The sequence below is a fragment of the Lactuca saligna genome, chromosome 4, assembly GCF_052625555.1.
Source record: "Lactuca saligna cultivar CGN05327 chromosome 4, ASM5262555v1, whole genome shotgun sequence".
Lineage (NCBI taxonomy): Eukaryota > Viridiplantae > Streptophyta > Magnoliopsida > Asterales > Asteraceae > Lactuca > Lactuca saligna.
In genome coordinates, this window is record NC_136420.1 from 205,983,681 (window position 1) to 206,055,769 (window position 72,089).

Consider the following 72,089-nt stretch of genomic DNA (forward strand, 5'->3'; position numbering starts at 1 on the left):
ATTGCCCAAGATGAATTGGATGAGCATGTTGGAAGGAAGAGAGCAGTGGAGGAGTCGGACCTGAAGAACCTTGTTTACCTTGACGCAATCGTTAAAGAAACACTGCGTTTATACCCGCCTGGACCTCTAAACCTTCCTCATGAGTCCATGGAGGATTGCGTTATTGGTGGCTACAAAATCCCTAAAGGCACACGTTTATTGACTAATCTTTGGAAAATTCAACATGATCCTAATAAATGGTCAGACCCTGAAGAATTTCAGCCCGAAAGATTCTTGACAACTCATAAACATGTTGATGTCAGGGGAAACAATTATGAATTGATTCCTTTCGGTAGTGGTAGAAGAGTATGCCCTGCTATTCCGTTTGCTCTTCGGTCTTTGCATATAACTTTAGCTACTTTAATACAACAATTTGTGCTTAAAAAGCCATCGGATGAACCCATTGATATGAGTGAAAGCGCTGGAGTGACTATCAGCAAAGCGATCCCACTTGAGGTCCTTCTGGCGCCTCGTTTATCCCTTGATATGTACCCTGTTGCTGCATGATACGTCTGCTTCAAATCATCTACCAAGCCCCGTTGCCACTAACCATGCGCCCACACTCTAGTCTTATTGAAGAATGATTCCAAGACAATCCCGAAAAATCAGAAAGTCTTCTTACTATCTTATCAACAGCTTGCTATTAGTCATACTACTTTGTTTTGGATTTTTCTTAATTATTTCATGCAATGGTTTCTTGTTTCTTCTGCTTGTATGCTCTGTATATAGAACCATTCATTGTTTACATTTTAAGCATCGATAATACCAGAGTCTTAGCGTGAAAATTTTCCCTCCTTAACTTTGTGTTGTTTAATTACACGAACATGCACGCATAATATTTGCTTTATACCAATTTTAAAATGGTCTAAGTCAACATTACTATATATTACCCTCCGATCCCAATTTGCACTGCAGATTCCCAATGGCCAAGCCACATAGGTCCAGTGTAAGCCCAGAACTACCCTCAACTTTTTGATTTTTTTTTACTAGCTAGGCCCAAACCGACTAAATTACTAGGATACCAAAATTCCCCTTTGAGCAGCCAAGAAGTTATTGTCTTCTAAACTGCTAATAACTTATATTATGAACAAAATTAGGGTATAATGTTCGCTGTGTTTATTTAGGATATGTCCCCTGTCCCCACTGATAAATATTAAATTAACATCACTTCTTTGTTTGTTTTGATGGACGCCAATTTTCTTTTGAATATTAAACTAATCCCATCAACTTGTGGAGAAGAGATCTAGTAGCCCCATCCCTTTGTTTTACTGCACTAAATCAAAGGAGAAAGTGAGTATTTGTTTTATTGAAGTAAATGAAAGAAGAAAGTGACAATGTTTGTTTTGTAGCCATTTTTCACGTTGTTTTTTTTTTTTTTTTGTTTATGCATCAAACGAGCACAACCTCGTCTTCTCTGTTTGTTTTTATGCTTAGTTACTATGTTTATAATAAGAAACAATGTTTATTTTTTATTAATTACTTATTATTTAACTGACATGGATAAATATGTAACAAAAAGAAAAGTTTTGGATTTATCAGAGGCAACTAATGCTGATTTTTCTAATAATAGCCATGTTGAATTCAATTTAGTAGAACTTCCCTCAGACCCTAGGATATATGAGGATTAGGATTTTAGATTATGATTCTAATGTTCGAGATGAAGTTCAAAGAGCATACCTCATAAAAGGGCATTGCCAACTTAAATTCCACGAGTTTCCTTATACTCTTTTTGGCAAAAAAATCACAAAGATTTAATGTTGCATGGTTTAAAGTTAATGAATATTATGGTTTATATTACATCCCTCCATCGATAGCCAAAAGAGCCACGTGGCGACATTAGTTTTTTGTAATGAAAATGATTGATAGACAACAACCCCCATGAACAACAGACTCGCCTTGTAGCCCAATAAACATGATATCAACTTTCGTTCCTACAAAAAACACAAATAAATAACACCAATGACACCACAACCAATCACATAAAGTCCTACAAAAAACCATAAACAACACCAGTTCAGCCAACAAGGAAAGCTAGCCAACCATGCAACTACTACCACCACTCCTACAATAACATCTAGCATCCATAAATTTAAAACTAGTATACATTCCCATGAAAACTATTGATTCAGTTTACATAAATATATAGGATACAGGTACAAGAATGGGCTGAGCCCTAAAAGGGTCAAGATACATAACAATATAAATATATATATATATATATATATATATATATATATATATATATATATACATGCCAATATGCCCCCACAGTTTAAGGGGGAGGTTCTCGAATACTCAAATTGGATTGAAACTCAAAAAATAAGGGAAATGGGAGACCCTTAATGAAGATTTTTGCATAGTGGTATCGGAAAGGAACATGAAGACCCCGGATGTGGCAGATGGCCACTTTGTCATGACCAAAATGAATATCATGTTCCATGTGCTTGATTCGTTGGTGTTGAAATGGATTTGCAGACATGTAGATGGCATTGATGTTGTCACAATATACAAAAGTGGCAGATTGGAGAGGCGAATGGAGCTCTTGAAGGAGATTGTGAAGCCAAGATGTCTCAGCAACGACATTGGCGAAGACACAATACTCTGATGCGGCACATGATCGGGATACGGTGTGTTGTCACTTGGACGACCATGAAATAAGATTGTCTCTGAGGAAGACACAATACCCAGAAGTCGAATGTCGAGTGGTGCGGCACCCTCCCCAGTCAGCATCAGAATATGCTAAGAGTTTTGATGCTGTAGTGGCAAACATGTGTAAACCATGGTCAAGAGTACTATGACGATAATGTAACATAGAGTTAAGAGCTTAATGGTGCGGTTCGCATGGGTCGTTCATCAATAGGTATATCCGTTATACAACAAAAGAAATGTCGGGACATGTAAACGTCAGATATTGCAATTCCCCTTCAAGACTATGGTACATGGATGGATCCGAAACTGGAGGACCGTCAACACTCAGCTTAGAAGAAATATCAATTAGTGTGTGACAGTGGTTGCATCCAAACATGTTGGAACGGTCGAGAAGTTTGGTGGCGTATTTTTTTTAGAGAGAAACATGCCTTTTTCTATACGAGACACAGAGATTACCAGAAAGAAATTGAGGGGACCCAGATAAGTCATTACAATTTCAAGGCTGAGTTTATGAAAGATAAATTGAAGGGAGATTGTGGGTGAAGCCGTTAGAATGATGTCTTCTTCATAAGAAGGGGATATGTTGTGTCGTTGCCTGTTTGAGAATAAATAATGAGGAATGTGTGTTGCCATGAACGAATCCACGGGTATGACAAGGTTGGCAAAACACTGAAACCAAATGTGAGGAGCCTATTTGAGGCCATAGAGAGACTTCTGAAGTTGACATACATGATTTTCATTTCTTGGGGTTAGTTAATCTTAGTAGTTAATTCATATAGATAGTCTCAATAGGTAACGATGTAGAAATGCATTCTTGACATCAAGTTGGTGAACAGGCCAATGTCTGGACATGGAAAGACTAAAAACCGTACGGATGGTTGCGGGCTATACAACAGGGCTGAAAGTATCGTCAGAATCAATTCCTGGTTGTTGGCTCTTTCCATTTGCAACAAGCCGAGTTTTGTTCCTACTAATAGTGTCATCATCATTAAATTTATGTTTATATAGCAACACAGCACGAACAATATTGCCCCCATTTGGTCAGGGTACGAGAAAAGAAATACTACTTTTAATAAGCGCCTTAAATTCATCATGCATGTCAGATTTCCAATTTGGATTAAGAAGGCCTTGAGCAGGATTTTTGGGAATAGGAAAACGGGTGATGGTGTTAAGGTTAGTCATCAGATCGGTCTGACTATTCTAAGTCGAGAATTGATGAGAATGGGGTGGGAGTTATCAGAGGTTATCAAGGGGAGGGAAATGATTGGGATGGGTGGCTAAGGAGCATCAGAAGTGGTAATGGGAGGAGGGTGAGACATCGTTGGACGAGTATGAGAAGATACAATCGGTGATGAAATCGATGGTGATGGTGATGCTGTCGAAGTGGGTGTGGAGCAAGGTGGTGAATTAGAAGATGTGAGAATACGGGTGGCAATAGGATTGGGTTAGGTATGTGTGTCAAGGAAATCATACACATAAAGGTTGGTAGGTGTCATGGATGCATATGGAAAACAGCGTTCAACAAAGGTATACCCGATGAAGATACAAAGGGTAGAGCGAGGGGTAACTTTGTAAGGTGTGTTGAAGGTGTAGGTAGCTAAGCCATCCAAGTGTTCGAAGGTTGTTTTAGGTTGGGTTTTCTTTTTATGAAGTTTAAAGAAGGGGAGCACCCACAGTGTTATTTGATTAAGTAAAACGAAGACTCAAACATCTTGAATATGTAACTGGAACTTGGACACATGTTGGTACACTTGAATTCTCCGAAAAAAAAATGTGAATCAAAAACTTTCATCTTCAAAAAGTGTGGTGCATAGAATATTCAAAGTAAAACATCTCAATATGGGAAAGCATACACCACATTGTATGTTGAAAGAAGAAAGTGTAATGCTATATGTGATGACTCACGACGTGAGAAGTAATGTCTCACGACGTGAGTATGGTTCGCGTCGTTTTTGAAATTATGACGAAATCTGGGTCACGACGTGAGAAGTAATGGCTCATGTCATGAGAACTAGGTGTTGGAAGATTGCATCCCTTCTACAAGTCTTTTATGTATGTGATCTTCATTATAGCTTGTAACTTATTAAGACTTGTTTTAAGACCCATTTTGAAGGAATTCTTTCTTATCTCTACTCTGTCTTCACAAACGAATGTTATGCCCACACTAATCAAAGAATATGGTCTTTGATTCTTTTCTCTAACTCTATTGGCTTCTCTCTCGCGCTTTTTCTTTTTCTCCCCACACGAAATGATTCTACTAACATACAAGCCATTCGTTGTACTACAAGTTTATTGATTTGGGATTGGATTTCTATTCATTCTTTTGAAAAAAAACTTAAAAGATATAGTGTAACGCCCTATTCCTGGTATGCAATTATTTATATTATTCAAGTATCCCTAGTTGGTAGCTCTAACTCTTCGAGTAGATGGTAGAATGAGCGCGAGATTTAAGTGGTCAACTCAACGAGCCGAATCCTTGACTCGACTAGTAGGTCCATCTGGAGCAAACGCTAATTTTTAGTGTTTGCACCCTATTCTCGAAACCCTAATCAACCTTGTGCATTCTTGAGCCTTTTTCCTTGCATTTGTGTGGTTTGAAGCTAGGAGAAGGAAGGCAAAGAGTGAATACAATAAAAGAGAGTAGAATATCTAGAGTTCTTGGGTTATCTCAGACTTGTTAAAGGTATAAAGGTTATACCTTGGTTTCCTTCCACTTAGATCTTCTTATAGACTTGTTATTTTCACTTTTTTGGTCCTTTCCAAGGTCATTCCGAGATTTGAACCTTGGAGGATGAAAGGACTTCAGATCTAGACATTTCTGACCTCTACAGGCTCAAAGTTACCACCGTTATTCAATCATGATTTAGGCCTTCATTTTGGCTTGGAATAAGTGTTTTAGCTTCATAACATCATGCATGAAAGTAAAGTTAGCATCTTTACATGTCATCATAGTCTAAGGAGTACAGACCTATGAGTTAGAATCATTGGAATGAATTAGAATCGACTGAATGGATATGTCACAAGGAGGACTCGGTGAGTTGTTCATAGACTCGGCGAGTCGGGTTGTGAAACCTAAATCCTTTTCTGGTTATTAGTGAAACCATTGAGTTGAGGTGGTGACTCAGCGAGTTGGATAACACTAGTACTCAGAAGTCGAAGAACTCAACAAGTCTATGGAGGGACTCGACGAGTTAGAGTCGATATATCCCTTTTATGATTATGCTAGGACTCGATGAGTTAGTTCAGCCAATCGCGATGATGGTTAGCTTGGGGACTAGACGATTCGTAGGGTGACTCGTGGTGTCGAGTCACGAATTTTAGGGTTTCTGATTACTAGAACTCGGCGAGTCAGTAAGCCGACTCGGCGAGTTAGCTCAACATGGAAGGTTAACTTTGACCATGACGGTGACTTTGACTAGGGGTAAAGTGGTCATTTTACCCTAAGACGGATTATCAGATTATGATTAAGTGTTATTATGGAATTGATAGCCGAAGAGTCCTCGGAGCAGCAAACAAGGATTCGTTACTCAAGTTTTCCGCAGTCAGTCGTTCGAGGTGAGTTTTCCTCCAGTACGAACGGATCTAAGGCACCAATGCCGGTCCGTCAAGGTATTTGTAGTATGTTGGGTTATGCCCGATGCAGTTTATATGTTTCTGGACTTCGGTCCGATGTCGGGGTGGTCCCGAGAAGTAGTTATGTATGATTGATGTCTTCGTGATTCATGCATGTTTATGATATGTGTTATATGTTCCGGACTTCGGTCGGACACCAAGAAAGCCCGATGTAGTATATGTGATTATATATGTGTTCATGTTTATGGTATGTTCAGTTTATTTCGGACTTTAGTCTGATGTTGGGCGGGGCCTGATGCAGTGGGCGGGGCCCAAGTTTTTTCGGACTTCAGTCTGATACAGGGCAGGGCCCGATACAGTGGGTGGGACCCAGTTTATGCCGGACTTTGGTCCGATGTCGGGCGGGGCCCATGCAGTGGGCAAGGCCCAGTATGTGTTATATGTGTTATTATATGGTATGTGGTAGTTTGGGGGAGCTCACTAAGCCTCGTGCTTATAGTTTTCAGTTTTGGTTTCAGGTACTTCCACTAGCAAAGGGAAGGGCTCGGGATAATCGCAAGGCACACACCACAGTCACAGCCTGGGAGTTTACTTTGATGTCTTGTTATGAGATTTTGATTTGAGACGAATACTATGATTTTTTATGATTCATGATTTATGATTTTACTTATGACTTCAGATGGTTTATGATTTTAATAATGATTTGAAAATGAAATTTTTGGGTCATATTTTTCGGATGTTTCAAGTTGGTATCAAAGCCTTGGTTTGAAGGATTCGGGCACACTTTCAGGTGTGTCTGAACTCAAACTAAGGAAGTGGTAAAAAAATTTCAAGGGAAAAACCATGTAAAAGGATTTTGAGCAAAGAAAACAATTTTAGAAAAAGTATAAGAACTTGAAAAGATAAAAGAGTGTGGTGCATTCAATCAACCGAGCTCAAGTAAGTACTCTTAAATTACCCATACAAGTTTATGCTATGTTAAGATTATCAACTTTATTAGAACAAAATGCTAGAATAGGACTAAGGATGTAGGAAGGATGCCTTATGTTCCTGTTATATGTGTTGCAGCTTTATGAGAACTGCATGCTAGTACAGATTTGTCAGTATGATAGCCAGAGTAGTATATGCTTGATTATGTTTACTCGATGCTCCAATGCTGCTTGCATCGTGCTTTTAGGAGTCTTAGTTATATTTTACTAACTAGTAAATGAATATGTTATGTTACATATTGCGAGGATTAAATAATTTGATAAGGTTAGGTCTAGCTCTATTGCGCAACTCTTGTTTGAGTCCAACCGTTGTAGGGTAGGATCTCTCATTCAAAGAATTATCTAGTCTTAGTGTTATGTAGTAGTATTCACGAGCTAGTTGGGGGGGGGGGGGTAACAGGGAATTCTTAAGCAGTTGTTAGTAGAGAGTGGGTTGGTGGTTACCCATGGGCAAGCCTAGGAAGAGTTTAGTATGAGATCAACAGTAGTAGTAGAAGGGAGTTGGTGGAGTCGAGGCAGTTCTTGAGAAAGTACGGATAGATGTGGAACGTAGTATGGGCCCGTACTACTGAAAGCATAGGATCTGTATTCGAATCCAGGAAGGTTTAGATAAGACCAAGGAACTTGTAGTGTATATGATCCCTTGAGTATGTTAGTATTTTCTCGTTTGTCATGATGTGTTTTTAGAATGGTGGTTTTACGCCCTACACCAGTAGTTGGCAGTTTAGGTGTTGGAGAGGGATCGGGTTCAGGCTCTAGAGCTAAACATCTAGATGAGAAGACCAGCAAGTTTCTCTCCTCAGTGATTACACGCATTATACTTGAGCAGACCCTGGTGATTTACGGTTCGATCAAGGAGGGTATTTTGGAGCTTATGGATGAGAGATTGAGTATATTCCGCACACTCGGCATCAGGGAGTTTAGAGCATGTGTAGCTTCCGATTACCATGGGGTTCGAGACCCTATTTCTAGAACTAGATGGTTGTCGGATGTCGCCAATGCATTCCGCTCCAGCAGATGTCCCGAGGGGGACAAGGTTTGGCTTGTGTCATGTCTCCTGAACGACAAGGCACGTGAATGGTGGGAGGAGGTTGGGAGAGCCATTGGTGATGACAAAGTATTAGATACGTTGACCTAGAGTGATTTCACGATTCTGGGGCGAGTTCGCACCTGTTATTGAGGTACAACAACTTGCTAGAGAGTTTCAGGACCTCCAGCAGAAGACAGAGACTATGGCAGAGATTACCACCAAGTTTAGGGAGATGTCCCTTCTCGTTCCGCATTATGTAGCAGACGAGGAGATGCAAAATGCCCAATATCATGAGATGATGAGGAGTGATATCCTGCAGCGTGTGAGCAACTCCAGCTGCAAGATGCTAGAGGACATGATTGCGAGGGCTCGTGAAAAGGAGATTGGTCTAGAGATGGAAAGGTAGAGGAAGCCAGAGGCGGCATCTGGCACATCGGAAGCGTGGTGGGCCCATAACCCAGGGGTGCACCGTATGTGCATAGACTACCGGGAGCTGAATAAGGTAACGGTGAAGAGTCGTTACCCACTCTTGATGATAGATGATTTATGGTGATGCTATTCGGGCTCACCAATGCTTCAGCCGCGTTCATGGACCTCATGAACCGCATGTACAAACCGATGTTGGATAGATCTGTAATAGTATTCATTGACGACATCTTGGTTTACTCCAAGACTCAAGAACAACATGAGGAGCACCTGAGAGAGGTGCTAGAGACACTGAGAAGGGAGAGACTTTCCGCGAAGTTCTCCAAGTGTGAGTTATGGTTGCACGAGGTGCATGTTCTTGGGCACCTCGTCAACCAGAAGGGTATTTTGGTAGATCCGGCAATGATAGAGGCCGTGATGTAGTGGGAGATTCAAAGGTCTCCATCTAAGATTCAGACTTTCCTGGGTCTGGCAGGGTATTACGGGGGATTTATCTAGGACTTCTCCAAGATAGCATTTCCGATGACCCGATTGACCAAGAAGTCGGTGGTTTTTCATTGGGGTTCTGAGCTGCAAACAACCTTTGAGACGCTCAGACAATGACTGTGTGAGGTGCCGATTCTCACCCTGCCAGAGGGAGTAGAAGACTTCGTAGTTTACTATAACTCTTCGATAACATGTATGGGAGCAATATTGATGTTGTGATGTCATGTGATAGCTTACGCCTTGAGGCAGCTGAAGCCTCACGCGGTTAACTATCCAACACATGATTTGGAGTTAGGGGTTGTAGTGTTCGCCGTCAGGATTTGGCGGCACTACCTCTACGGGGTCCGGTGTACCATTTACATGGACAATAAGAGTTTGAGGTACCTCATGGATTAGGCGAATCTGAATATGAGGCAACATCGGTGGTTAGACGTGGTGAAGGATTACGATTGTGAGATCCTTTACCACCCAGGCAAGGCCAACGTAGTGGCCGATGCCCGGCCCGATCTGAGACATCTGTTTGAGGATGACAGTGATGACACTATTGCTGGAATAGATTATGGAGGCGCAGGTTGAAGGTCTGAAGGAGGAGTGCCAGAAGTGCGAGAGGATTGTGGGCCGAGTAGCTTCATTTGATTACGAAAGCCAAGGGTTGTTGACCCTGCATGGTAGGGTCTGAGTACTGTACTAGCGCGGAGCATGAAAGATATTGATGGATGAGGCCCACAAGTCCCAGTTCTCCATCCATCCAAGGATGATGAAGATGTACAAAGATCTTCGACCCGATTACTTGTGGCCCTGCATGAAGTGGGACATAACTTGGTACGTGGAGAGATGCCTGGCCTGTAGGAAGGCCAAGGTGGAGCACCATAGTCCTCACGGAAAGATGCATCCCTTACACATTCTTATTTGGAAATGGGAAGATATCACCATGGATTTCATTACTAAGCTTCCAAGGATCGGACATGGGGTCGATTCGATATGGGTCATCATGGATCGATTAACCAAGAATGCACATTTCATATCGATCCAAGAGAGCATATCGGCCGAGAAGCTAGCCGAGATTTATGTGCGAGAGATAGTCGCTCGTCACGGAGTGCCTGTCTCGGTGGTGTCAGGCCAAGATGTCCGGTTTACTTCTAGGTTTTGGAAGCGGTTTCACGACGAGATGGGTACTCATCTCCATTTCAGCACTGCTTTCCACCCTGAGATAGACGGTCAGAGCGAGAGGATGATTCAGACTCTTGAGGCGATGCTACGCACCTGCATGATAGATTTCGGTGGCAGTTAGGATACGTATCTTCCATTAGAAGAATTTTCATATAACAATAGTTACCATGCCAACATAGACTGACCTCCCTTTGAGATGCTCTATGGGAGGAAGTGTAGGAGCCCAATCTATTGTGGTGAAGTCGGTCAGAAGGTCGTGGGGAGTACGGAGGTAGTAATCAAGACCACAGAGTGGATTCAACAAGTCCGGAGCAGGCTCCAGACTGCTCAGAGTAGGAAGAAGAGTTACGTCGACAAGAGGTCCTCCTGAAAGTGTCACCGTGGAAGGATGTTATCAGGTTTCGGAAGTGGGGCAAGCTGGGCCCTTGGTTTACTTGTCCGTTTAGGGTTTTGGACTGGGTGGGTCGGGTTGCTTACCGGCTAAATATTCCAACAGAGCTCAGCCAAATCCACAGCACTTTCCACGTTTCACAGATGCGGAAGTTCTTAGTGGATGATTCAACAATGGTACCCTTGTGAATTAGATAGAGAGACCGGTGGCGATTCTGGATCGCAAAACTAAGGAGCCGAGGAACATAAGGGTTGAGCTAGTGAAGGTGCATTGGCAGTAGCACAAGGGTTATGAGTAGACGTGGGAGCCCGAGGAAGAAATGAAGGAGCACTACCCGGAGTTGTTTTCAGACGCAAGAAATTTCAAGGATGAAGTCTAAGAAAAGTGGGGGAGAATTGTAACGCCCCGTTCCTGGTACATAATTATTTAAATTATTCAAGTACGTAGTTGAGCTACACGACGAGTTGGTAGCCCTAACTCATCAAGTAGATGGTAGAATGAGCTTGGGATTTAAGTGGTCTACTCGACAAGTCGAATCCTTGACTCGGCGAGTAGGTCCTTCAGGAGAAAACCCTAATTTTTAGGGTTTGCACCCTATTTAAGCACCATATTCATCATCCCATCTGGTTTTTATCACCTCCCAAGCCTACTCTCGAAACCCTAATCAACCATGTGTATTCTTGAACATTTTTCCTTCCATTTGTGTGGTTTGAAGCTAGGAGAAAGAAGGCAAACAGTGAAGACATAAAAAGAGAGCAGAATATCTAGAGTTCTTGGGTTATCTCAGACTTGGTAAAGGTATCAACCTTCTACCTTTGTTTCTATCCACTTAGATCTTCTTATAGACTTGTTATTTGCACTTTTTGGGTCCTTTCCAAGGTCATACGGAGATTTGAACCTTGGGGGATGAAAGGAATTTAAATTTGGACATTTCTGAGCTCTAGAAGCTCAAAGTTGCCACCTTTATTCAACGATGACTCCATGTCATGATTTAGGCTTTTAATTTGGCTTGGAATGAGTGTCTTAGCTTCATAACATCATGCATGAACGTAAAGTTAGCAACTTTACGTTTAATGCTAGTCTAAGGAGTCCAGATCAATGAGTTAGAAGCATTGGAATGAATTAGAATCGACTGAATAGATATGACACAAGGATAACTTAATGAGTCGGGTCGTGAACCCTAACTCATTTTCTAGTTGTGAGTGGAACCATTAAGATGAGGTGGTGACTCACTAGGTTGGACAGGACTAGGACTCGGAAGTTGAAGAACTCGATGAGTGTAAGGAGGGACTCGACGAGTTATATTCGATATGACCCTTTGCTGATTACGCTAGGACTTGGCGAGTCTGAGGACGAATCGACGAGTCAGTTCGTCCAGTCACGAATTTTAGGGTTTTTGAGTTCTAGAACTCAACGAGTCAATAGGTTGACTCGGTGAGTTAGGTCAACCTGGAAGGTTGACTTTGACCAAGATGTTGACTTTGACCAGGGGTAAATTGGTTATTTTACCCTAAGAAGGATTATCAGATTTTGATTAAGTGTTGTTATGGAGTTGATAGTCGAAGATTCGTCGGAGTAGCAAACTGGGATTCCTCACTCAAGTTTTCTGCACTCAGTCGTTCGAGGTGAGTTTTTCCTCCAGTAGGAACGGGTCTAAGGCACCAATGTCGGCCCGTCTAGGTAGTTGTTGCAGTATGTCGGGGTAAGCCAAATGCAATTTATATGTTTTCGGACTTCGGTCCGATGGTAGGGTGGTCCCGAGAAGTAGTTATGCATGCTTAATCTCTTCGTGATTCATGCATCTTTATGATATGTGTTATATGTTTCGGACTCCGTTCCGATGTCCTGCAAGCCCGATGTAGTATATGTGATTATATATGTGTTCATGTTTAGGTTATGTTTAGATTATTTTGGACTTCGGTCCGATGTCGGGCGGGGCCCAATTTATGCCGGACATTGGTCCGATACCGGGCGGGCCCCAATGCAGTGGGCAAGGCCCAGTATGTGTTTTATGTGTTATTGTATGGTATGTGATAGTTTGGGGGAGCTCAATAAGCTTCGTGCTTACAGTTTTCAGTTTTGGTTTCAGGTACTTCCATTAGCAAAGGAAAGGGCTCGGGATGATCTCATGGCGCACACCATAGTCATAGCCTGGGAGTTTACTTTGATGTTTTGTTACGAGATTTTAATTTGAGACGGATACTATGATGTTTTATGATACATGATTTATGATTTTACTTATGAATTTCGATGGTTTATGATTTTAATAATGATTTGAAAACAAAAATTTTAGGTAACATATTTGGGATGTTTCATACAGTTACTAATATACTCTTATATATTGATTGGCCCATAACTAGTCTCGCGTTCTCAACCTTTTTGGTGTTCTCATTTAATCTTTTCCCTTTATATTTCATATGAGGAAAGTTATAATTATAATGGGGGCAACATTAGATAAAAATAAATGCTTGAAATATTTTTCGAGGGAAAAAATCAGTATTATTAAAAAAAAAATTATATATGGAAAATACAAATTTAAAATTGTTGAAATTATGGATGAAATTAATGATGATTAAGTTGGTAGGTTACGATTGAATCTGATTTTGGAAAGTTTATATTTGATAAAGAAAACGCATAAGTTATCAAAAATAAAAAAGGGATAATCACTTGAGAGGGTAATATACTTTAGCTTTTGGTCACAAAATATTTTTTCTTGATTTAATAACCCTTGAACTTGTTGAAATGTGTACATTATACCATTATCACCGATAATAGTGGGGTTTCCGGTCATCTTCCCCGGAAATATTTTCGGCATTCCTTATCTTCGGCTACACTTTTAATCTATGTTTTATTTAAGGAATTAGGCACAAAATCAGAAAATGAACTCACAAACCACCCCAACTAAGTGTTCTTCCTGTTTATGTGTGAAAATTCGAAGCTACTGAAGATGAAGATGAACATGAACACACGATAATGAACTCACAAATCGTAGCCTCCGATCTGAAAACCCTTGTCGGAACAAGCGACGGTAAACCTTTGTAAGAATGTCGTTGTCTTCTCCGAAACACCGTCTTTCTTCATTCTGATTTTCTACAAAGCCAAGCTCCGATCTGCAAACACTAACAGCTAGGTTCGGATCTGGATTTTAAGGGAAAAGTTTTCAAATGCTCTTTCTTATTCATCTCGCTCATCGATTGTTGTAGCTCTTCAGATTTCGAAGATTCATTTCAAATTTCTAGCTTCCCTGTTGATCCATACCCATTGATTTAGGGATTTTTGGGTTCTACACACATGATGAACATTTGAAAAAGTTATTGGTTTGTTTTTCAGATTCAAGATCGTTTTTTATTTGTTCGTATTCCAGAACTAATTTTTTGATTCGGTGACAAGAACGGTGAGTACATTTGATATGTGTTTTGTTTCAGAGATGGGTTTTGATGAACTACCATTAAAACCCAAAAATAAATTTAAAAATCTAAGATAGGTTTTGATGAACTACGATTGGATCTTTTAAGATTTGTGTTCAAACCAAAACTTTTATGAAAATCGTTCACATAAGAATACATGTACATTACATTTTTAGTCTTATTGCAGACCATCAGAGTCCTTATCTTGTTTGAGTTCATCTAATTTCTAGTTTTTGAGTTAAGCGCATCTGAACCCATGAAACAACCCCAAATGATGGTGATCGGAAAATCATACTTGGCCGGAAACCACGTTTGAAAACAACGAAACCCACTATTACCCGTCATAATGGTATAATGTAAACGTTTGAACAAGTTTTAAGGGTTAATAAAACAGGAAAAATAATTTAGTGACCAAATGCTAAAGTACGTTACCGTCTCAAGTAATTATGATGAACAAAATTTATGAATATAAGGAAAATAAAAAAATTAAAATTGATAAAGGAACGCATAAGAAATAAATGCTTGAAATATTTTTGGAAGGAAAAACTTAGAATTTTAAAAAAAAATTATATAATGAAATACAAATTTAAATTGGGTGAAATTATACATGAAATCAATGACGATTAAATTAGTAGGTTACGATCGGAATCCCTCTTATACAAATTTGTAATGTCGCAAAATTTCAAGGTAAAAAAATCATTTTTAATATAATCAAAACACCCATTTATCTTTTATTCAAACATTTAAAAGTACTTCATAATAAAACAATCATAATACAATTTCCAAAAACACAAGGTCACGGAAAAACATGGGTGTATGCGTTGGAATCAAGTCGGGTCCTTCCTTTTTCAACCAGAAGTACCTGAAAATATAAAAAAATAAACCGTAAGCACAATGCTTAGTGAATTCCCCAAAAATACCGCATACCATACATACAATAGAGAATGGTATGTGCTAGCCATAGTCTTGCCATTATGTCACAAGTCATATCATGGTCTTTCCTTGCGAAGCATAACCTTAGGTAGATATGTCCCAAGAGCCACCGATTGGTCTTCCATGAAAGCATCACAAAGACAAAATGCATACATACCCCAACTAACAATCTACTTAACTGTCAGGGTCCGAACCCTAGTCATGCATACATATTTGCCAGGAGCCACCTGTGGGTGTTTCATACAATGCCAAGGGCCACCCCTTGGTCTTTTAACAACACATAAGAAAACTGGACTACAATGGTGCCTTCGAACCATACATACAATGAGGAGACTCACCTCAGGTTGCTGAAACTCATAGATAAATCTCCAGCTGCAGATCCGCTAAAATCCCTTGTCCTATCAATCATAAAATAATATCGAATTAACAATTTGATCCTGACTCACACTAAGAGTCCAAATTAGGCTAAAATACCTTTTTACTCTTGCCCGAACTTGGCCCAAGGCCAAAGCCCAATCCACTTGTCCAAAATCCCAAATTCAAAAATAATCACCCAAAGCCCAAACATGGCCCAATTTTCTATATTGGGCCAAAAACCCATCATGGACCTAATCCGAGAAGGCCTAATATCCTAAAAGGCCCAAAATATCCATTGGTCTACTCCAGTTAAATGTCTTGCTAATGGTCAACAGTCAAAAGGTCAACAAATCAAGAAAGCCAAAACAGACTGAGTACGCCCCACGTACTCAGTTGGTATGCTCAGCGTACATGTACGTGCAACGTACCACAATGCACGCCCGCGTATGCAGACTGCTCACAATCCACTTAAAAAATATCTTAGTCCCTTAAGCCAAAGCATCCAATACTCCGAACTTGTTTCAAATCATGCCTTAATCCATAAAGTTGTTGACATTGAGCTTTGGCATGGCTCAAAGGGCCCCAAATCGAAGTCCTATCTTAACAACTTCCACAAAGGCACTAAAACTCATGCATGGGTTGATATTATCCCCCCCCCCCAATTCCATTTTTATGTATGTGGGATATCTAAAACCTCCATATCTAGGGACCAAACTCCTGAAGCAAACTCATTCTCCCAAAGGCAAACCAAAGAGACCACAATGTGCCACAAACCACTCTAAACTAGATCCATCCAAAAGAGATGACAAGATTAAAGAATTTTACCTTTAATAGGTTGCAAAAGATGAGTAACTTCTAGATCTCAAACCTCCACTCCAAGTGATGATTCGGCAACAAGCTCGAATCTCTTCAAAATGTACAAAAACACTCCAAGATTCCTCACTAAATATTAAGAACTCCAAGATGGTGGCTAGGTTTCAAGATTAGGGTTTAGGAGGCATGGAGGCTGATAAAAGGCAAGGGTTAATGAATAAAAGAAGCTTAAATAGGACTAAACCCCTATAAATTAGGTTTCCATCTGAAGGGCGTACACCCCGTGTACCCTAAGTACGCCTGACGTACTTAGAAGGCATTCACGACCCATCCAACCAATACACCTTGCTTACTTGGTGAGTACGCCCCATGTACTCAAACAAGCTCTAAAACACTTAAATTCAAATCAGCCATAACTCCTTCGTTCTAAGTCCATTTTTGATGTTCTTTATATCCACAAAAAGGTAACGAGAAGCTACACACTTCTATCAAGTCATCCTTGCCTTAAGACTTTTTTAACAAAATCCAAAATTCATAAATACCTGAATTGCCAAATCACCGATATACCCATGGGCTCTGAAACACAACCGAACACTCAGATCACTTAATCTATAATATTCTCATCCAAAAAGGTCTAGGTCCCTCTTCCCCCAATGCCCGAAGCCTTATGAACGCCCGAAGCCTTATGAGAACTGATGATTTGGGTCACGAGCCCAAATAATGAAATGCTTTAAAACCGAGTGTTACAACTCTCCCCCACATAACTTAGATTTCGTCCACGAAATATCTCCATAATAACACCCAGCCACACCAGATAACCTAAATAGCCCATCCACAACTCTAATATAGACTGAAGGAACATATATTTATATATCTAAAGTTGACCCTTAAGGAATAATTCTTACCTCCTTGTCTAAAATCCAAAGTTTTGAAACCATGTCTCCCTGCCTGACTGACATCCCTCTACAAATCACTGACCAATGACTACAACATAACACTCTTGCTTGATAGAACGCTTAGATAATCCTTTGAGTAGAAGACTCATCCTTGCAACAGTTAGACTCATATGAAGGCTACACTGTAGGTTCAAATCATGTAAATTCCATTACTAAATTATGTTCCCTTCTCAACTAAATGTTGATGTTACATTTTCATTCACTTTAATAAAACAAATTGTCTCTAGCAAAGATATATGGTTAGTTCCGGACTCCGGTCCGATGCAGTTTCCGGACTTCGGTCCGATGCAGAGGGCGAGGCCCTGGTTAGTTCCGGACTCTGGTCCGATGCAGTTTCCGGACTCCGGTCCGATGCAGTTCCCGGACTTCGGTCCGATGCAGAGGGCAAGGCCCTAGTTAGTTCCGGACTCTGGTTCGATGCAGTTTCCGGACTCCGGTCCGATGCAGTTTCCGGACTTCGATCCGATGCAGAGAGCAAGGCCCTGGTTAGTTTCTGGACTTCGGTCCGATGCAGTGGGCAAGGCCCAGTAGATGCTTCATATGTTATTGTATGGTATGTGGTAGCTTGGGGGAGCTCACTAAGCTTCGTGCTTACGGTTTTCAGTTTTGGTTTCAGGTACTTAGTTTTTAAAAGAGGAGCTCGGGAAGATTGCAGTGCACACACCATTTGTTCAGCCTGGGATGTTTATACTCTGATATATTTGACAATTGTTAAGATATTTTGAGATACAATCTTTATGATTCTTATATGACGATTGATGAACATAGTTTTATTATTATTTTTAAAACGAAGTTTTCAGACTGTATTTTTGGGATGTTATAAGTTGATAGTTTATGTAATGTGATATATTTGATGTTTTATGTAATGTCGTATGTATTTATTTCTGCATTTTTATCAAATCTGCATTTTATAATATACACAAACTAATATCATAAATAAATTGTTATATATATATATATATATATATATATATATATATATATATATATATATATATATTTGCAGTGACACCTTTAGGAACCACATTGACAAGGTCGTGACAACAACTGATTCCAAGAAGAGTATTCGGAAACACTTATCAATAGAGACGACGCCAATAGTGACGACAAAGACATTTACCGGCGTAGAGTATTAGGGACAATGCCATTTGCGACAACAAGTGAGTATTAGCTAGTAGGTAATAGCGACGACACGAGATGCCATCGCTAAAGGTATTAGCGACGACACGAGCATCAATTGCGACGTTTTTTGTCGTCGCTAAAGGTTACATTTTATTGTTGTAAGTGCTTTATGTTGGACAAAACTTTATACCCCAACAGTTTTGATTCAATCTTTCACCAGCTTTCATTTTCCAGCCACTAATGCTAGTGGTGATAGACAGTTGGCGTAATCAGAGAAGTCATGGTCACCGTATGATTGATATATCATTTGTTCCAACATTGGGTCGTGCAACCTACTGTTAATACCCTTGTCAGTTCAAACATTTAAGGATTCATTTTCATCAAAAGTTCATAGACGTTAAGGTGGTCATCAAACGTTAGATTACTTATGGAGTATGTTGGCATTTGATTCTTGGCTAGTTTTCATATATAATTCAAGAGTCTAGGTTCTTTATTTGAGGCATTTGGATTTTACTATGGGCTAAGGTTGTTATGTGATTTAATAATTTTTTTTTAAAAATTTCTTTAATTATACTTTGCTCAGGTAGAAGCACATGCCGTTTTCTTTTATAAAATTGCACTTTAAAAAAAATGATTTAGTGCGAATCATATACATTATTATTTAGAAAATAAATTAAGATCAACCTTGTGTCATGGAATGCAAACGAATTCAAAGAAATTGAAATGAAAGATTTTGATATTAACGTCATTAGGTGTCAAATAGATGAAATTAATTTAATTTGGTCAAAATACATCAAATTCCAACAGAAAGATTCTATCATTTTTCTTGGCACAAGACCAAGAAATGTATATGTCATTCTTAAATTATATTCCCTTCTTATAAGTATATTGTTTATGCTACATGCATTGATCATTACGTTTAATAACACAATTGTATCCAACAAATTTTTCAGCACACTTTGTTGACTTTTATATTAACATTCAATTTGACTATATATATATATATATATATATATATATATATATATATATATATATATATATATATATATATATATATATATATATATATATATATATATATATATAAAACGTTAGCAGCCAGGGAGTTACATCTGTATATATTATGAAATCCATGTATCATCAGTTTCATAATTCTTTGTCGACGTAGAAAACATGAAGTTGTTTCTCCCGTTTTCAGCAAGTATAGCAGCCATATTTTTTGGTTTTCTACTAAAATTCCTGCTGCAAATCTTGAAAGGAAAGAGAGTGAAGAACACAGAACCACCTCAAGCAAAGGGCCGATGGCCGGTAATCGGACACCTGGGCCTTCTTGGTGGACCTGAATTACCTCATAGGGTCTTAGGTGGATTGGCTGATAAATACGGCCCCATCTTCACCATCAAGCTTGGTGTTCACAATGTTTTGGTGGTGAGTAGCGCTGAGATGGCGAAAGAGTGCTTTACCACAAACGATAAGGTCTTTGCAAGTCGACCCAAGTCAATGGCAGTAGAACACATGGGCTATAACTATGCCATCTTGGCTCTCGCTCCTTATGGGGACTACTGGCGACAAGTGCGCAAGATCTTGACACTCGAGGTTCTCTCTCAGCGACGTGTGGAGATGCTTGGACCTCTTCGTGCTGCAGAGGTTAAAGCATCCATGGAAGATATATATAACGCTTGGGTAAAGAATAAACAGACTGGAAGTTCCGACATGGTAAAGGTGGATATGAAACAATGGTTTCAGAACTTGATATTAAATGTTGTCGTCAGGGTTGTTTCAGGAAAAAGGTTTTCACCTGATGACAAAGAAGGGGTTCGATTTCAAAAAGTGATAAGGAAATTCTTTGTCTTATTGGGCACATTTGTGGTGTCTGATTTTATTCCATATCTCAAGCCTTTGGACCTGGGAGGATACGAGAAAAAAATGAAGATCACAGGAGAAGAGATGTACGAAATTGTTACAGGATGGCTAGAGGATCACAAGAGAGTGAGAGCGGAGGAAAAGCATGCGCAGCAACATGAAAGAAGCCAAGTCTTCATGGATGTTCTGATTTCCGTTCTTGAAGGTGCCTCCCCAGAGGAATTCCGTGGTTTTGACCATGATACCATAATCAAGGCTACATGTTTGGTAAGCCTAATCTTTATCTCATCATCATTTTATACATCACCAATGCTATACGACTACTATTAGTAAAGTTTGTTAATCGTTTATAGTTTCTTCCACATTCTTTATAATATTTGCAACAGTTTTCAGTGGCAAAGATAAGGTGTGCAAAAAACAAAATTATCAGCATGCATGTTGCTTGAAATCTAATACAACAAATTTGTTTTAACTTCAAACTTGCAGACTGTTTTAGCTGCGGGATTGGACACATCGTCTGCAACGTTAACATGGGCTTTATGTTTGTTGCTCAACAACCCAAGAGTATTAAAAATTGCCCAAGATGAATTGGATGAGCATGTTGGAAGGAAGAGAGCAGTGGAGGAGTCGGACCTGAAGAACCTTGTTTACCTTGACGCAATCGTTAAAGAAACACTGCGTTTATACCCGCCTGGACCTCTAAACCTTCCTCATGAGTCCATGGAGGATTGCGTTATTGGTGGCTACAAAATCCCTAAAGGCACACGTTTATTGACTAATCTTTGGAAAATTCAACATGATCCTAATAAATGGTCAGACCCTGAAGAATTTCAGCCCGAAAGATTCTTGACAACTCATAAACATGTTGATGTCAGGGGAAACAATTATGAATTGATTCCTTTCGGTAGTGGTAGAAGAGTATGCCCTGCTATTCCGTTTGCTCTTCGGTCTTTGCATATAACTTTAGCTACTTTAATACAACAATTTGTGCTTAAAAAGCCATCGGATGAACCCATTGATATGAGTGAAAGCGCTGGAGTGACTATCAGCAAAGCGATCCCACTTGAGGTCCTTCTGGCGCCTCGTTTATCCCTTGATATGTACCCTGTTGCTGCATGATACGTCTGCTTCAAATCATCTACCAAGCCCCGTTGCCACTAACCATGCGCCCACACTCTAGTCTTATTGAAGAATGATTCCAAGACAATCCCGAAAAATCAGAAAGTCTTCTTACTATCTTATCAACAGCTTGCTATTAGTCATACTACTTTGTTTTGGATTTTTCTTAATTATTTCATGCAATGGTTTCTTGTTTCTTCTGCTTGTATGCTCTGTATATAGAACCATTCATTGTTTACATTTTAAGCATCGATAATACCAGAGTCTTAGCGTGAAAATTTTCCCTCCTTAACTTTGTGTTGTTTAATTACACGAACATGCACGCATAATATTTGCTTTATACCAATTTTAAAATGGTCTAAGTCAACATTACTATATATTACCCTCCGATCCCAATTTGCACTGCAGATTCCCAATGGCCAAGCCACATAGGTCCAGTGTAAGCCCAGAACTACCCTCAACTTTTTGATTTTTTTTTACTAGCTAGGCCCAAACCGACTAAATTACTAGGATACCAAAATTCCCCTTTGAGCAGCCAAGAAGTTATTGTCTTCTAAACTGCTAATAACTTATATTATGAACAAAATTAGGGTATAATGTTCGCTGTGTTTATTTAGGATATGTCCCCTGTCCCCACTGATAAATATTAAATTAACATCACTTCTTTGTTTGTTTTGATGGACGCCAATTTTCTTTTGAATATTAAACTAATCCCATCAACTTGTGGAGAAGAGATCTAGTAGCCCCATCCCTTTGTTTTACTGCACTAAATCAAAGGAGAAAGTGAGTATTTGTTTTATTGAAGTAAATGAAAGAAGAAAGTGACAATGTTTGTTTTGTAGCCATTTTTCACGTTGTTTTTTTTTTTTTTTTGTTTATGCATCAAACGAGCACAACCTCGTCTTCTCTGTTTGTTTTTATGCTTAGTTACTATGTTTATAATAAGAAACAATGTTTATTTTTTATTAATTACTTATTATTTAACTGACATGGATAAATATGTAACAAAAAGAAAAGTTTTGGATTTATCAGAGGCAACTAATGCTGATTTTTCTAATAATAGCCATGTTGAATTCAATTTAGTAGAACTTCCCTCAGACCCTAGGATATATGAGGATTAGGATTTTAGATTATGATTCTAATGTTCGAGATGAAGTTCAAAGAGCATACCTCATAAAAGGGCATTGCCAACTTAAATTCCACGAGTTTCCTTATACTCTTTTTGGCAAAAAAATCACAAAGATTTAATGTTGCATGGTTTAAAGTTAATGAATATTATGGTTTATATTACATCCCTCCATCGATAGCCAAAAGAGCCACGTGGCGACATTAGTTTTTTGTAATGAAAATGATTGATAGACAACAACCCCCATGAACAACAGACTCGCCTTGTAGCCCAATAAACATGATATCAACTTTCGTTCCTACAAAAAACACAAATAAATAACACCAATGACACCACAACCAATCACATAAAGTCCTACAAAAAACCATAAACAACACCAGTTCAGCCAACAAGGAAAGCTAGCCAACCATGCAACTACTACCACCACTCCTACAATAACATCTAGCATCCATAAATTTAAAACTAGTATACATTCCCATGAAAACTATTGATTCAGTTTACATAAATATATAGGATACAGGTACAAGAATGGGCTGAGCCCTAAAAGGGTCAAGATACATAACAATATAAATATATATATATATATATATATATATATATATATATATATATATATATATACATGCCAATATGCCCCCACAGTTTAAGGGGGAGGTTCTCGAATACTCAAATTGGATTGAAACTCAAAAAATAAGGGAAATGGGAGACCCTTAATGAAGATTTTTGCATAGTGGTATCGGAAAGGAACATGAAGACCCCGGATGTGGCAGATGGCCACTTTGTCATGACCAAAATGAATATCATGTTCCATGTGCTTGATTCGTTGGTGTTGAAATGGATTTGCAGACATGTAGATGGCATTGATGTTGTCACAATATACAAAAGTGGCAGATTGGAGAGGCGAATGGAGCTCTTGAAGGAGATTGTGAAGCCAAGATGTCTCAGCAACGACATTGGCGAAGACACAATACTCTGATGCGGCACATGATCGGGATACGGTGTGTTGTCACTTGGACGACCATGAAATAAGATTGTCTCTGAGGAAGACACAATACCCAGAAGTCGAATGTCGAGTGGTGCGGCACCCTCCCCAGTCAGCATCAGAATATGCTAAGAGTTTTGATGCTGTAGTGGCAAACATGTGTAAACCATGGTCAAGAGTACTATGACGATAATGTAACATAGAGTTAAGAGCTTAATGGTGCGGTTCGCATGGGTCGTTCATCAATAGGTATATCCGTTATACAACAAAAGAAATGTCGGGACATGTAAACGTCAGATATTGCAATTCCCCTTCAAGACTATGGTACATGGATGGATCCGAAACTGGAGGACCGTCAACACTCAGCTTAGAAGAAATATCAATTAGTGTGTGACAGTGGTTGCATCCAAACATGTTGGAACGGTCGAGAAGTTTGGTGGCGTATTTTTTTTAGAGAGAAACATGCCTTTTTCTATACGAGACACAGAGATTACCAGAAAGAAATTGAGGGGACCCAGATAAGTCATTACAATTTCAAGGCTGAGTTTATGAAAGATAAATTGAAGGGAGATTGTGGGTGAAGCCGTTAGAATGATGTCTTCTTCATAAGAAGGGGATATGTTGTGTCGTTGCCTGTTTGAGAATAAATAATGAGGAATGTGTGTTGCCATGAACGAATCCACGGGTATGACAAGGTTGGCAAAACACTGAAACCAAATGTGAGGAGCCTATTTGAGGCCATAGAGAGACTTCTGAAGTTGACATACATGATTTTCATTTCTTGGGGTTAGTTAATCTTAGTAGTTAATTCATATAGATAGTCTCAATAGGTAACGATGTAGAAATGCATTCTTGACATCAAGTTGGTGAACAGGCCAATGTCTGGACATGGAAAGACTAAAAACCGTACGGATGGTTGCGGGCTATACAACAGGGCTGAAAGTATCGTCAGAATCAATTCCTGGTTGTTGGCTCTTTCCATTTGCAACAAGCCGAGTTTTGTTCCTACTAATAGTGTCATCATCATTAAATTTATGTTTATATAGCAACACAGCACGAACAATATTGCCCCCATTTGGTCAGGGTACGAGAAAAGAAATACTACTTTTAATAAGCGCCTTAAATTCATCATGCATGTCAGATTTCCAATTTGGATTAAGAAGGCCTTGAGCAGGATTTTTGGGAATAGGAAAACGGGTGATGGTGTTAAGGTTAGTCATCAGATCGGTCTGACTATTCTAAGTCGAGAATTGATGAGAATGGGGTGGGAGTTATCAGAGGTTATCAAGGGGAGGGAAATGATTGGGATGGGTGGCTAAGGAGCATCAGAAGTGGTAATGGGAGGAGGGTGAGACATCGTTGGACGAGTATGAGAAGATACAATCGGTGATGAAATCGATGGTGATGGTGATGCTGTCGAAGTGGGTGTGGAGCAAGGTGGTGAATTAGAAGATGTGAGAATACGGGTGGCAATAGGATTGGGTTAGGTATGTGTGTCAAGGAAATCATACACATAAAGGTTGGTAGGTGTCATGGATGCATATGGAAAACAGCGTTCAACAAAGGTATACCCGATGAAGATACAAAGGGTAGAGCGAGGGGTAACTTTGTAAGGTGTGTTGAAGGTGTAGGTAGCTAAGCCATCCAAGTGTTCGAAGGTTGTTTTAGGTTGGGTTTTCTTTTTATGAAGTTTAAAGAAGGGGAGCACCCACAGTGTTATTTGATTAAGTAAAACGAAGACTCAAACATCTTGAATATGTAACTGGAACTTGGACACATGTTGGTACACTTGAATTCTCCGAAAAAAAAATGTGAATCAAAAACTTTCATCTTCAAAAAGTGTGGTGCATAGAATATTCAAAGTAAAACATCTCAATATGGGAAAGCATACACCACATTGTATGTTGAAAGAAGAAAGTGTAATGCTATATGTGATGACTCACGACGTGAGAAGTAATGTCTCACGATGTGAGTATGGTTCGCGTCGTTTTTGAAATTATGACGAAATCTGGGTCACGACGTGAGAAGTAATGGCTCATGTCATGAGAACTAGGTGTTGGAAGATTGCATCCCTTCTACAAGTCTTTTATGTATGTGATCTTCATTATAGCTTGTAACTTATTAAGACTTGTTTTAAGACCCATTTTGAAGGAATTCTTTCTTATCTCTACTCTGTCTTCACAAACGAATGTTATGCCCACACTAATCAAAGAATATGGTCTTTGATTCTTTTCTCTAACTCTATTGGCTTCTCTCTCGCGCTTTTTCTTTTTCTCCCCACACGAAATGATTCTACTAACATACAAGCCATTCGTTGTACTACAAGTTTATTGATTTGGGATTGGATTTCTATTCATTCTTTTGAAAAAAAACTTAAAAGATATAGTGTAACGCCCCATTCCTGGTATGCAATTATTTATATTATTCAAGTATCCCTAGTTGGTAGCTCTAACTCTTCGAGTAGATGGTAGAATGAGCGCGAGATTTAAGTGGTCAACTCAACGAGCCGAATCCTTGACTCGACTAGTAGGTCCATCTGGAGCAAACGCTAATTTTTAGTGTTTGCACCCTATTCTCGAAACCCTAATCAACCTTGTGCATTCTTGAGCCTTTTTCCTTGCATTTGTGTGGTTTGAAGCTAGGAGAAGGAAGGCAAAGAGTGAATACAATAAAAGAGAGTAGAATATCTAGAGTTCTTGGGTTATCTCAGACTTGTTAAAGGTATAAAGGTTATACCTTGGTTTCCTTCCACTTAGATCTTCTTATAGACTTGTTATTTTCACTTTTTTGGTCCTTTCCAAGGTCATTCCGAGATTTGAACCTTGGAGGATGAAAGGACTTCAGATCTAGACATTTCTGACCTCTACAGGCTCAAAGTTACCACCGTTATTCAATCATGATTTAGGCCTTCATTTTGGCTTGGAATAAGTGTTTTAGCTTCATAACATCATGCATGAAAGTAAAGTTAGCATCTTTACATGTCATCATAGTCTAAGGAGTACAGACCTATGAGTTAGAATCATTGGAATGAATTAGAATCGACTGAATGGATATGTCACAAGGAGGACTCGGTGAGTTGTTCATAGACTCGGCGAGTCGGGTTGTGAAACCTAAATCCTTTTCTGGTTATTAGTGAAACCATTGAGTTGAGGTGGTGACTCAGCGAGTTGGATAACACTAGTACTCAGAAGTCGAAGAACTCAACAAGTCTATGGAGGGACTCGACGAGTTAGAGTCGATATATCCCTTTTATGATTATGCTAGGACTCGATGAGTTAGTTCAGCCAATCGCGATGATGGTTAGCTTGGGGACTAGACGATTCGTAGGGTGACTCGTGGTGTCGAGTCACGAATTTTAGGGTTTCTGATTACTAGAACTCGGCGAGTCAGTAAGCCGACTCGGCGAGTTAGCTCAACATGGAAGGTTAACTTTGACCATGACGGTGACTTTGACTAGGGGTAAAGTGGTCATTTTACCCTAAGACGGATTATCAGATTATGATTAAGTGTTATTATGGAATTGATAGCCGAAGAGTCCTCGGAGCAGCAAACAAGGATTCGTTACTCAAGTTTTCCGCAGTCAGTCGTTCGAGGTGAGTTTTCCTCCAGTACGAACGGATCTAAGGCACCAATGCCGGTCCGTCAAGGTATTTGTAGTATGTTGGGTTATGCCCGATGCAGTTTATATGTTTCTGGACTTCGGTCCGATGTCGGGGTGGTCCCGAGAAGTAGTTATGTATGATTGATGTCTTCGTGATTCATGCATGTTTATGATATGTGTTATATGTTCCGGACTTCGGTCGGACACCAAGAAAGCCCGATGTAGTATATGTGATTATATATGTGTTCATGTTTATGGTATGTTCAGTTTATTTCGGACTTTAGTCTGATGTTGGGCGGGGCCTGATGCAGTGGGCGGGGCCCAAGTTTTTTCGGACTTCAGTCTGATACAGGGCAGGGCCCGATACAGTGGGTGGGACCCAGTTTATGCCGGACTTTGGTCCGATGTCGGGCGGGGCCCATGCAGTGGGCAAGGCCCAGTATGTGTTATATGTGTTATTATATGGTATGTGGTAGTTTGGGGGAGCTCACTAAGCCTCGTGCTTATAGTTTTCAGTTTTGGTTTCAGGTACTTCCACTAGCAAAGGGAAGGACTCGGGATAATCGCAAGGCACACACCACAGTCACAGCCTGGGAGTTTACTTTGATGTCTTGTTATGAGATTTTGATTTGAGACGAATACTATGATTTTTTATGATTCATGATTTATGATTTTACTTATGACTTCAGATGGTTTATGATTTTAATAATGATTTGAAAATGAAATTTTTGGGTCATATTTTTCGGATGTTTCAAGTTGGTATCAAAGCCTTGGTTTGAAGGATTCGGGCACACTTTCAGGTGTGTCTGAACTCAAACTAAGGAAGTGGTAAAAAAATTTCAAGGGAAAAACCATGTAAAAGGATTTTGAGCAAAGAAAACAATTTTAGAAAAAGTATAAGAACTTGAAAAGATAAAAGAGTGTGGTGCATTCAATCAACCGAGCTCAAGTAAGTACTCTTAAATTACCCATACAAGTTTATGCTATGTTAAGATTATCAACTTTATTAGAACAAAATGCTAGAATAGGACTAAGGATGTAGGAAGGATGCCTTATGTTCCTGTTATATGTGTTGCAGCTTTATGAGAACTGCATGCTAGTACAGATTTGTCAGTATGATAGCCAGAGTAGTATATGCTTGATTATGTTTACTCGATGCTCCAATGCTGCTTGCATCGTGCTTTTAGGAGTCTTAGTTATATTTTACTAACTAGTAAATGAATATGTTATGTTACATATTGCGAGGATTAAATAATTTGATAAGGTTAGGTCTAGCTCTATTGCGCAACTCTTGTTTGAGTCCAACCGTTGTAGGGTAGGATCTCTCATTCAAAGAATTATCTAGTCTTAGTGTTATGTAGTAGTATTCACGAGCTAGTTGGGGGGGGGGGGGTAACAGGGAATTCTTAAGCAGTTGTTAGTAGAGAGTGGGTTGGTGGTTACCCATGGGCAAGCCTAGGAAGAGTTTAGTATGAGATCAACAGTAGTAGTAGAAGGGAGTTGGTGGAGTCGAGGCAGTTCTTGAGAAAGTACGGATAGATGTGGAACGTAGTATGGGCCCGTACTACTGAAAGCATAGGATCTGTATTCGAATCCAGGAAGGTTTAGATAAGACCAAGGAACTTGTAGTGTATATGATCCCTTGAGTATGTTAGTATTTTCTCGTTTGTCATGATGTGTTTTTAGAATGGTGGTTTTACGCCCTACACCAGTAGTTGGCAGTTTAGGTGTTGGAGAGGGATCGGGTTCAGGCTCTAGAGCTAAACATCTAGATGAGAAGACCAGCAAGTTTCTCTCCTCAGTGATTACACGCATTATACTTGAGCAGACCCTGGTGATTTACGGTTCGATCAAGGAGGGTATTTTGGAGCTTATGGATGAGAGATTGAGTATATTCCGCACACTCGGCATCAGGGAGTTTAGAGCATGTGTAGCTTCCGATTACCATGGGGTTCGAGACCCTATTTCTAGAACTAGATGGTTGTCGGATGTCGCCAATGCATTCCGCTCCAGCAGATGTCCCGAGGGGGACAAGGTTTGGCTTGTGTCATGTCTCCTGAACGACAAGGCACGTGAATGGTGGGAGGAGGTTGGGAGAGCCATTGGTGATGACAAAGTATTAGATACGTTGACCTAGAGTGATTTCACGATTCTGGGGCGAGTTCGCACCTGTTATTGAGGTACAACAACTTGCTAGAGAGTTTCAGGACCTCCAGCAGAAGACAGAGACTATGGCAGAGATTACCACCAAGTTTAGGGAGATGTCCCTTCTCGTTCCGCATTATGTAGCAGACGAGGAGATGCAAAATGCCCAATATCATGAGATGATGAGGAGTGATATCCTGCAGCGTGTGAGCAACTCCAGCTGCAAGATGCTAGAGGACATGATTGCGAGGGCTCGTGAAAAGGAGATTGGTCTAGAGATGGAAAGGTAGAGGAAGCCAGAGGCGGCATCTGGCACATCGGAAGCGTGGTGGGCCCATAACCCAGGGGTGCACCGTATGTGCATAGACTACCGGGAGCTGAATAAGGTAACGGTGAAGAGTCGTTACCCACTCTTGATGATAGATGATTTATGGTGATGCTATTCGGGCTCACCAATGCTTCAGCCGCGTTCATGGACCTCATGAACCGCATGTACAAACCGATGTTGGATAGATCTGTAATAGTATTCATTGACGACATCTTGGTTTACTCCAAGACTCAAGAACAACATGAGGAGCACCTGAGAGAGGTGCTAGAGACACTGAGAAGGGAGAGACTTTCCGCGAAGTTCTCCAAGTGTGAGTTATGGTTGCACGAGGTGCATGTTCTTGGGCACCTCGTCAACCAGAAGGGTATTTTGGTAGATCCGGCAATGATAGAGGCCGTGATGTAGTGGGAGATTCAAAGGTCTCCATCTAAGATTCAGACTTTCCTGGGTCTGGCAGGGTATTACGGGGGATTTATCTAGGACTTCTCCAAGATAGCATTTCCGATGACCCGATTGACCAAGAAGTCGGTGGTTTTTCATTGGGGTTCTGAGCTGCAAACAACCTTTGAGACGCTCAGACAATGACTGTGTGAGGTGCCGATTCTCACCCTGCCAGAGGGAGTAGAAGACTTCGTAGTTTACTATAACTCTTCGATAACATGTATGGGAGCAATATTGATGTTGTGATGTCATGTGATAGCTTACGCCTTGAGGCAGCTGAAGCCTCACGCGGTTAACTATCCAACACATGATTTGGAGTTAGGGGTTGTAGTGTTCGCCGTCAGGATTTGGCGGCACTACCTCTACGGGGTCCGGTGTACCATTTACATGGACAATAAGAGTTTGAGGTACCTCATGGATTAGGCGAATCTGAATATGAGGCAACATCGGTGGTTAGACGTGGTGAAGGATTACGATTGTGAGATCCTTTACCACCCAGGCAAGGCCAACGTAGTGGCCGATGCCCGGCCCGATCTGAGACATCTGTTTGAGGATGACAGTGATGACACTATTGCTGGAATAGATTATGGAGGCGCAGGTTGAAGGTCTGAAGGAGGAGTGCCAGAAGTGCGAGAGGATTGTGGGCCGAGTAGCTTCATTTGATTACGAAAGCCAAGGGTTGTTGACCCTGCATGGTAGGGTCTGAGTACTGTACTAGCGCGGAGCATGAAAGATATTGATGGATGAGGCCCACAAGTCCCAGTTCTCCATCCATCCAAGGATGATGAAGATGTACAAAGATCTTCGACCCGATTACTTGTGGCCCTGCATGAAGTGGGACATAACTTGGTACGTGGAGAGATGCCTGGCCTGTAGGAAGGCCAAGGTGGAGCACCATAGTCCTCACGGAAAGATGCATCCCTTACACATTCTTATTTGGAAATGGGAAGATATCACCATGGATTTCATTACTAAGCTTCCAAGGATCGGACATGGGGTCGATTCGATATGGGTCATCATGGATCGATTAACCAAGAATGCACATTTCATATCGATCCAAGAGAGCATATCGGCCGAGAAGCTAGCCGAGATTTATGTGCGAGAGATAGTCGCTCGTCACGGAGTGCCTGTCTCGGTGGTGTCAGGCCAAGATGTCCGGTTTACTTCTAGGTTTTGGAAGCGGTTTCACGACGAGATGGGTACTCATCTCCATTTCAGCACTGCTTTCCACCCTGAGATAGACGGTCAGAGCGAGAGGATGATTCAGACTCTTGAGGCGATGCTACGCACCTGCATGATAGATTTCGGTGGCAGTTAGGATACGTATCTTCCATTAGAAGAATTTTCATATAACAATAGTTACCATGCCAACATAGACTGACCTCCCTTTGAGATGCTCTATGGGAGGAAGTGTAGGAGCCCAATCTATTGTGGTGAAGTCGGTCAGAAGGTCGTGGGGAGTACGGAGGTAGTAATCAAGACCACAGAGTGGATTCAACAAGTCCGGAGCAGGCTCCAGACTGCTCAGAGTAGGAAGAAGAGTTACGTCGACAAGAGGTCCTCCTGAAAGTGTCACCGTGGAAGGATGTTATCAGGTTTCGGAAGTGGGGCAAGCTGGGCCCTTGGTTTACTTGTCCGTTTAGGGTTTTGGACTGGGTGGGTCGGGTTGCTTACCGGCTAAATATTCCAACAGAGCTCAGCCAAATCCACAGCACTTTCCACGTTTCACAGATGCGGAAGTTCTTAGTGGATGATTCAACAATGGTACCCTTGTGAATTAGATAGAGAGACCGGTGGCGATTCTGGATCGCAAAACTAAGGAGCCGAGGAACATAAGGGTTGAGCTAGTGAAGGTGCATTGGCAGTAGCACAAGGGTTATGAGTAGACGTGGGAGCCCGAGGAAGAAATGAAGGAGCACTACCCGGAGTTGTTTTCAGACGCAAGAAATTTCAAGGATGAAGTCTAAGAAAAGTGGGGGAGAATTGTAACGCCCCGTTCCTGGTACATAATTATTTAAATTATTCAAGTACGTAGTTGAGCTACACGACGAGTTGGTAGCCCTAACTCATCAAGTAGATGGTAGAATGAGCTTGGGATTTAAGTGGTCTACTCGACAAGTCGAATCCTTGACTCGGCGAGTAGGTCCTTCAGGAGAAAACCCTAATTTTTAGGGTTTGCACCCTATTTAAGCACCATATTCATCATCCCATCTGGTTTTTATCACCTCCCAAGCCTACTCTCGAAACCCTAATCAACCATGTGTATTCTTGAACATTTTTCCTTCCATTTGTGTGGTTTGAAGCTAGGAGAAAGAAGGCAAACAGTGAAGACATAAAAAGAGAGCAGAATATCTAGAGTTCTTGGGTTATCTCAGACTTGGTAAAGGTATCAACCTTCTACCTTTGTTTCTATCCACTTAGATCTTCTTATAGACTTGTTATTTGCACTTTTTGGGTCCTTTCCAAGGTCATACGGAGATTTGAACCTTGGGGGATGAAAGGAATTTAAATTTGGACATTTCTGAGCTCTAGAAGCTCAAAGTTGCCACCTTTATTCAACGATGACTCCATGTCATGATTTAGGCTTTTAATTTGGCTTGGAATGAGTGTCTTAGCTTCATAACATCATGCATGAACGTAAAGTTAGCAACTTTACGTTTAATGCTAGTCTAAGGAGTCCAGATCAATGAGTTAGAAGCATTGGAATGAATTAGAATCGACTGAATAGATATGACACAAGGATAACTTAATGAGTCGGGTCGTGAACCCTAACTCATTTTCTAGTTGTGAGTGGAACCATTAAGATGAGGTGGTGACTCACTAGGTTGGACAGGACTAGGACTCGGAAGTTGAAGAACTCGATGAGTGTAAGGAGGGACTCGACGAGTTATATTCGATATGACCCTTTGCTGATTACGCTAGGACTTGGCGAGTCTGAGGACGAATCGACGAGTCAGTTCGTCCAGTCACGAATTTTAGGGTTTTTGAGTTCTAGAACTCAACGAGTCAATAGGTTGACTCGGTGAGTTAGGTCAACCTGGAAGGTTGACTTTGACCAAGATGTTGACTTTGACCAGGGGTAAATTGGTTATTTTACCCTAAGAAGGATTATCAGATTTTGATTAAGTGTTGTTATGGAGTTGATAGTCGAAGATTCGTCGGAGTAGCAAACTGGGATTCCTCACTCAAGTTTTCTGCACTCAGTCGTTCGAGGTGAGTTTTTCCTCCAGTAGGAACGGGTCTAAGGCACCAATGTCGGCCCGTCTAGGTAGTTGTTGCAGTATGTCGGGGTAAGCCAAATGCAATTTATATGTTTTCGGACTTCGGTCCGATGGTAGGGTGGTCCCGAGAAGTAGTTATGCATGCTTAATCTCTTCGTGATTCATGCATCTTTATGATATGTGTTATATGTTTCGGACTCCGTTCCGATGTCCTGCAAGCCCGATGTAGTATATGTGATTATATATGTGTTCATGTTTAGGTTATGTTTAGATTATTTTGGACTTCGGTCCGATGTCGGGCGGGGCCCAATTTATGCCGGACATTGGTCCGATACCGGGCGGGCCCCAATGCAGTGGGCAAGGCCCAGTATGTGTTTTATGTGTTATTGTATGGTATGTGATAGTTTGGGGGAGCTCAATAAGCTTCGTGCTTACAGTTTTCAGTTTTGGTTTCAGGTACTTCCATTAGCAAAGGAAAGGGCTCGGGATGATCTCATGGCGCACACCATAGTCATAGCCTGGGAGTTTACTTTGATGTTTTGTTACGAGATTTTAATTTGAGACGGATACTATGATGTTTTATGATACATGATTTATGATTTTACTTATGAATTTCGATGGTTTATGATTTTAATAATGATTTGAAAACAAAAATTTTAGGTAACATATTTGGGATGTTTCATACAGTTACTAATATACTCTTATATATTGATTGGCCCATAACTAGTCTCGCGTTCTCAACCTTTTTGGTGTTCTCATTTAATCTTTTCCCTTTATATTTCATATGAGGAAAGTTATAATTATAATGGGGGCAACATTAGATAAAAATAAATGCTTGAAATATTTTTCGAGGGAAAAAATCAGTATTATTAAAAAAAAAATTATATATGGAAAATACAAATTTAAAATTGTTGAAATTATGGATGAAATTAATGATGATTAAGTTGGTAGGTTACGATTGAATCTGATTTTGGAAAGTTTATATTTGATAAAGAAAACGCATAAGTTATCAAAAATAAAAAAGGGATAATCACTTGAGAGGGTAATATACTTTAGCTTTTGGTCACAAAATATTTTTTCTTGATTTAATAACCCTTGAACTTGTTGAAATGTGTACATTATACCATTATCACCGATAATAGTGGGGTTTCCGGTCATCTTCCCCGGAAATATTTTCGGCATTCCTTATCTTCGGCTACACTTTTAATCTATGTTTTATTTAAGGAATTAGGCACAAAATCAGAAAATGAACTCACAAACCACCCCAACTAAGTGTTCTTCCTGTTTATGTGTGAAAATTCGAAGCTACTGAAGATGAAGATGAACATGAACACACGATAATGAACTCACAAATCGTAGCCTCCGATCTGAAAACCCTTGTCGGAACAAGCGACGGTAAACCTTTGTAAGAATGTCGTTGTCTTCTCCGAAACACCGTCTTTCTTCATTCTGATTTTCTACAAAGCCAAGCTCCGATCTGCAAACACTAACAGCTAGGTTCGGATCTGGATTTTAAGGGAAAAGTTTTCAAATGCTCTTTCTTATTCATCTCGCTCATCGATTGTTGTAGCTCTTCAGATTTCGAAGATTCATTTCAAATTTCTAGCTTCCCTGTTGATCCATACCCATTGATTTAGGGATTTTTGGGTTCTACACACATGATGAACATTTGAAAAAGTTATTGGTTTGTTTTTCAGATTCAAGATCGTTTTTTATTTGTTCGTATTCCAGAACTAATTTTTTGATTCGGTGACAAGAACGGTGAGTACATTTGATATGTGTTTTGTTTCAGAGATGGGTTTTGATGAACTACCATTAAAACCCAAAAATAAATTTAAAAATCTAAGATAGGTTTTGATGAACTACGATTGGATCTTTTAAGATTTGTGTTCAAACCAAAACTTTTATGAAAATCGTTCACATAAGAATACATGTACATTACATTTTTAGTCTTATTGCAGACCATCAGAGTCCTTATCTTGTTTGAGTTCATCTAATTTCTAGTTTTTGAGTTAAGCGCATCTGAACCCATGAAACAACCCCAAATGATGGTGATCGGAAAATCATACTTGGCCGGAAACCACGTTTGAAAACAACGAAACCCACTATTACCCGTCATAATGGTATAATGTAAACGTTTGAACAAGTTTTAAGGGTTAATAAAACAGGAAAAATAATTTAGTGACCAAATGCTAAAGTACGTTACCGTCTCAAGTAATTATGATGAACAAAATTTATGAATATAAGGAAAATAAAAAAATTAAAATTGATAAAGGAACGCATAAGAAATAAATGCTTGAAATATTTTTGGAAGGAAAAACTTAGAATTTTAAAAAAAAATTATATAATGAAATACAAATTTAAATTGGGTGAAATTATACATGAAATCAATGACGATTAAATTAGTAGGTTACGATCGGAATCCCTCTTATACAAATTTGTAATGTCGCAAAATTTCAAGGTAAAAAAATCATTTTTAATATAATCAAAACACCCATTTATCTTTTATTCAAACATTTAAAAGTACTTCATAATAAAACAATCATAATACAATTTCCAAAAACACAAGGTCACGGAAAAACATGGGTGTATGCGTTGGAATCAAGTCGGGTCCTTCCTTTTTCAACCAGAAGTACCTGAAAATATAAAAAAATAAACCGTAAGCACAATGCTTAGTGAATTCCCCAAAAATACCGCATACCATACATACAATAGAGAATGGTATGTGCTAGCCATAGTCTTGCCATTATGTCACAAGTCATATCATGGTCTTTCCTTGCGAAGCATAACCTTAGGTAGATATGTCCCAAGAGCCACCGATTGGTCTTCCATGAAAGCATCACAAAGACAAAATGCATACATACCCCAACTAACAATCTACTTAACTGTCAGGGTCCGAACCCTAGTCATGCATACATATTTGCCAGGAGCCACCTGTGGGTGTTTCATACAATGCCAAGGGCCACCCCTTGGTCTTTTAACAACACATAAGAAAACTGGACTACAATGGTGCCTTCGAACCATACATACAATGAGGAGACTCACCTCAGGTTGCTGAAACTCATAGATAAATCTCCAGCTGCAGATCCGCTAAAATCCCTTGTCCTATCAATCATAAAATAATATCGAATTAACAATTTGATCCTGACTCACACTAAGAGTCCAAATTAGGCTAAAATACCTTTTTACTCTTGCCCGAACTTGGCCCAAGGCCAAAGCCCAATCCACTTGTCCAAAATCCCAAATTCAAAAATAATCACCCAAAGCCCAAACATGGCCCAATTTTCTATATTGGGCCAAAAACCCATCATGGACCTAATCCGAGAAGGCCTAATATCCTAAAAGGCCCAAAATATCCATTGGTCTACTCCAGTTAAATGTCTTGCTAATGGTCAACAGTCAAAAGGTCAACAAATCAAGAAAGCCAAAACAGACTGAGTACGCCCCACGTACTCAGTTGGTATGCTCAGCGTACATGTACGTGCAACGTACCACAATGCACGCCCGCGTATGCAGACTGCTCACAATCCACTTAAAAAATATCTTAGTCCCTTAAGCCAAAGCATCCAATACTCCGAACTTGTTTCAAATCATGCCTTAATCCATAAAGTTGTTGACATTGAGCTTTGGCATGGCTCAAAGGGCCCCAAATCGAAGTCCTATCTTAACAACTTCCACAAAGGCACTAAAACTCATGCATGGGTTGATATTATCCCCCCCCCCCCCCCAATTCCATTTTTATGTATGTGGGATATCTAAAACCTCCATATCTAGGGACCAAACTCCTGAAGCAAACTCATTCTCCCAAAGGCAAACCAAAGAGACCACAATGTGCCACAAACCACTCTAAACTAGATCCATCCAAAAGAGATGACAAGATTAAAGAATTTTACCTTTAATAGGTTGCAAAAGATGAGTAACTTCTAGATCTCAAACCTCCACTCCAAGTGATGATTCGGCAACAAGCTCGAATCTCTTCAAAATGTACAAAAACACTCCAAGATTCCTCACTAAATATTAAGAACTCCAAGATGGTGGCTAGGTTTCAAGATTAGGGTTTAGGAGGCATGGAGGCTGATAAAAGGCAAGGGTTAATGAATAAAAGAAGCTTAAATAGGACTAAACCCCTATAAATTAGGTTTCCATCTGAAGGGCGTACACCCCGTGTACCCTAAGTACGCCTGACGTACTTAGAAGGCATTCACGACCCATCCAACCAATACACCTTGCTTACTTGGTGAGTACGCCCCATGTACTCAAACAAGCTCTAAAACACTTAAATTCAAATCAGCCATAACTCCTTCGTTCTAAGTCCATTTTTGATGTTCTTTATATCCACAAAAAGGTAACGAGAAGCTACACACTTCTATCAAGTCATCCTTGCCTTAAGACTTTTTTAACAAAATCCAAAATTCATAAATACCTGAATTGCCAAATCACCGATATACCCATGGGCTCTGAAACACAACCGAACACTCAGATCACTTAATCTATAATATTCTCATCCAAAAAGGTCTAGGTCCCTCTTCCCCCAATGCCCGAAGCCTTATGAACGCCCGAAGCCTTATGAGAACTGATGATTTGGGTCACGAGCCCAAATAATGAAATGCTTTAAAACCGAGTGTTACAACTCTCCCCCACATAACTTAGATTTCGTCCACGAAATATCTCCATAATAACACCCAGCCACACCAGATAACCTAAATAGCCCATCCACAACTCTAATATAGACTGAAGGAACATATATTTATATATCTAAAGTTGACCCTTAAGGAATAATTCTTACCTCCTTGTCTAAAATCCAAAGTTTTGAAACCATGTCTCCCTGCCTGACTGACATCCCTCTACAAATCACTGACCAATGACTACAACATAACACTCTTGCTTGATAGAACGCTTAGATAATCCTTTGAGTAGAAGACTCATCCTTGCAACAGTTAGACTCATATGAAGGCTACACTGTAGGTTCAAATCATGTAAATTCCATTACTAAATTATGTTCCCTTCTCAACTAAATGTTGATGTTACATTTTCATTCACTTTAATAAAACAAATTGTCTCTAGCAAAGATATATGGTTAGTTCCGGACTCCGGTCCGATGCAGTTTCCGGACTTCGGTCCGATGCAGAGGGCGAGGCCCTGGTTAGTTCCGGACTCTGGTCCGATGCAGTTTCCGGACTCCGGTCCGATGCAGTTCCCGGACTTCGGTCCGATGCAGAGGGCAAGGCCCTAGTTAGTTCCGGACTCTGGTTCGATGCAGTTTCCGGACTCCGGTCCGATGCAGTTTCCGGACTTCGATCCGATGCAGAGAGCAAGGCCCTGGTTAGTTTCTGGACTTCGGTCCGATGCAGTGGGCAAGGCCCAGTAGATGCTTCATATGTTATTGTATGGTATGTGGTAGCTTGGGGGAGCTCACTAAGCTTCGTGCTTACGGTTTTCAGTTTTGGTTTCAGGTACTTAGTTTTTAAAAGAGGAGCTCGGGAAGATTGCAGTGCACACACCATTTGTTCAGCCTGGGATGTTTATACTCTGATATATTTGACAATTGTTAAGATATTTTGAGATACAATCTTTATGATTCTTATATGACGATTGATGAACATAGTTTTATTATTATTTTTAAAACGAAGTTTTCAGACTGTATTTTTGGGATGTTATAAGTTGATAGTTTATGTAATGTGATATATTTGATGTTTTATGTAATGTCGTATGTATTTATTTCTGCATTTTTATCAAATCTGCATTTTATAATATACACAAACTAATATCATAAATAAATTGTTATATATATATATATATATATATATATATATATATATATATATATATTTGCAGTGACACCTTTAGGAACCACATTGACAAGGTCGTGACAACAACTGATTCCAAGAAGAGTATTCGGAAACACTTATCAATAGAGACGACGCCAATAGTGACGACAAAGACATTTACCGGCGTAGAGTATTAGGGACAATGCCATTTGCGACAACAAGTGAGTATTAGCTAGTAGGTAATAGCGACGACACGAGATGCCATCGCTAAAGGTATTAGCGACGACACGAGCATCAATTGCGACGTTTTTTGTCGTCGCTAAAGGTTACATTTTATTGTTGTAAGTGCTTTATGTTGGACAAAACTTTATACCCCAACAGTTTTGATTCAATCTTTCACCAGCTTTCATTTTCCAGCCACTAATGCTAGTGGTGATAGACAGTTGGCGTAATCAGAGAAGTCATGGTCACCGTATGATTGATATATCATTTGTTCCAACATTGGGTCGTGCAACCTACTGTTAATACCCTTGTCAGTTCAAACATTTAAGGATTCATTTTCATCAAAAGTTCATAGACGTTAAGGTGGTCATCAAACGTTAGATTACTTATGGAGTATGTTGGCATTTGATTCTTGGCTAGTTTTCATATATAATTCAAGAGTCTAGGTTCTTTATTTGAGGCATTTGGATTTTACTATGGGCTAAGGTTGTTATGTGATTTAATAATTTTTTTTTAAAAATTTCTTTAATTATACTTTGCTCAGGTAGAAGCACATGCCGTTTTCTTTTATAAAATTGCACTTTAAAAAAAATGATTTAGTGCGAATCATATACATTATTATTTAGAAAATAAATTAAGATCAACCTTGTGTCATGGAATGCAAACGAATTCAAAGAAATTGAAATGAAAGATTTTGATATTAACGTCATTAGGTGTCAAATAGATGAAATTAATTTAATTTGGTCAAAATACATCAAATTCCAACAGAAAGATTCTATCATTTTTCTTGGCACAAGACCAAGAAATGTATATGTCATTCTTAAATTATATTCCCTTCTTATAAGTATATTGTTTATGCTACATGCATTGATCATTACGTTTAATAACACAATTGTATCCAACAAATTTTTCAGCACACTTTGTTGACTTTTATATTAACATTCAATTTGACTATATATATATATATATATATATATATATATATATATATATATATATATATATATATATATATATATATATATATATATATATATATATATATATATAAAACGTTAGCAGCCAGGGAGTTACATCTGTATATATTATGAAATCCATGTATCATCAGTTTCATAATTCTTTGTCGACGTAGAAAACATGAAGTTGTTTCTCCCGTTTTCAGCAAGTATAGCAGCCATATTTTTTGGTTTTCTACTAAAATTCCTGCTGCAAATCTTGAAAGGAAAGAGAGTGAAGAACACAGAACCACCTCAAGCAAAGGGCCGATGGCCGGTAATCGGACACCTGGGCCTTCTTGGTGGACCTGAATTACCTCATAGGGTCTTAGGTGGATTGGCTGATAAATACGGCCCCATCTTCACCATCAAGCTTGGTGTTCACAATGTTTTGGTGGTGAGTAGCGCTGAGATGGCGAAAGAGTGCTTTACCACAAACGATAAGGTCTTTGCAAGTCGACCCAAGTCAATGGCAGTAGAACACATGGGCTATAACTATGCCATCTTGGCTCTCGCTCCTTATGGGGACTACTGGCGACAAGTGCGCAAGATCTTGACACTCGAGGTTCTCTCTCAGCGACGTGTGGAGATGCTTGGACCTCTTCGTGCTGCAGAGGTTAAAGCATCCATGGAAGATATATATAACGCTTGGGTAAAGAATAAACAGACTGGAAGTTCCGACATGGTAAAGGTGGATATGAAACAATGGTTTCAGAACTTGATATTAAATGTTGTCGTCAGGGTTGTTTCAGGAAAAAGGTTTTCACCTGATGACAAAGAAGGGGTTCGATTTCAAAAAGTGATAAGGAAATTCTTTGTCTTATTGGGCACATTTGTGGTGTCTGATTTTATTCCATATCTCAAGCCTTTGGACCTGGGAGGATACGAGAAAAAAATGAAGATCACAGGAGAAGAGATGTACGAAATTGTTACAGGATGGCTAGAGGATCACAAGAGAGTGAGAGCGGAGGAAAAGCATGCGCAGCAACATGAAAGAAGCCAAGTCTTCATGGATGTTCTGATTTCCGTTCTTGAAGGTGCCTCCCCAGAGGAATTCCGTGGTTTTGACCATGATACCATAATCAAGGCTACATGTTTGGTAAGCCTAATCTTTATCTCATCATCATTTTATACATCACCAATGCTATACGACTACTATTAGTAAAGTTTGTTAATCGTTTATAGTTTCTTCCACATTCTTTATAATATTTGCAACAGTTTTCAGTGGCAAAGATAAGGTGTGCAAAAAACAAAATTATCAGCATGCATGTTGCTTGAAATCTAATACAACAAATTTGTTTTAACTTCAAACTTGCAGACTGTTTTAGCTGCGGGATTGGACACATCGTCTGCAACGTTAACATGGGCTTTATGTTTGTTGCTCAACAACCCAAGAGTATTAAAAATTGCCCAAGATGAATTGGATGAGCATGTTGGAAAGAAGAGAGTAGTGGAGGAGTCGGACTTGAAGAACCTTGTTTACCTTGACGCAATCGTTAAAGAAACACTGCGTTTATACCCGCCTGGACCTCTAAACCTTCCTCATGAGTCCATGGAGGATTGCGTTATTGGTGGCTACAAAATCCCTAAAGGCACACGTTTATTGACTAATCTTTGGAAAATTCAACATGATCCTAATAAATGGTCAGATCCTGAAGAATTTCAGCCCGAAAGATTCTTGACAAGTCATAAACATGTTGATGTCAGGGGAAACAATTATGAATTGATTCCTTTCGGTAGTGGTAGAAGAGTATGCCCTGCTATTCCGTTTGCTCTTCGGTCTTTGCATATAACTTTAGCTACTTTAATACAACAATTTGTGCTTAAAAAGCCATCGGATGAACCCATTGATATGAGTGAAAGTGCTCGAGTGACTATCAGCAAAGCGATCCCACTTGAGGTCCTTCTGGCACCTCGTTTATCCCTTGATATGTACCCTGTTGCTGCATGATACGTCTGCTTCAAATCATCTACCAAGCCCCGTTGCCACTAACCATGCGCCCACACTCTAGTCTTATTGAAGAATGATTCCAAGACAATCCCGAAAAATCAGAAAGTCTTCTTACTATCTTATCAACAGCTTGCTATTAGTCATACTACTTTGTTTTGGATTTTTCTTAATTATTTCATGCAATGGTTTCTTGTTTCTTCTGCTTGTATGCTCTGTATATAGAACCATTCATTGTTTACATTTTAAGCATCGATAATACCAGAGTCTTAGCGTGAAAATTTTCCCTCCTTAACTTTGTGTTGTTTAATTACACGAACATGCACGCATAATATTTGCTTTATACCAATTTTAAAATGGTCTAAGTCAACATTACTATATATTACCCTCCGATCCCAATTTGCACTGCAGATTCCCAATGGCCAAGCCACATAGGTCCAGTGTAAGCCCAGAACTACCCTCAACTTTTTGATTTTTTTTTACTAGCTAGGCCCAAACCGACTAAATTACTAGGATACCAAAATTCCCCTTTGAGCAGCCAAGAAGTTATTGTCTTCTAAACTGCTAATAACTTATATTATGAACAAAATTAGGGTATAATGTTCGCTGTGTTTATTTAGGATATGTCCCCTGTCCCCACTGATAAATATTAAATTAACATCACTTCTTTGTTTGTTTTGATGGACGCCAATTTTCTTTTGAATATTAAACTAATCCCATCAACTTGTGGAGAAGAGATCTAGTAGCCCCATCCCTTTGTTTTACTGCACTAAATCAAAGGAGAAAGTGAGTATTTGTTTTATAGAAGTAAATGAAAGAAGAAAGTGACAATGTTTGTTTTGTAGCCATTTTTCACGTTGTTTTTTTTTTTTTTGTTTATGCATCAAACGAGCACAACCTCGTCTTCTCTGTTTGTTTTTATGCTTAGTTACTATGTTTATAATAAGAAACAATGTTTATTTTTTATTAATTACTTATTATTTAACTGACATGGATAAATATGTAACAAAAAGAAAAGTTTTGGATTTATCAGAGGCAACTAATGCTGATTTTTCTAATAATGGCCATGTTGAATTCAATTTAGTAGAACTTCCCACAGACCCTAGGATATATGAGGATTAGGATTTTAGATTATGATTCTAATGTTCGAGATGAAGTTCAAAGAACATACCTCATAAAAGGGCATTGCCAACTTAAATTCCACGAGTTTCCTTATACTCTTTTTGGCAAAAAAATCACAAAGATTCAATGTTGCATGGTTTAAAGTTAATGAATATTATGGTTTATATTACATCCCTCCATCGATAGCCAAAAGAGCCACGTGGCGACATTAGTTTTTTGTAATGAAAATGATTGATAGACAACAACCCCCATGAACAATAGACTCTCCTTGTAGCCCAATAAACATGATATCAACTTTCGTTCCTACAAAAAACACGAATAAATAACACCAATGACACCACAACCAATCACATAAAGTCCTACAAAAAACCATAAGCAACACCAGTTCAGCCAACAAGGAAACACTCATGGAAAAATAAGAAGACTAGGCAAGAACATTTTGTTTTAGTCGAAACAGACATTAGTCTATGTACAATGCAAGCGGACAATATGAAACAACCGTGAACATTTGCCTATAAGCAAAGCTAGCCAACCATGCAACTACTACCACCACTCCTACAACAACATGTAGCATCCATAAATTTAAAACTAGTATACATTCCCATGGAAACTATTGATTCAGTTTACATAAATATATAGGATACAGGTACAAGAATGGGCTGAGCCCTAAAAGGGTCGAGATACATAACAATATATATATATATATATATATATATATATATATATATATATATATACATGCCAATATGCCCCCACAGTTTAAGGGGGAGGTTCTCGAATACTCAAATTGGATTGAAACTCAAAAAATAAGGGAAATGGGAGACCCTTAATGAAGATTTTTGCATAGTGGTATCGGAAAGGAACATTAAGAACCCGGATGTGGCAGATGGCCACTTTGTCATGACCAAAATGAATGTCATGTTCCATGTGCTTGATTCGTTGGTGTTGAAATGGATTTGCAGACATGTAGATGGCATTGATGTTGTCACAATATACAAAAGTGGCAGATTGGAGAGGCGAATGGAGCTCTTGAAGGAGATTGTGAAGCCAAGATGTCTCAGCAACGACATTGGCGAAGACACAATACTCTGATGCGGCACATGATCGGGATACGGTGTGTTGTCACTTGGACGACCATGAAATAAGATTGTCTCTGACGAAGACACAACACCCAGAAGTCGAATGTCGAGTGGTGCGGCACCCTCCCCAGTCAGCATCAGAATATTTTAAGAGTTTTGATGCTGTAGTGGCAAACATATGTAAACCATGGTCAAGAGTACTATGACGATAATGTAACATAGAGTTAAGAGCTTAATGGTGCGGTTCGCATGGGTCGTGCATAAATAATGCATAAATAGGTATATCTGTTATACAATAAAAGAAATGTCGGGACATGTAAACGTCAGATATTGCAATTCCCCTACAAGACTATGGTACATGGATGGATCCGAAATTGGAGGACCATCAACACTCAGCTTAGAAGAAATATCAATTAGTGTGTGACAGTGGTTGCATCCAAACATGTTGGAACGGTCGAGAAGGTTGGTGGCGTATTTTTTTTAGAGAGAAACATGCCTTTTTCTATACGAGACACAGAGATTACCAGAAAGAAATTGAGGGGACCCAGATAAGTCATTACAATTTCAAGGCTGAGTTTATGAAAGATACACTGAAGGGAGATTGTGGGTGAAGCCGTTAGAATGATGTCTTCTTCATAAGAAGGAGATATGTTGTGTCGTTGCCTGTTTGAGAATAAATAATGAGGAATGTGTGTTGCCATGAACGAATCCATGGGTATGACAAGGTTGGCAAAACGCTGAAACCAAATGTGAGGAGCCTATTTGAGGCCATAGAGAGACTTCTGAAGTTGACATACATGATTTTCATTTCTTAGGGTTATCTAATCTTAGTAGTTAATTCATATAGATAGTCTCGATAGGTAACGATGTAGAAATGCATTCTTGACATCAAGTTGGTGAACAAGCCAATGTCTGGACATGGAAAGACTAAAAATCGTACGGATGGTTGCGGGCTATACAACAGGGCTGAAAGTATCGTCATAATCAATTCCTGGTTGTTGGCTCTTTCCATTTGCAACAAGCCGAGTTTTGTTCCTACTAATAGTGTCATCATCATTAAATTTATGTTTATATAGCAACACAGCACGAACAATATTGCCCCCATTTGGTCAGGGTACGAGAAAAGAAATATTACATTTAATAAGCGCCTTAAATTCATCATGCATGTCAGATTTCCAATTTGGATTAAGAAGGCCTTGAGCAGGATTTTTAGGAATAGGAAAACGGGTGATGGTGTTAAGGTTAGTCATCAGATCGGTCTGACTATTCTAAGTCGAGAATTGATGAGAATGGGGTGGGAGTTATCAGAGGTTATCAAGGGGAGGGCAATGATTGGGATGGGTGGCTAAGGAGCATCAGAAGTGGTAATGGGAGGAGGGTGAGCATCGTTGGACGAGTATGAGAAGATAAAATCGGTGATGAAATCGATGGTGATAGTGATGCTGTCGAAGTGGGTGTGGAGCAAGGTGGTGAATTAGAAGATGTGAGAATACGGGTGGCAGTAGGATTGGGTTAGGTATGTGTGTCAAGGAAATCATACATATAAAGGTTGGTAGGTGTCATGGATGCATATGGAAAAACACGTTCAACAAAGGTATACCCGATGAAGATACAAAGGGTAGAGCGAGGGGTAACTTTGTAAGGTGTGTTGAAGGTGTGGGTAGCTAAGCCATCCAAGTGTTCGAAGGTTGTTTTAGGTTGGGTTTTCTTTTTATGAAGTTTAAAGAAGGGGGTCATGTTATTTATGGATTTGGAAGGAAGGTGATTTAACAAATGGGAGTCCATGTGAAAATCTTCAAGCCAAAAGTTGGAAGGAAGGTGGGCTTGAAAGAAGAGGGAGTGAACAATGTTGTTTATGGTCCTTAGCATTCGCCCTGATTATCCATTTTGTTGAGATGTCTTTGGATATGAAAATCGGAAATTTGATTCCATTTTGGTCAAAGAGGAGGTGAAGGGTAGACTTGTCGAATTCTTCTCCATGATTGCATTGAAAAGCCTGGATGTCTTTGTTGGATTAAGTTTGAATCTGAGCTCGAAAATTTAAAAATTTTAAGATAGTATCACATTTTCGTCGTAAAGTGTAAATCCAAAGATAGTGAGAGTAGTGATCAAGAAATATAATGTAGTATTTAAGACCACTGGGGCTTAAAATAGGTGACGTCCATATATCAGAATGAATAATATATAGAGGAGCACCCACAGTGTTATTTGATTAAGTAAAACGAAGACTCAAACATCTTGAATATGTAACTGGAACTTGGACACATGTTGGTACACTTGAATTCTCCGAAAAAAAATTGTGAATCAAAAACTTTCATCTTCAAAAAGTGTGGTGCATAGAATATTCAAAGTAAAACATCTCAATATGGGAAAGCATACACCACATTGTAAGTTGAAAGAAGAAAGTGTAATGCTATATGTGATGACTCACGACGTGAGAAGTAATGTCTCATGACGTGAGTATGGTTCGCGTCATTTTTGAAATTATGACGAAATCTGGCTCACGACGTGAGAAGTAATGGCTCATGTCATGAGAACTAGGTGTTGGAAGATTGCATCCCTTCTACAAGTCTTTTATGTATGTGATCTTCATTATAGCTTGTAACTTATTAAGACTTGTTTTAAGACCCATTTTGAAGGAATTCTTTCTTATCTCTACTCTGTCTTCACAAACGAATGTTATGCCCACACTAATCAAAGAATATGGTCTTTGATTCTTTTCTCTAACTCTATTGGCTTCTCTCTCGCGCTTTTTCTTTTTCTCCCCACACGAAATGATTCTACTAACATACAAGCCATTCGTTGTACTAAAAGTTTATTGATTTGGGATTGGATTTCTATTCATTCTTTTGAAAAAAAACTTAAAAGATATAGTGTAACGCCCCATTCCTGGTATGCAATTATTTAAATTATTCAAGTATGTAGTTGAGCTACTCGAGGAGTTGGTAGCTCTAACTCTTCGAGTAGATGGTAGAATGAGCGCGAGATTTAAGTGGTCAACTCAACGAGCTGAATCCTTGACTCGACTAGTAGGTCCATCTGGAGCAAACCCTAATTTTTAGTGTTTGCACCCTATTCTCGAAACCCTAATCAACCTTGTGCATTCTTGAGCCTTTTTCCTTGCATTTGTGATTATATATGTGTTCATGTTGATGTGATTATATATGTGTTCATGTTTATGGTATGTTCAGTTTATTTCGGACTTTAGTCTGATGTTGGGCGGGGCCTGATGCAGTGGGCGGGGCCCAAGTTTTTTCTGACTTCAGTCTGATACAGGGCAGGGCCCGATACAGTGGGTGGGGCCTAGTTTATGCCGGACTTTGGTCCGATGTCGGGTGGGGCCCATGCAGTGGGCAAGGCCCAGTATGTGTTATTATATGGTATGTGGTAGTTTGGGGGAGCTCACTAAGCCTCGTGCTTATAGTTTTCAGTTTTGGTTTCAGGTACTTCCACTAGCAAAGGGAAGGGCTCGGGATAATCGCATGGCACACACCACAGTCACAGCCTGGGAGTTTACTTTGATGTCTTGTTATGAGATTTTGATTTGAGACGAATACTATGATTTTTTATGATTCATGATTTATGATTTTACTTATGACTTCAGATGGTTTATGATTTTAATAATGATTTGAAAATGAAATTTTTGGGTCATATTTTTGGGATGTTTCAAGTTGGTATCAAAACCTTGGTTTGAAGGATTCGGGCACACTTTCGGGTGTGTCTGAACTCAAACTAAGGAAGTGGTAAAAAAATTTCAAGGGAAAAACCATGTAAAAGGATTTTGAGCAAAGAAAACAATTTTAGAAAAAGTATAAGAATTTGAAAAGATAAAAGAGTGTGGTGCATTCAATCAACCGAGCTCAAGTAAGTACTCTTAAATTACCCATACAAGTTTATGCTATGTTAAGATTATCAACTTTATTATAACAAAATGCTAGAATAGGACTAAGGATGTAGGAAGGATGCCTTATGTTCCTGTTATATGTGTTGCAGCTTTATGAGAACTGCATGCTAGTACAGATTTGTCAGTATGATAGCCAGAGTAGTATATGCTTGATTATGTTTACTCGATGCTCCAATGCTGCTTGCATCGTGCTTTTAGGAGTCTTAGTTATATTTCACTAACTAGTAAATGAATATGTTATGTTACATATTGCGAGGATTAAATAATTTGATAAGGTTAGGTCTAGCTCTATTGCGCAACTCTTGTTTGAGTCCAACCGTTGTAGGGTCGGATCTCTCATTCAAAGAATTATCTAGTCTTAGTGTTATGTAGTAGTATTCACGAGCTAGTTAGGGGGGGGGGGTAACAGGGAATTCTTAAGCAGTTGTTAGCGGAGAGTGGGTTGGTGGTTACCCATGGGCAAGCCTAGGAAGAGTTTAGTATGAGATCAACAGTAGTAGTAGAAGGGAGTTGGTGGAGTCGAGGCATTTCTTGAGGAAAGTACGGATAGATGTGGAACGTAGTATGGGCCCGTACTACTGAAAGCATAGGATCTGTATTCGAATCCTGGAAGGTTGAGATAAGACCAAGGAACTTGTAGTGTATATGATCCCCTGAGTATGTTAGTATTTTCACGTTTGTCATGATGTGTTTTTAGAATGGTGGTTTTACGCCCTACGCTAGTAGTTTGCAGTTTAGTTGTTGGAGAGGGATCGGGTTCAGGCTCTGGAGCTAAACATCTAGATGAGAAGACCAGCAAGTTTCTCTCCTCAGTGATTACACGCATTATACATGAGCAGACCCCAGTGATTTACAGTTCGATCAAGGAGGGTATTTTGGAGCTTATGGATGAGAGATCGAGTATATTCGGCACACTCAGCATCAGGGAGTTTAGAGCATGTGTAGCTTTCGATTACCATGGGGTTCGAGACCCTATTTCTAGAACTAGATGGTTGGTGGATGTCGCCAATGCATTCCGCTCCAGCAGATGTCCCGAGGGGGACAAGGTTTGGCTTGTGTCATGTCTCCTGAACGACAAGGCACGTGAATGGTGGGAGGAGGTTGGGAGAGCCATTGGTGATGACAAAGTATTGGATACGATGACCTAGAGTGATTTCATGATTCAGGGGCTAGTTCGCACCTGTTATTGAGGTACAGCAACTTGCTAGAGAGTTTCAGGACCTCCAGCAGAAGACAGAGACTATGGCGGAGATTACCACCAAGTTTAGGGAGATGTCCCTTCTCGTTCCGCATTATGTAGCAGACGAGGAGATGCAAAATGCCCAATATCATGAGATGATGAGGAGTGATATCCTACAGCGTGTGAGCAACTCCAGCTTCAAGACGCTAGAGGACATGATTGCGAGGGCTCGGGAAAAGGAGATTGGTCTAGAGATGGAAAGGTAGAGGAAGCCACAGGCGACATCTGGCACATCGGAAGCGTGGTGGGCCCATAACCCAGGGGCGCACCGTATGTGCATAGACTACCGGGAGCTGAATAAGGTAACGGTGAAGAGTCGTTACCCACTCTTGATGATAGATGATTTGTGGTGATGCTATTCGGGCTCACCAATGCTTCAGCCGCGTTCATGGACCTCATGAACCGCATGTACAAACCGATGTTTGATCAATCTGTAATAGTATTCATTGACGACATCTTGGTTTACTCCAAGACTCAAGAACAACATGAGGAGCACCTGAGAGAGGTGCTAGAGACACTGAGGAGGGAGAGACTTTTCGCGAAGTTCTCCAAGTGTGAGTTATGGTTGCACGAGGTGCATGTTCTTGGGCACCTTGTCAACCAGAAGGGTATTTTGGTAGATCCGGCAAAGATAGAGGTCGTGATGTAGTGGGAGATTCCAAGGTCTCCATCTAAGATTCAGAGTTTCCTGGGTCTGGCAGGGTATTACAGGGGATTTATCTAGGACTTCTCCAAGATAGCATTTCCGTTGACCCGACTGAACAAGAAGTCGGTGGTTTTTCATTGGGGTTCTGAGCTGCAAACAACCTTTGAGACGCTCAGACAATGATTGTGTGAGGTGCCGATTCTCACCCTGCCAGAGGGAGTAGAAGACTTCGTAGTTTACTATAACTCTTCGATAACATGTATGGGAGCAATATTGATGTTGTGATGTCATGTGATAGCTTACGCCTTGAGGCAGCTGAAGCCTCACGCGGTTAACTATCCAACACATGATTTGGAGTTAGGGGTTGTAGTGTTCGCCGTCAGGATTTGGCGGCACTACCTCTATGGGGTCCGGTGTACCATTTACATGGACAATAAGAGTTTGAGGTACCTCATGGATCAGGCGAATCTGAATATGAGGCAACATCGGTGGTTAGACGTGGTGAAGGATTACGATTGTGAGATCCTTTAACACCCAGGCAAGGCCAACGTAGTGGCCGATGCCCTGAGCCACAAGGCGGTGCGGGCCCGATCTGAGACATCTGTTTGAGGATGACAGTGATGACTCTATTGCTGGAATAGATTATGGAGGCGCAGGTTGAAGGTCTGAAGGAGGAGTGCCAGAAGTGCGAGAGGATTGTGGGCCGAGTAGCTTCATTTGATTACGAAAGCCAAGGGTTGTTGACCCTGCATGGTAGGGTCTGAGTATTGTACTAGCGCGGAGTATGGAAGATATTGATGGATGAGGCCCACAAGTCCCAGTTCTCCATCCATCCAAGGATGATGAAGATGTACAAAGATCTTCGACCCGATTACTTGTGGCCCTGCATGAAGTGGGACATAGCTTGGTACGTGGAGAGATGCCTGGCCTGTAGGAAGGCCAAGGTGGAGCACCATAGTCCTCACGGAAAGATGCATCCCTTACACATTCTTATTTGGAAATGGGAGGATATCACCATGGATTTCATTACTAAGCTTCCAAGGATCGGACATGGCGTCGATTCGATATGGGTCATCATGGATCGATTAACCAAGAATGCACATTTCATATCGATCCAAGAGAGCATATCGGCCGAGAAGCTAGCCGAGATTTATGTGCGAGAGATAGTGGCTCGTCACGGAGTGCCTGTCTCGGCGGTGTCAGACCAAGATGTCCGGTTTACTTCTAGATTTTGGAAGCGGTTTCACGACGAGATGGGTACTCATCTCCATTTCAGCACTGCTTTCCACCCTCAGACAGACGGTCAGAGCGAGAGGACGATTCAGACTCTTGAGGCGATGCTATGCACTTGCATGATAGATTTCGGTGGCAGTTAGGATACGTATCTTCCATTAGAAGAATTTTCATATAATAATAGTTACCATGCCAACATAGACTGACCTCCCTTTGAGATGCTCTATGGGAGGAAGTGTAGGAGCCCAATCTGTTGTGGTGAAGTCGGTCAGAAGGTCGTGGGGAGTACGCAGGTAGTAATCAAGACCACAGAGTGGATTCAGCAAGTCCGGAGCAGGCTCCAGACTGCTCAGAGTAGGAAGAAGAGTTACGTCGACAAGAGGTCCTCCTGAAAGTGTCATCGTGGAAGGGTGTTATCAGGTTTCGGAAGTGGGGCAAGCTGGGCCCCTGGTTTACTTGTCCGTTTAGGGTTTTGGACTGGGTGGGTCGGGTTGCTTACCGGCTAGATCTTCCAACAGAGCTCAGCCAAATCCACAACACTTTCCACGTTTCACAGATGCGGAAGTTCTTGGTGGATGATTCAACATTGGTACCCTTATGAATTAGATAGAGAGACCGGTGGCGATTCTGGATCCCAAAACTAAGGAGCCGAGGAACATAAGGGTTGAGCTAGTGAAGGTGCATTGGCAGTAGCACAAGGGTTATGAGTAGATGTGGGAGCCCGAGGAAGAAATGAAGGAGCACTACCCGGAGTTGTTTTCAGACGCAAGAAATTTCAAGGATGAAGTCTAAGAAAAGTGGGGGAGAATTGTAATGCCCCGTTCCTGGTACATAATTATTTAAATTATTCAAGTACGTAGTTGAGCTACACGACGAGTTGGTAGCCCTAACTCATCAAGTAGATGGTAGAATGAGCTTGGGATTTAAGTGGTCTACTCGACAAGTCGAATCCTTGACTCGGCGAGTAGGTCCTTCAGGAGAAAACCCTAATTTTTAGGGTTTGCACCCTATTTAAGCACCATATTCATTATCCCCACTGGTTTTTATCACCTCCCAAGCCTACTCTCGAAACCCTAATCAACCATGTGTATTCTTGAACATTTTTCCTTGCATTTGTGTGGTTTGAAGCTAGGAGAAAGAAGGAAAACAGTGAAGACATAAAAAGAGAGCAGAAGATCTAGAGTTCTTGGGTTATCTCAGACTTGTTAAAGGTATCACCCTTCTACCTTTGTTTCTATCCACTTAGATCTTCTTATAGACTTGTTATTTGCACTTTTTGGGTCCTTTCCAAGGTCATAATGAGATTTGAACCTTGGGGGATGAAAGGAATTTAAATTTGGACATTTCTGAGCTCTAGAAGCTCAAAGTTGCCACCTTAATTCAGCGATGACTCCATGTCATGATTTAGGCTTTTAATTTGGCTTGGAATGAGTGTTTTAGCTTCATAACATCATGCATGAACGTAAAGTTAGCAACTTTACGTTTAATGCTAGTCTAAGGAGTCCAGATCAATGAGTTAGAAGCATTAGAATGAATTAGAATCGACTAAATAGATATGACACAAAGAGAACTTAGTGAGTCGGGTCGTGAACCCTAACTCATTTTCTAGTTGTGAGTGGAACCATTAAGATGAGGTGGTGATTCACTAGGTTGGACAGGACTAGGACTCGGAAGTTGCAGAACTCGATGAGTGTAAGGAGGGACTTGACGAGTTATATTCGATATGTCCCTTTGCTGATTACGCTAGGACTTGGCGAGTCTGAGGACGAATCGACGAGTCAGTTCGTCCAGTCACGAATATTAGGGTTTCTGAGTTCTAGAACTCAGCGAGTCAATAGGTTGACTCGGTGAGTTAGGTCAACCTGGAAGGTTGACTTTGACCAGGATGTTGACTTTGACCAGGGGTAAATTGGTTATTTTACCCTAAGAAGGATTATCAGATTTTGATTAAGTGTTGTTATGTAGTTGATAGTCGAAGATTCGTCGGAGTAGCAAACTGGGATTCCTCACTCAAATTTTCTGCACTCAGTCGTTCGAGGTGAGTTTTTCCTCCAGTAGGAACGGGTCTAAGGCACCAATGTCGGCCCGTCCAGGTAGTTGTTGCAGTATGTGGGGGTAAGCCAAATGCATTTCATATGTTTTCGGACTTCGGTCCGATGCTAGGGTGGTCCCGAGAAGTAGTTATGTATGCTTAATCTCTTCGTGATTCATGCATCTTTATGATATGTGTTATATGTTCCGGACTCCGTTCCGATGTCTTGCAAGCCCGATGTAGTATATGTGATTATATATGTGTTCATGTTTATGTTATGTTTAGATTATTTTGGACTTCGGTCCGATGTCGGGCGGGGCCCAATTTATGCCGAACTTTGGTCCGATACCGGGCGGGCCCCAATGCAGTGGGCAAGGCCCAGTATGTGTTTTATGTGTTATTGTATGGTATGTGATAGTTTGGGGGAGCTCAATAAGCTTCGTGCTTACAGTTTTCAGTTTTGGTTTCAGGTACTTCCATTAGCAAAGGAAAGGGCTCGGGATGATCGCATGGCGCACACCATAGTCATAGCCTGGGAGTTTACTTTGATGTTTTGTTACGAGATTTTAATTTGAGACGAATACTATGATGTTTTATGATACATGATTTATGATTTTACTTATGAATTTCGATGGTTTATGATTTTAATAATGATTTGAAAACAAAAATTTTGGGTAACATATTTGGGATGTTTCATACAGTTACTAATATACTCTTATATATTGATTGGCCCAGAACTAGTCTCTCGTTCTCAACCTTTTTAGTGTTCTCATTTAATCTTTTCCCTTTATATTTCATATGAGGAAAGTTATAATTATAATGGGGGAAACATTAGATAAAAATAAATGCTTGAAATATTTTTTGAGGGAAAAAATCGGTATTATTAAAAAAAATTATATATGGAAAATACAAATTTAAAATTGTTGAAATTATGGATGAAATTAATGATGATTAAGTTGGTAGGTTACGATTGAATCTGATTTTGGAAAGTTTATATTTGATAAAGAAAACGCATAAGTTATCAAAAATAAAAAAGGGATAATCACTTGAGAGGGTAATATACTTTAGCTTTTGGTCACTAAATAATTTTTCTTGATTTAATAACCCTTGAACTTGTTGAAATGTGTACATTATACCATTATCACCGATAATAGTGGGGTTTCCGGTCATCTTCCCCGGAAATATTTTCGGCATTTCTTATCTTCGGCTACACTTTTAATCTATGTTTTATTTAAGGAATTAGGCACAAAATCAGAAAATGAACTCACAAACCACACCCAACTATGTGTTCTTCCTGTTTATGTGTGAAAATTCGAAGCTACTGAAGATGAAGATGAACATGAACACACGATAATGAACTCACAAATCGTAGCCTCCGATCTGAAAACCCTTGTCGGAACAAGCGACGGTAAACCTTTGTCAGAATGTCGTCGTCTTCTCCGAAACACCGTCTTTCTTCATTCTGATTTTCTACAAAGCCAAGCTCCGATCTGCAAACACTAACAGCTAGGTTCGGATCTGGATTTTAAGGGAAAAGTTTTCAAATGCTCTTTCTTATTCATCTCGCTCATCGATTGTTGTAGCTCTTCAGATTTCGAAGATTCATTTCATATTTCTAGCTTCCGTTTTGATCCATACCCATTGATTTAGGGATTTTTGGGTTCTACACACATGATGAACATTTGAAAAAGTTATTGGTTTGTTTTTCAGATTCAAGATCGTTTTTTATTTGTTCGTATTCCAGAACTGATTTTTTGATTCGGTGACAAGAACGGTGAGTACATTTGATATGTGTTTTGTTTCAGAGATGGGTTTTGATGAACTACCATTAAAACCCAAAAATAATGTAAAAATCTAAGATAGGTTTTGATGAACTACGATTGGATCTTTTAAGATTTGTGTTCAAACCAAAACTTTTCTGAAAATCGTTCACATAAGAATACAAGTACATTACATTTTTGGTCTTATTGCAGACCATCAGAGTCCTTATCTTGTTTGAGTTCATCTAATTTCTAGTTTTTGAGTTAAGCGCATCTGAACCCATGAAACAACCCCAAATGATGGTGATCGGAAAATCATACTTGGCCGGAAACCACGTTTGAAACCATCGAAACCCACTATTACCCGTCATAATGGTATAATGTAAACGTTTGAACAAGTTTTAAGGGTTAATAAAATAGGAAAAATAATTTAGTGACCAAATGCTAAAGTACGTTACCGTCTCAAGTAATTATGATGAACAAAATTTATGAATATAAGGAAAATAAAAAATTTAAATTTGATAAAGGAACGCGTAAGAAATAAATGCTTGAAATATTTTTGGAAGGAAAAACTTAGGATTATTAAAACAATTATATAATGAAATACAAATTTAAATTGGGTGAAATTATACATGAAATTAATGACGATTAAATTAGTAGGTTACGATCGGAGTCCCTCTTATACAAATTTGTAATGTCACAAAATTTCAAGGTAAAAAAATCATTTTTAATATAATCAGAACACCCATTTGTCTTTTATTCAAACATTTAAAAGTACTTCATAATAAAACAATCATAATACAATTTCCAAAAACACAAGGTCACGGAAAAACATGGGTGTATGCGTTGGAATCAAGTCGGGCCCTTCCTTTTTGAACCAGAAGTACCTGAAAATATAAAAAAATAAACCGTAAGCACAATGCTTAGTGAATTCCCCAAAAATACCGCATACCACACATACAATAGAGAATGGTATGTGCTAGCCATAGTCTTGCCATTATGTCACAAGTCATATCATGGTCTTTCCTTGCGAAGCATAACCTTAGGTCTTACAGATATGTCCCAAGAGCCACCGATTGGCCTTCCATGAAAGCATAACAAAGAAAAAATGCATACACACCCCAACTAACAATCTACTTAACTGTCAGGGTCCGAACCCTAGTCATGCATACATATTTGCCAGGAGCCACCTGTGGGTGTTTCATACAATGCCAAGGGCCACCCCTTGGTCTTTTAACAACACATAAGACAACTGGACTACAATGGTGCCTTCGAACCATACATACAATGAGGAGACTCACCTCAGGTTGCTGAAACTCATAGATAAATCTCCAGCTGCAGATCCGCTAAAATCCCTTGTCCTATCAATCACAAAATAATATCGAATTAACAATTTGATCCTGACTCACACTAAGAGTCCAAATTAGGCTAAAATACCTTTTTACTCTTGCTCGAACTTGGCCCAAGGCCAAAGCCCAATCCACTTGTCCAAAATCCCAAATTCAAAAATAATCACCCAAAGCCCAAACATGGCCCAATTTTCTATATTGGGCCAAAAACCCATCATGGGCCTAATCCGAGAAGGCCTAATATCCTAAAAGGCCCAAAATATCCATTGGTCTACTCCAGTTAAATGTCTTGCTAATGGTCAATAGTCAAAAGGTCAACAAATCAAGAAAGCCAAAACAGACTGAGTACGCCCCACGTACTCAGTTGGTATGCTCAGCGTACATGTACGCGCAACGTACCACAATGCACGCCCGCGTATGCACACTGCTCACAATCCACTTAAAAAATATCTTAGTCCCTTAAGCCAAAGCATCCAATACTCCGAACTTGTTTCAAATCATGCCTTAATCAATAAAGTTGTTGACATTGAGCTTTGGCATGGCTCAAAGGGTCCCAAATCAAAGTCCTATCTTAACAACTTCCACAAAGGCACTAAAACTCATGCATGGGTTGATATTATCCCCCCCCCCCCAATTCCATTTTTATGTATGTGGGATATCTAAAACCTCCATATCTAGGGACCAAACTCCTGAAGCAAACTCATTCTCCCAAAGGCAAACCAAAGAGACCACAATGTGCCACAAACCACTCTAAACTAGATCCATCCAAAAGAGATGACAAGATTAAAGAATTTTACCTTTAATAGGTTGCAAAAGATGAGTAACTTCTAGATCTCAAACCTCCACTCCAAGTGATGATTCGGCAACAAGCTCGAATCTCTTCAAAATGTACAAAAACACTCCAAGATTCCTCACTAAATATTAAGAACTCCAAGATGGTGGCTAGGTTTCGATATTAGGGTTTAGGAGGCATGGAGGCTGATAAAAGGCAAGGGTTAATGAATAAAAGAAGCTTAAATAGGACTAAACCCCTATAAATTAGGTTTCCATCTGAAGGGCGTACACCCCGTGTACCCCTAAGTACGCCTGACGTACTTAGAAGGCATTCACGACCCATCCAACCAATACACCTTGCTTACTTGGTGAGTACGCCCCATGTACTCAAACAAGCTCTAAAACACTTAAATTCAAATCAGCCATAACTCCTTCGTTCTAAGTCCATTTTCGATTTTCTTTATATCCACAAAAAGGTAACGAGAAGCTACACACTTCTATCAAGTCATCCTTGCCTTAAGACTTTTTTAACAAAATCCAAAATTCATAAATACCTGAATTGCCAAATCACCGATATACCCATGGGCTCTGAAACACAACCGAACACTCAGATCACTTAATCTATAATATTCTCATCCAAAAAGGGCTAGGTCCCTCTTCCCCTAATGCCCGAAGCCTTATGAACGCCCGAAGCCTTATGAGAACTGATGATTTGGGTCACGAGCCCAAATAATGAAATGCTTTAAAACCGAGTGTTACAACTCTCACCCACATAACTTAGATTTCGTCCTCGAAATATCTCCATAATAACACCCAGCCACACTAGATAACCTAAATAGCCCATCCACAACTCTAATATAGACTGAAGGAACATATATTTATATATCTAAAGTTGACCCTTAAGGAATAATTCTTACCTCCTTGTCTAAAATCAAAAGTTTTGAAACCATGTCTCCCTGCCTGACTAACATCCCTCTACGAATCACTGACCAATGACTACAACATAACACTCTTGCTTGATAGAACGCTTAGATAATCCTTTGAGTAGAAGACTCATCCTTGCAACAGTTAGACTCATATGAAGGCTACACTGTAGGTTCAAATCATGTAAATTCCATTACTAAATTATGTTCCCTTCTCAACTAAATGTTGATGTTACATTTTCATTCAATTTAATAAAACAAATTGTCTCTAGCAAAGATATATGGTTAGTTCCGGACTCCGGTCCGATGCAGTTTCCGGACTTCGGTCCGATGCAGAGGGCGAGGCCCTGGCTAGTTCCGGACTCTGGTCCGATGCAGTTTCCGGACTCCGGTCCGATGCAGTTCCCGGACTTTGGTCCGATGCAGAGGGCAAGGCCCTGGTTAGTTCCGGACTCTGGTCCGATGCAGTTTCCGGACTCCGGTCCGATGCAGTTTCCGGACTTCGGTCCGATGCAGAGGGCAAGGCCCTGGTTAGTTTCCGGACTTCGGTCCGATGCAATGGGCAAGGCCCAGTAGATGCTTTATATGTTATTGTATGGTATGTGGTAGTTTGGGGGAGCTCACTAAGCTTCGTGCTTACGGTTTTCAGTTTTGGTTTCAGGTACTCAGTTTTTAAAAGAGGAGCTCGGGAAGATTGAAGTGCACACACCATTTGTTCAGCCTAGGATGTTTATACTCTGATATATTTGACAATTGTTAAGATATTTTGAGATACATTCTTTATGATTCTTATATGACGATTGATGAACATGGTTTTATTATTATTTTTAAAACGAAATTTTCAGACTGTATTTTTGGGATGTTATAAGTTGATAGTTTATGTAATGTGATATATTTGATGTTTTATGTAATGTCGTATGTATTTATTTCTGCATTTTTATCAAATCTGCATTTTATAATATACACAAACTAATATCATAAATAAATTGTTATATATATATATATATATATATATATATATATATATATATATATATATATATATATATATATATATTTGCAGTGACACCTTTAGGAACCACATTGACAAGGTCGTGACAACAACTGATTCCAAGAAGAGTATTCGGAAACACTTATCAATAGAGACGACGCCAATAGTGACGACAAAGACATTTACCGGCGTAGAGTATTAGGGACAATGCCATTTGAGACAACAAGTGAGTATTAGCTAGTAGGTAATAGCGACGACACGAGATGCCATCGCTTAAGGTATTAGCGACGACACGAGCATCAATTGCGACGTTTTTTGTCGTCGCTAAAGGTTACATTTTTTTGTTGTAAGTGCTCTATGTTGGACAAAACTTCATACCCCAACAGTTTTGATTCAATCTTTCACCAGCTTTCATTTTCCAGCCACTAATGCTAGTGGTGATAGACAGTTGGCGTAATCAGAGAAGTCATGGTCACCGTATGATTGATATATCATTTGTTCCAACATTGGGTCGTGCAGCCAACTGTTAATACCCTTGTCAGTTCAAACATTTAAGGATTCATTTTCATCAAAAGTTCATAGACGTTAAGGTGGTCATCAAACGTTAGATTACTTATGGAGTATGTTGGCATTTGATTCTTGGCTAGTTTTCATATATAATTCAAGAGTCTAGGTTCTTTATTTGAGGCATTTGGATTTTACTGTGGACAACAGAGTACACGGAGCATTTGTGGAATTGTGCTAAAGCCACAACCATCCCGGAGTTTGAAACACTGATGAGAGATTTCAGATCCTATGATGTGGAAGCATATGAATGGCTTATGAAAATCCCTCCCCATCATTGGGCTAGAAGCCATTTCTCAGGTAATTACTTATTTGTATAATTTTATATATTTTCATTATTTCCCGTTGATTTTGCTTACCAACATGTACTATATAATAATAGGTAGGGAATGTTAGATATGTTGTTGAATAATTTGTGTGAAGATTTCAACAGTAAGCTCATAAAATGAAGGGATAAACCAATAATAACCTGTTTGGAGTTCATAAGGGAAAGGTTGTTAAACAAGTGCACATGTCCACTAACACCTACTGGTGAAAGGTTGTTACATGCAAACATATCAAGTGCTTCACAATACACTGCAAGATGGAATGGAGTGAGTAAGTACCAGGTTAAAGGGCCATGGCATGATCAACATATTATGGACATGGGGCAGATGACTTGCAGCTGTAGGAAATGGGAGTTGACAGGCATGCCTTGCAAGCATGCAATTGCAACAATCAATGAAATGGCAGATAATGGTGAGCAAGTAGGAGAACTGTACACCTATGTGCATAAGGTGTATTGGCTAGAAACATGGAAAAGCATGTACTCTTTCACAGTCGACTCCATCAAAGGAAGGAGCATGTGGCCTAAGAGTGATAGTCCAACAACCCTTACCCCTCCAACACACCACAAGCAACCAGGAAGACCAAAAAAGAAAAGGAGGCAGACTACTGATGAGAAGAGTGTAAGCCAAAGTCAGAAAGAGAACCCCACAACAAGGTCAATGTGAAAGTCAGAAGCTAACTAGGAAATTTGTGAGTGTGACATGTAGTAAGTGTAAGAACAAGGGCCATAATGCCATGACATGCAAGGGTAAGGGGGGGGGGGGGGGGAATGGAGGTACCAGTTAAGCAAATGAAGTTTGAAGTGTTGCAAGGGTAGGCTACTAGATTTTGTGTTTTATTTGTGGTTGTAATATTTGGTAATGTTTTAAAACTCTACTTATTAAGTAATATTTATTCCCTTTTGAACTTGGTTATGTAATGGTTATGCACTTTTGAACATGGTTATGCAATAGCTATGTAATTTTGGTACTGCTTAATGGTAATGTTGCAAGGGTAGGCTACTAGATTTTTTGTTTTATTTGTGGTTGTAATAGTTGGTAAAGTTTTAAAACTATTGTTATTATGTAATATTTATGCCCTTTTGAACATGGTTATGTAATGGTTATGCACTTTTGAACATGGTTATGCAATAGCTATGTAATTTTGGTACTGCTTAATGGTAATGTTTGGTTTTTTGTTTTGTTAAAGCGGTTATTGGTAATGTACTTTCTGGTATTCTGTTATGGTTAACATCATAGTCAATATTTAACATTTTCAGCATTACACCATACACTATTATCATAACCATTTCAACTGAGACAATTTATAACAAAAACTACTGAGACAATTTATAACAAAAACTAACAATTTCATTAAAACAAGTTACCATTGATAACCAAAAACTAACACTTTCAGCTTACAATTTATAACAAAAACTAACACTTCCAGCTTAGAAAAACCAACACCAAAACACAACATTACAACAATCTTCCAAAAAGTACACCCTAACATGTAAGCCCTAATTCCTAAAGTAGATAACCAAAAGAAGCAGAACCCACCTTATAACCAAATAGATCTTGAGTTTTGTTCAATCACGTTGCATATTCCCCAAATCCAACTCATGCCTGTTCATTGTTCTCAGCAATTGTCGATCTTGGACACATGTGGGGGTCAACCCACCCAATAGATCTACATTTTGAATCCTACAATTATACAGAAAAGTGGATGGATTATTAAATCAAAATCGTCGACCTAATTTTGCACATTGTTACCTGTTTAGGGCATGCAAAGAAACGACGAGCAGGGTTTAAATCTGTCCAGGAGGTTCGCAAAACAGCATCTCTTCCACAAAAACATAGTTGTTGCACCATTGTGAGTGAACAAAGAAATCGATCAACCAAGAAAGAGTAAGAGAGAAAGATGTGTTATCTGAATGAAGATGAAAGAGAAGAGAGACGTTGTGGATTGAGTCTTAAAGGAGTTTTCAAACCACAGGGACCAATAGATAAAAAGACGAAATTACCCTCACATGGAGGGCACGTGCTACACTAAACGGAAGGAAATGGACGGGAGTTAACTCCAGGGACCAAAACCACAAGAAGTTTCATGTTTTGGACCAACCATGCAACTTGAAAATTTTTTGGACCTTATCCACAATTTTTGGATAACCACAGGGACGAAAAATGAAGCTTTGTCTTTATAATATTTTAATATATTATTGTATTCTAGACAAATGCATATATTGGTTTAGTTGAAGTAAAATTTGGTGATTGCCGTATTTACCTAACAAATGGATGAAAGTTAAATTGGTAAAACTACATCTAAATCCACAATTGAAAGATTCTATCATTTTTTTTTACACAATGCCAATAAATCATGTAAATTCCATTACTAAATTATGTTCCCTTCTCAACTAAATGTTGATGTTACATTTTCATTAGATGTTACATTTTCATTCACTTTAATAAAACAAATTGTCTCTAGCAAAGATATATGTCGATTTTTTAAATTTTTATTATTATTATTATTATTATTATTATTTTTTTTGACTTTTTCTTTGTTCAAACATATTCAACATCATGATTCCATGATTCTATCATTTCTTTGACAGATCGCCAATAAATGAATTTAATTCCATTCCTTATTTAAGTAAATGTTGATGCTACGTTGTAATTAAGTTGTTAATAAAAAATTATTGTCTGTATGGTTGTCTTAAGCCCACTTTCTTGACTAGACATTCAACATTGCCATCTATATACATATTTATTTATACTCCGTATATTATATATAAAATTTTACCTGCAGCCAGGGAGTTACATCTGTATATATTATGAAATCCATGTATCATCAGTTTCATAATTCTTTGTCGACGTAGAAAACATGAAGTTGTTTCTCCCGTTTTCAGCAAGTATAGCAGCCATATTTTTTGGTTTTCTACTAAAATTCCTGCTGCAAATCTTGAAAGGAAAGAGAGTGAAGAACACAGAACCACCTCAAGCAAAGGGCCGATGGCCGGTAATCGGACACCTGGGCCTTCTTGGTGGACCTGAATTACCTCATAGGGTCTTAGGTGGATTGGCTGATAAATACGGCCCCATCTTCACCATCAAGCTTGGTGTTCACAATGTTTTGGTGGTGAGTAGCGCTGAGATGGCGAAAGAGTGCTTTACCACAAACGATAAGGTCTTTGCAAGTCGACCCAAGTCAATGGCAGTAGAACACATGGGCTATAACTATGCCATCTTGGCTCTCGCTCCTTATGGGGACTACTGGCGACAAGTGCGCAAGATCTTGACACTCGAGGTTCTCTCTCAGCGACGTGTGGAGATGCTTGGACCTCTTCGTGCTGCAGAGGTTAAAGCATCCATGGAAGATATATATAACGCTTGGGTAAAGAATAAACAGACTGGAAGTTCCGACATGGTAAAGGTGGATATGAAACAATGGTTTCAGAACTTGATATTAAATGTTGTCGTCAGGGTTGTTTCAGGAAAAAGGTTTTCACCTGATGACAAAGAAGGGGTTCGATTTCAAAAAGTGATAAGGAAATTCTTTGTCTTATTGGGCACATTTGTGGTGTCTGATTTTATTCCATATCTCAAGCCTTTGGACCTGGGAGGATACGAGAAAAAAATGAAGATCACAGGAGAAGAGATGTACGAAATTGTTACAGGATGGCTAGAGGATCACAAGAGAGTGAGAGCGGAGGAAAAGCATGCGCAGCAACATGAAAGAAGCCAAGTCTTCATGGATGTTCTGATTTCCGTTCTTGAAGGTGCCTCCCCAGAGGAATTCCGTGGTTTTGACCATGATACCATAATCAAGGCTACATGTTTGGTAAGCCTAATCTTTATCTCATCATCATTTTATACATCACCAATGCTATACGACTACTATTAGTAAAGTTTGTTAATCGTTTATAGTTTCTTCCACATTCTTTATAATATTTGCAACAGTTTTCAGTGGCAAAGATAAGGTGTGCAAAAAACAAAATTATCAGCATGCATGTTGCTTGAAATCTAATACAACAAATTTGTTTTAACTTCAAACTTGCAGACTGTTTTAGCTGCGGGATTGGACACATCGTCTGCAACGTTAACATGGGCTTTATGTTTGTTGCTCAACAACCCAAGAGTATTAAAAATTGCCCAAGATGAATTGGATGAGCATGTTGGAAGGAAGAGAGCAGTGGAGGAGTCGGACCTGAAGAACCTTGTTTACCTTGACGCAATCGTTAAAGAAACACTGCGTTTATACCCGCCTGGACCTCTAAACCTTCCTCATGAGTCCATGGAGGATTGCGTTATTGGTGGCTACAAAATCCCTAAAGGCACACGTTTATTGACTAATCTTTGGAAAATTCAACATGATCCTAATAAATGGTCAGACCCTGAAGAATTTCAGCCCGAAAGATTCTTGACAACTCATAAACATGTTGATGTCAGGGGAAACAATTATGAATTGATTCCTTTCGGTAGTGGTAGAAGAGTATGCCCTGCTATTCCGTTTGCTCTTCGGTCTTTGCATATAACTTTAGCTACTTTAATACAACAATTTGTGCTTAAAAAGCCATCGGATGAACCCATTGATATGAGTGAAAGCGCTGGAGTGACTATCAGCAAAGCGATCCCACTTGAGGTCCTTCTGGCGCCTCGTTTATCCCTTGATATGTACCCTGTTGCTGCATGATACGTCTGCTTCAAATCATCTACCAAGCCCCGTTGCCACTAACCATGCGCCCACACTCTAGTCTTATTGAAGAATGATTCCAAGACAATCCCGAAAAATCAGAAAGTCTTCTTACTATCTTATCAACAGCTTGCTATTAGTCATACTACTTTGTTTTGGATTTTTCTTAATTATTTCATGCAATGGTTTCTTGTTTCTTCTGCTTGTATGCTCTGTATATAGAACCATTCATTGTTTACATTTTAAGCATCGATAATACCAGAGTCTTAGCGTGAAAATTTTCCCTCCTTAACTTTGTGTTGTTTAATTACACGAACATGCACGCATAATATTTGCTTTATACCAATTTTAAAATGGTCTAAGTCAACATTACTATATATTACCCTCCGATCCCAATTTGCACTGCAGATTCCCAATGGCCAAGCCACATAGGTCCAGTGTAAGCCCAGAACTACCCTCAACTTTTTGATTTTTTTTTACTAGCTAGGCCCAAACCGACTAAATTACTAGGATACCAAAATTCCCCTTTGAGCAGCCAAGAAGTTATTGTCTTCTAAACTGCTAATAACTTATATTATGAACAAAATTAGGGTATAATGTTGGCTGTGTTTATTTAGGATATGTCCCCTGTCCCCACTGATAAATATTAAATTAACATCACTTCTTTGTTTGTTTTGATGGACGCCAATTTTCTTTTGAATATTAAACTAATCCCATCAACTTGTGGAGAAGAGATCTAGTAGCCCCATCCCTTTGTTTTACTGCACTAAATCAAAGGAGAAAGTGAGTATTTGTTTTATAGAAGGAAATGAAAGAAGAAAGTGAAAATGTTTGTTTTGTTGCCATTTTTCATGTTGTTTTTTTTTTTTGTTTATGCATCAAACGAGCACAACCTCGTCTTCTCTGCTTGTTTTTATGCTTAGTTACTATGTTTATAATAAGAAACAATGTTTATTTTTTGTTAATTACTTATTATTTAAGTGACATGGATAAATATGTAACAAAATGAAAAGTTTTGGATTTATCAGAGGCAACTAATGCTGATTTTTCTAATAATAGCCATGTTGAAATCAATTTAGCAGATCTTCCCTCAGACCCTAGGATATATGAGGATTAGGATTTTAGATTATGATTCTAGTGTTCGAGATGAACTTCAAAGAGCATACCTCATAACAATTTGTGTCCCGCTGCATTGCGTGGCTACACAACTAGTATTCCATGATGAGTATCAACTTGAAATTAAGGTTATAACTCAAATTCAAAATTTAATATTTTAAAAGTTTTGATATTTAAAAATTTTTAAATTTTAAATTTCCAAATTTTAAAAATCCGATATATTTCTCTTATTTCTATAATTCTCTCAAATACAATGGCCATTTTACCCCTACATATTATTAATACAATTTTCAATAATATTTTTTTACTAATTACCAAAACTAACTTAACTAAAGGAAATGATTGGTTGAAAATCGTTCTCATGTTCTCACTTTATTTAGTGATTTTATTTGAGCCATCCCCTATATATATATATATATATATATATATATATATATATATATATATATATATATATATATACACACACACACACACACACACACACACACACACACACACACACACACACACACACACTAGTTGTGTACCCGCGCAATGCTGCGGGACACAAATTGTTAGGGATGAACATGGACTGATGTGCGCTTTTGGCCGAAATGAACATAAATGTAGAGTTTTTTTTTGAATAATACAAATTGGTTCTTCAATATGATTAATTTTTGGTTGTTCCATACGGTTCAATTTGTTTCATTTTGGTTGAGTTTGAAACAAAAAAAGATAGGTCACGATTGTTTGTTTAGAGTATTTATAAAACCGAAAAACTTGAGAATATATAAATAGTTACGAGCATGTGCTTTAATTTTCTTCAATAAATTGTTCTAAGACATTTGTTCAATAAAATAATAGTTAACCGGATTTATGAATATATAATACGAATTCCATCACCAAATAACATTTGAGAACCACAGAAAATACGGTATATAAACTCTTCTCATTTAAGCTAAACATTATTATTATTAGTCTTAGGTTGATCCTTTTGAGTGATGGAAACATCAACTTGAGATTTATGCAAAAACTATAAACATACTATTATTAAGTTATCAATGTGCCAACAGACCATGAATGTATAGACTCACTAATCCATAGGCAAAAGAATGCATGATATGCGATAGAAATACAAGACATGAGAACACATACATATGAAGTTAATAGGTGCTTTCACTTAATTAATTAAACACTTAAACAATAGACCTAAGTATTATATAAAACTTTAATCAACATATAAAACTACTTGTATTTGTCTTTTATAAAGTCTACTGCAGTCACATTTTTATTTTAATTTTGTTGCAAAATAATTAAACATTTTGTACTAAGATAGTATTACAAAATTGGTAAAAAAATTAACTAGACGGGGTGAGTTTGGAAAATCTTACAAAAATAATAAAAAGTAATTAAATATTTAATAAAATATAATTAATTAGTTATCATCAAACGATTTCAGTTTTAGCTCGTATTTTTTTTTTTTGATTCGTTTTTTTGGGTTATGGATCTATTCAGTTCTTTTTCCAATTATTAAGGTATATAAATCAAAACTTAATCGACTATTTTAGTTTTCAAAAAGTAAAAATCACATTGTCGGTTTTTGTTTTTATTTTTGTTTTTTCGGTTTCTTTTTATTCAACCATACAAATTGTTGTTTTAAATTGATAATCTACATGTGTATTGACCTTCTCTTACAAATACACTATCTCATTGAGCAAAATATAATCAAACCACTAACCACAAAACATTTTGAACCACTAACCACAAAATATTTTGATTTTATCAGCAATAATGCAAAGCAAGCTTTACACATGGAATTATATTCTAGGCTACATAACAATAAACTTTAATTATCACAACAACTTCTGCTTTGTAAACAATCTGACTTGCTCATTTAGCATGTAAATAAGCAAAATATTATGGAATAAAAAAAGATAAGCTAAAATTATAACAAAAACTTACGTATCCTACCCTACAACCATATATTGAATTTCAACCGGAAAATGAAGTATCTTTCATTCTTTTCTTATGTTAAAATATATGATTCATAATTGTTTAACTTTTATTCATATCTAGCCTTTTTAACATTTAAATACTTATTTTTGTTTTAAGTTAACAAGTATATTTAATAAAATGAAAAAAAAAATTATTATACATATATAGTGATCTTGAACAAGTCTACCTTTCTTATACTCTTTTTATTTTTATTAATATTTAAATTATAAAAAATAAACAGATACGGAGTATTTCTAAACTGAAAACTCATGTCAAAACATTTTTTTTACTAAAATTGATGATATCATAAAACTATTATCATAGAAATAAATAGGCACACAATTATTAAAAATTAGATCTTGAAAAAGAAAGCATATTATCGTTATGCATGAAAATGAAGTATTAAAAAGGAATAAACATGCATACACACAATTAAAAATGGGATTATACATTGCTCTTATATAAAATTAATAAATAAATTTCCTCTATAGTTATGTATTAGAGGGAGATGGTTATGATTAATACATACATTAGTAAAACCTATGACAATAAAGATGAAAAACAAGAACTCTTTATAGCCACAAAAAGGTGTATATTCCATATAAATTTCTCGACAACTGAATGCGCGGACACACACACAAAAAAAAAAAGAGAGATTTTGACAAGTTAATGAGCTTAAATGCCAATAATATTATTCCTATCGAACGCAATGACACATGAAATTAAATTTGAACTCTACTTGAGATTCATATATAAAAAAATTATAATAGTTTGAATAATATCTCAACAAAAATAAAAAAGATGATTAATAAAATGATAAAATAATGAATATGCCATGTAACCTCATTTTTGTTTCTAGTTGTTGCATGAAATGGTGGGAGAGTCTTGTAATATTGCAATGTTTGCTTGTAGATAAAAGTAGGAGATAGTAATTAATGATAAACGAGATGGTAAACCATGGGGGCAAAGTTCCATCTAGAGCAGAATATAGAGACATAGTTACGACGATGCCCTGCATTCTTGATTTTAATTAGGGCCTAGATAGATGTGATTATTTATATGAGAATGTATGAGAATTCGGCATCTAAAAAAATAAGATAAGCGAATTCAATAATTCAAAAGTAATTCCCATAATTACCAATCCATGGTATTCGAGTTTAGCAAATATTAATGGTCTGTTTATGTATATTTCTATATCTAGCTTACATTTAATAAATAAGTTTTTAAAGTTGATTTCCACAATCACCTCCTTAATTCATGGTGTATGTTGTATTTGGTAAGGATTGATGGTTTGGTTTTCCAAACAAAGATTAGTAGTAATTTACATTAGATAATTGTAATTAGTAGTAATTTACATTAGATAATTGTAATTGTTGCTTTATAAATTGTACCTCTTAATGTTTTCAAGAAATGTTTAATATGCTTAACAATATAGTATATATATATATATATATATATATATATATATATATATATATATATATATATAGAGAGAGAGAGAGAGAGAGAGAGAGATAGAGAGCTAGGTTTAAATGTTTTCAGCAACTATTGTGTGCATGAATGCACCAGTAAAAATTTAGGAAAAAACAAATCATTAATAATAAATATAGGGGTATAATAGTAATCTATACTATAATTAATTACGGTAAATTGATAAAATCAAATAATATCCCCCTTTAAATTAGGATATTAGTTTTAAAATCTCACCCCCACTAGATTAGGGTTTTACGCTCCCTCTTTATCTCATAGTACCCACACACACATAAACGACAGATGATCTGAAATCGAATTACATAAATGAATTGTCTACTCTTCAAAACTTCTTCAAAGAGACTCACTAATCTTGCTTCCCTTACATGTAGCTTCAACTTCTTCAATAGAGTCCCGATAGAACTACTCTTCTTAATTTTAGTCATAACAGGTGATGATCCACCTTCCGTCTTAGGCCTCCACACGCAGAAAGTTCCAGAAGCATGAATCTCATTATCCTTTGATTTACCATATAATCACCTTCCGATTCGTAGGCTTCTGATGATGAACACGAAGAAGATTCTTCTGGTTCATCAATGAACAACTTCCATAATGAACCGGTGATAGAATCAGAAGCATGAATGTCATTATCCATTGATTTAACTTCATCCTTGATGAGAAGATCGCGATTGAAAAGAGGAAAAACAGTCCAGCCTCGCGAATCGATCTCTTTTGTTGAAACTCCTTCTTCACTTAAATCCAACGAGAATCTAAAATCGTCTTCATCAGAATCCCGAAATTCGTGAACTCGACCGGCGTGTTCTTCACGTATGACTTTGGCGATAGCCATGGGTGTGTTCTTCGATCTATAAGAGATTCTGGAATGGTGTGCAGTGGGAGATTGCACCTCATGAACTCCCTGTACCAAGTGGTTATGCAGTTTCTATGTTGTTTATCAATCACACAATTCTTGCTCTTTCTGAAGCAGGAATCTTATACCAGGTTCTTCCATGGAATTTTGATTCTTGTCTTGTTGTGTTTTTTAATCATTAAATTTTCTAATTTTCTAATATGCAGATGCAACTAAGTGAGAATTCACAGCCGATACGGATCGAGTACACAACAATTCAAGATTCTAGCACAACCATGTTCATCAAATCTGGTGTTATATCACATAATACGGAGTGAGTAAGATCAAGTAATTTTATTTTCAAACCAATAAACTAATTAGGTCAAATTCTTATTATAAAATGTGAATACAGGAGGATCTATTTATGCACGAAAAATGGTCTGCTATTGGAACTTACTGAGGCTATCCTCCAAGGTTAACTTTTTTTTTTTAATCTAAAAAGGGTATTTATGTCTTTTCACAAGCTGCAAAGTGCTAAAGCAGACAAAATATAATCAATAATCAAATTGAAGTATATATTATGAGTAAGTAATAAAATACATGTAACACAATAAAGTATTATTAAGGAACTTATTATTTTAAATATTATTTTTTACACTCAGATGCCAAAATATTTTACGTTATTCTTCTTCTAAAAGTTAAGAACCAACTCAGACATGAAAGAAAATAGTCCATTGGCCTGCAAAATTTCAATAAGCTATTTTAGTTTAGCTTTGAACCATGTTAAAAATACTCGAACAGTTTCATAACCAAGTTAGCTAGAGTTATCAGACCAAATAATGGAAACAAAACCATTGGATGTCAGGGTGTTGCTATGGCATGGTCCTGCTATTGCCTGAGATAGGAAAAGTAAGCAATAAAAAATAAAATTATGCAGAAAGCGAACGAATAAATGGTCTAAAATTGCAAATACAATCAAGCATTCAAAAGTAAAATTATGCCAAAAGTGAAGCAATAAAGGGTATATGAGTAACTTTACATGATCATGTCAATAAAATTTTTAAAAAAATGTACCTTGGTGGGCTTGATTCCAACCCTTATGAAGAGTTCATGGTTCATTAAAGGCAACTAACAACGTGAGAAGTAATGTCTCATGACGTGAGTATGGTTCGGGTTGTTTTTGAAATTATGACGAAATTTGGCTCACGACGTGAGAAGTAATGGTTCATGTCGTGAGAACTAGGTACTGGCAGATTGCATTCCTTCAACAAATCTTATGTCTGTGATCTTTATTTTAACTCGTAACTTATTAAGACTTGTTTTAAGACCTATTTTGAAGGAATTCTTTCTTCTCTCTACTCTATCTTCATACATGATTGTTACCCCACACTAATCAAAGATTAGGGTCTTTGATTATTTTCTCTAACGCTATTGGCTTCTCTCCTATGCTTTTTCTTTTTCTCTCGACATGAAATGATTCAACGAACATACAAACTGTTGGTTGTACTACAAATTTATTGATTTGGGATTGAATTGCTATTCATCTTTTTGGAAAAAAAAATGAAATAGGACAAAATTGATTTTTTTAGAATTTGTTTATTTAGATTTAAAATAAGTATGAGTAAAAATGTTTTTCTATATTCAATTAATAAGAAAAATAAAAAAATTGAATATTTCTTTGTTTTTTGGTAACTGATCCTAAATTCAAGGGAATTTTATTGAATTTTATTTTAATTAAAACATACAATTACTAATATACTCTTATATATTGATTGTTCTAGAACTTTTCTTACGTTCTCAACCTTTCAGATGTTCTCATTTAATCTTTTCCCTATATATTTAATATGAGGAAAGTTATAATTATAATGGGGCAACATTATCTAAAAATAAATGCTTGAAAAATATTTCGAGGGAAAAAATCAGGATAATTAAAAAAATTATTTATGGAAATACAAATTTAA

At 38.5% G+C, this 72,089-nt stretch overlaps 4 protein-coding genes across 4 annotated transcripts in view; all 4 read left to right on the forward strand.

The window, feature by feature from the left end:
* LOC145043272 (flavonoid-6-hydroxylase-like) overlaps nucleotides 1-822 on the forward strand; it is a 2,151-nt gene extending 1,329 nt beyond the window's left edge. Inside the window, exon 2 of the mRNA XM_078991875.1 lies at nucleotides 1-822. This exon is cut by the window's left edge and continues 87 nt beyond it. Coding sequence (XP_078848001.1) covers nucleotides 1-546 — 546 coding nt within the window. The 3' untranslated portion in view covers nucleotides 547-822.
* An 18,629-nt stretch (nucleotides 823-19,451) lies between these two features.
* Nucleotides 19,452-21,602, forward strand: LOC145043273 (flavonoid-6-hydroxylase-like). The gene is made up of 2 exons (XM_078991876.1): nucleotides 19,452-20,474; nucleotides 20,694-21,602. Exons 1-2 carry the CDS (start codon nucleotides 19,518-19,520, stop codon nucleotides 21,324-21,326), a joined length of 1,590 nt encoding a protein of 529 aa, XP_078848002.1. The 5' UTR covers nucleotides 19,452-19,517; the 3' UTR covers nucleotides 21,327-21,602.
* Nucleotides 21,603-40,231: 18,629 nt separating this feature from the next.
* Nucleotides 40,232-42,382, forward strand: LOC145043275 (cytochrome P450 CYP82D47-like). The gene is made up of 2 exons (XM_078991877.1): nucleotides 40,232-41,254; nucleotides 41,474-42,382. Exons 1-2 carry the CDS (start codon nucleotides 40,298-40,300, stop codon nucleotides 42,104-42,106), a joined length of 1,590 nt encoding a protein of 529 aa, XP_078848003.1. The 5' UTR covers nucleotides 40,232-40,297; the 3' UTR covers nucleotides 42,107-42,382.
* A 20,458-nt stretch (nucleotides 42,383-62,840) lies between these two features.
* LOC145043276 (flavonoid-6-hydroxylase-like) lies at nucleotides 62,841-64,991 on the forward strand. Its single transcript, XM_078991878.1, has 2 exons — nucleotides 62,841-63,863; nucleotides 64,083-64,991. Exons 1-2 carry the CDS (start codon nucleotides 62,907-62,909, stop codon nucleotides 64,713-64,715), a joined length of 1,590 nt encoding a protein of 529 aa, XP_078848004.1. The 5' UTR covers nucleotides 62,841-62,906; the 3' UTR covers nucleotides 64,716-64,991.
* The last annotated feature ends 7,098 nt before the right edge of the window (nucleotides 64,992-72,089 follow it).

Bases quoted from the DNA above. Each gene is read 5' to 3' on its own strand.
- LOC145043273 (XM_078991876.1), top strand. From the start codon at position 19,518: ATGAAGTTGTTTCTCCCGTTTTCAGCAAGTATAGCAGCCATATTTTTT. The intron at 20,475-20,693 runs GTAAGCCTAATC...TCAAACTTGCAG, and splicing joins TAATCAAGGCTACATGTTTG to ACTGTTTTAGCTGCGGGATT.
- LOC145043275 (XM_078991877.1), top strand. From the start codon at position 40,298: ATGAAGTTGTTTCTCCCGTTTTCAGCAAGTATAGCAGCCATATTTTTT. The intron at 41,255-41,473 runs GTAAGCCTAATC...TCAAACTTGCAG, and splicing joins TAATCAAGGCTACATGTTTG to ACTGTTTTAGCTGCGGGATT.
- LOC145043276 (XM_078991878.1), top strand. From the start codon at position 62,907: ATGAAGTTGTTTCTCCCGTTTTCAGCAAGTATAGCAGCCATATTTTTT. The intron at 63,864-64,082 runs GTAAGCCTAATC...TCAAACTTGCAG, and splicing joins TAATCAAGGCTACATGTTTG to ACTGTTTTAGCTGCGGGATT.